The sequence below is a fragment of the Copadichromis virginalis genome, linkage group LG22 (genome assembly GCF_057382275.1).
Source record: "Copadichromis virginalis isolate Kocher_CV1m ecotype Utaka linkage group LG22, C_Virginalis_male_GT1.1, whole genome shotgun sequence".
Lineage (NCBI taxonomy): Eukaryota > Metazoa > Chordata > Actinopteri > Cichliformes > Cichlidae > Copadichromis > Copadichromis virginalis.
This window is the reverse complement of record NC_140638.1, coordinates 5686599-5758124: the sequence shown is the minus strand read 5'-3', so window position 1 is coordinate 5758124 and position 71526 is coordinate 5686599. Positions and strand designations below refer to the sequence as shown.

The 71526-nt window shown below is 41.7% G+C and overlaps 5 protein-coding genes across 5 annotated transcripts in view; 1 reads left to right on the top strand and 4 right to left on the bottom strand.

Moving 5' to 3' along the window:
* Positions 1-3196: 3196 nt before the first annotated feature.
* LOC146682526 (major histocompatibility complex class I-related protein 1-like) lies at positions 3197-16910 on the top strand. The gene is made up of 6 exons (XM_085446232.1): positions 3197-3348; positions 10204-10473; positions 12726-12998; positions 13814-14122; positions 15275-15379; positions 15572-16910. The coding sequence occupies exons 1-6, from the start codon at positions 3297-3299 to the stop codon at positions 15646-15648; spliced, it is 1086 nt and encodes a 361-aa protein (XP_085302358.1). The 5' UTR covers positions 3197-3296; the 3' UTR covers positions 15649-16910.
* On the bottom strand, positions 7027-8446 carry LOC146682527 (uncharacterized). Its single transcript, XM_085446913.1, is given in 3 exon segments — positions 7027-7514; positions 7517-8215; positions 8362-8446. Coding segments are annotated over 3 exon segments (1212 nt in total). The 3' UTR covers positions 7027-7086.
* Positions 16911-32926: 16016 nt separating the features above from the next.
* On the bottom strand, positions 32927-38960 carry LOC146682525 (major histocompatibility complex class I-related protein 1-like). Its single transcript, XM_085446241.1, has 8 exons — positions 38856-38960; positions 37679-37939; positions 37208-37486; positions 37024-37086; positions 33863-34117; positions 33238-33339; positions 33134-33151; positions 32927-33031 (listed from the first exon to the last, which is right to left on the bottom strand). Exons 1-8 carry the CDS (start codon positions 38920-38922, stop codon positions 32976-32978), a joined length of 1101 nt encoding a protein of 366 aa, XP_085302367.1. The 5' UTR covers positions 38923-38960; the 3' UTR covers positions 32927-32975.
* Positions 38961-45807: 6847 nt separating this feature from the next.
* LOC146682524 (major histocompatibility complex class I-related protein 1-like) lies at positions 45808-58757 on the bottom strand. Its single transcript, XM_085446250.1, has 6 exons — positions 58519-58757; positions 49527-49793; positions 49096-49374; positions 48671-48973; positions 48259-48366; positions 45808-47603 (listed from the first exon to the last, which is right to left on the bottom strand). The coding sequence occupies exons 1-6, from the start codon at positions 58562-58564 to the stop codon at positions 47551-47553; spliced, it is 1056 nt and encodes a 351-aa protein (XP_085302376.1). The 5' UTR covers positions 58565-58757; the 3' UTR covers positions 45808-47550.
* A 4744-nt stretch (positions 58758-63501) lies between these two features.
* LOC146682523 (class I histocompatibility antigen, F10 alpha chain-like) overlaps positions 63502-71526 on the bottom strand; it is a 15093-nt gene continuing 7068 nt past the window's right edge. The window contains exons 3-6 of the mRNA XM_085446700.1: positions 70359-70661; positions 65996-66094; positions 65856-65873; positions 63502-65381 (exon numbers count right to left, since the gene is read on the bottom strand). Coding sequence (XP_085302826.1) covers positions 65332-65381; positions 65856-65873; positions 65996-66094; positions 70359-70661 — 470 coding nt within the window. The 3' untranslated portion in view covers positions 63502-65331. The remainder of the gene's footprint in view (positions 65382-65855; positions 65874-65995; positions 66095-70358; positions 70662-71526) is intronic.

Here is a 71526-nt window from a genome sequence, read left to right as displayed (position 1 = left end):
ATATAATATTGAATCAAATGAAAAAGCTTCTTTTTAAAACTTGTTTTATGAGTTTTAATCTTTTAACTTTATGCACATTCCATCAAGCAAAAATTAAATTGTATGCAACAATCTTTGACTCGACAAGATTTGTCTAACATTCCTCTTTAAACAGTTTTTATTCATATCAAGAAAAGCATAAAACATAACAAAGCAAACAAAAAAGAAAGAAAGGAAAAAACCCCAAAGGGAATATATTAAAGTCATTATATACCTGTACAAATACACATATGGGGTAAAGAGGAGAGAGAAAAAACAAAAAACAAAAACTCAGTCATTTGTTTAATAGTAATTTAACATTATGTAATTCACATGTAAAACTATGAATTGTAATTTTAAACGGTTTAAAAGCAGGTAGAATAGCATATGTAGGCAAGTATATTTCTCCTTTTGTTATGAAGAAGCAAAAAAAGAAAAAAGAAACTGGGCAGGGTTTGGTGAATCATCCGTCCCCACCAATGCCAAAACCAAATCTACGCCCTTGAAGGTGATGTATGATTTTGTATTGGGTTTCTCGCAAGCGGTTGCAAGTAAAAGTGGAACTACCCATGTTAATGGCTCCTTTCCACTCCTCTTCGGTATATTGATTATTAAGATCTCTCTCCCATTTATGAATAGTGCTCAATGTGTTGCTACTGAGAGTGTATAGGAGAGAATAAAAAGCTGAGATAAAATGAGTTCTGTCTTTTCGCTTAATAAGAAATGTCTCAATATCATCATATATAACTATTTCTGAAGACTGTGGAATTTTAGAATGAACAAAGTTACAAACCTGGAGAAAGCCAAAAAAGTGGTCTCTTGGAATATTAAAATTTGACTGCAATTGCTCAAAGTTCATCAGTGTGTTGTTTTGATACAAATTGCCAATTGTTTAACATTCCTGTGGCAGCATGCTCGGACCTTGCTCAGATTTGAGGTATAATTTTATGCTGTAGAAAGAGGTTTTCTTCCCACGCAGTGTACTGTGGATGCTCAGGTTTTTGTCACTTTTTACTGACTCAAAGTAAGGTCAGTACTTCAAAGCTTTAAATGCTGCATGGTCTTACGCTCTCCCATACTCCAAATTATCCATTGGTGATCTACACACATCTGTTTCTACCACGGACATCGCATGCGCTTACATCATTGTCAAGAGACACTCTCACAAACAATATCACCGTTTAGTATTGCAGTAACCCAGGGAGCTTATATGAAAGTAACAGTAATCTAATTACTTTTTTACAACAGTAATCCCTTACTTTACTCATTACTTGAAAACAAGGGCGTAGATTTGGTTTTGGCATTGGTGGGGACGGATGATTCACCAAACCCTGCCCAGTTTCTTTTTTCTTTTTTTGCTTCTTCATAACAAAAGGAGAAATATACTTGCCTACATATGCTATTCTACCTGCTTTTAAACCGTTTAAAATTACAATTCATAGTTTTACATGTGAATTATATAATGTTAAATTACTATTAAACAAATGACTAAGTATTTTAGACTTTAGTTTACTTCAGCCATATTCCATATAAATCAGGTGTCATACAAAAATAAAAATAGCTTCAAATACAGTCATGACAATCAAAGAATATGACTTTAAGGACTTAACATCATTACTTCAGTTACAGTACACCAACATCTGAACACTGAATGACCGGAGTTTGCTGTTCTCTCCGGCTCAGATATTTAAAGTTTACACAGCTACATTCTCGCCTGAAATAAACGTTTATTTTGCGACCCAGAAAGAGTAATAAGAGTAATATTAAAACTAAGTAGCTGCAGTAATAGTAGCCATTATTGGACACTGGAATTGGCTCGGCCAGTCTGGGATATGGTTTTTCAATTTTGTTGTCCGGGTGGAAAATCGGGAGAAATTGGGGAGAATGGTGGCTCCGGGAGATTTTCGGGAGGGGCACTGAAATTCGGAATTCTCCCGGAAAAATCGGGAGGGTTGGCATGTATGGCCCTAGCATAGTCTGTAACGTTATTATGACGGACACATTTTATGAGTGAATTTGACTTTAAGTGACTTACAGGTTTCTTTGAAAAACACTTTCTTATATCCAGGTTCTTCCGTTTTGCTGCCATCCTCCTTGCAGCGCAGGCTTGCCGCTGCTAAAACTAAACAGAACTCGCTGAAAGGCTCAGCCAATCACATTGGCCATATTTGTCACATGAGGTAGGACTCCAGCAGAGAACGTAATTTAACTCTTTCTGCACCGCTGGGTGAATGAGACGCTGACAGATCGTTTTTCTCTTTCTTTCTATCAGGTTTGTTTTTCTCTACTCGAAGAGATCAAATTATTGGTGGGACATGTCCCTTCCGTCCATGCCAAATCTACGCCCTTGCTTGAAAAAGTAACTTGATTACAGTAATGTTATGTTATTTAAAAAAACATTTTTTTTTAGCAGTTAAAGCTACATCAGCTCAGCTGTTGGATTGGACCACATGGGCGAGCCTTTGTTCCCCATGTGCATCCGTGAGTGTAGCCACCCATTACCCAGTTGCCGGTTAACCACTGTTCCTCCCTTGGACCACTTTTGATGAATACTGGCAACTGAAGACCGGGAACACCCCACAAGATCTGAAGTTTTGGAGATGACCCAGTCATCTAGCAATCTACTGTTCAGAGTTCTGTCAAACTTAATTTTTTCTTCATCACTCCGCCACAGTCATTTTCTTCTTTCTGTGAGCCAACCAGCTTCTGTTCATTGTGCTCTTCTGTCATTAGGCATGCTGTGCCATTCACAATGGCACAGCATGCCTCTTCCACATCTTCACCTCGTCCTTGTTAGATGGAGATCATCTTCCAAATTTCCACCTGGTTCATCTCTGCCTCCACTGAAATCTTGACTCCAGCAGGTTCATAACATTGTTCAAATCCAATCTGCTAATGAAGGATAGATTAGTAACAATCTGTATTTAATAAATCATGTTCATTTCCTTCAAATTATCTCTTTATACAGAGGTGATGTTCACTCTTCTGCAGGACAGATAAAATAAAGAAACTTCTTTTCTCCACCTGTTTTATAGACACACACATGCATACAGGCATGAACAGGTACAAACATGTTTTAACCCTCTTTAATTGAACAAAAGAAGCTGCTGGCAGTCAAATTAAAATAGTATGAGTAAGAGTGAAGGCTTGTTTGGTTTCTGCTGAAGTTGAACACACCTGAAAATGTAACCTGAACCAGGAAATACCTTCAAACTAAACAAGCCTGTAAAACCAAATGACTCTTGTTAGTTCTTCAGTTTAACTCCAACACGCTGAACATGGTGGTGAAGCTAATGATCCTCTTCCTTCTTTGTCACCCTGCATCTGCAGGTAAGATCATGATCCACAATCAAAAAATATCAAATTTACTTGGCAATGCTGTTCTTAGTAAAATGCAGCTAAAATGTCTCAGCAGACGGGTAAATCTAACTGTTCAAGTTAAAAAGATTTAAAACTAAACTGATTTGCAACAGACATGACAAATAAATGCAGTACTCTGATAAAATAATTATTTGACTGTTGGACAATTACTTTTAAAAAAGACATTAATGCTCTGACATGAATAAAAGATTAAAGGTTGCTGGTTGAGTTCCAGCTGGAGAAATGCCAGGGCATCTGGTGTCAAACTCTGCCAAATCAGATACTGCTACCTCCTGTGGTGATTTTTAAGTAATAAATAATAATGAGAAATTGTAGACAAAGGAGATTTGACCTCTTCTCAAGGATTCACAAGAGTCACAGTTTCTATAGGAGATTCAAGTAAGGTCTCCTGAGTCTCCTATATCTCCTTGATACTGTTTCAACACTGTGTTAACTTTCCAAAGCGTAGACCTTTTGAAACACTACTCTGAAGTGTGGTTTGGAACACACAGGTCACATAACCCGAACATCCAACTGTGATTTACCACAGTTTCGACAGGTGGGGTGCCTGCTGCTTCTAGGCATTGTGAGGATTAGGGATGGGTACCGGTGTCCGGTGCCATGATGGCACCGGTTCTGACATAAACGGTAGTAACCAGACCGAAAAGCAGCGCACATTTCGGTGCTTTATTTCGGTGCTTTTTTTTCCTGAGCTGTGATACACTTCTAGCCAATCATTTTACGTTTCCGAGGATAGTAGGCGGGTCCAGGTACGTACGTTCTTTTATGCAGAGCTACAGATTAAAAATGCCCAAGGCGAAGCGGTCAAAGTCTGGCTGTACTTCACAGCAAAATATGCAAACTCAGCAGCCTGCAACAAGTGCTTTAAGCTGATACTGTGATACTGTCAAAGGAAGTAACACCTCGAATCCGATGAAACACCTGGCGACGCATAGCGTTTTTTTTTTAAAAGCCGAGAAATGCGCCGTATTGGATGGCAGCAGCAGCCGTTCTTCTCTGCGTGAGTAGCTTAATGTTGTTCGTGTGTAATTTACGTTGAGTAGGCTAACCACGTTATTACATTAATGCATGTAAGGTGAACTAGCAAACATCAAGCATGTAGCTATGACAAACATCATCATAGCTACATGCGGCTGTCTTCTTGTTTGATGGCAGATGCTCCCTTCACCCTGGCCAAAAAGGCTAAAATGACCAAAGAAAAAGTGGAAAACAGCTAAACATGAGAGGTTTTTGGACAAAGTTTGTATTTTTTCCATTGTTTAAGCACTGCTTCCAGCTAAGAGTGATACCATATATGCCCCATAGCTGCAGAAAAGGCTAACATTGTTATCTTTTTACAAAAAACCAGCTGAATATGAGAGGTTTTTGGACCAATTTTGTGTTCTCCATTCCTTAAGCACCGGTTCGAGCACCGTTTGAGCACCGGCACCGTTTCAAAAGTACCGATTTGGCACCGGTATCGGATAAAACCTAAACGATACCCATCCCTAGTGAGGATTCCCCTTTTTTATCTGCAAGAGTCATTTGTAATGAGTGAATTGTTGCTTTTGATACTACCGCTTCTATTTATTACACACATATGTGTAAAAGAAAATATACCCTTTCTCTTCTTCTTCTTCTTCTTATTATTATTGCTTTTGGTTGTGAAGACCAATATATACTATCATATAACTTAAACCCTGGTATCCAAAGTGTAATTATATATTAGGGGTGCAACGATACTCGTATCGATATTGAACCGTTCGATACAGTGCTTTCGGTTCGGTACACATATGTATCGAACAATACAACATTTTTAATTTATTTTATCAACTTTCCTTCTGACGATGCTGTCTGTGTTGAGCGCTCAGTGGATCTGCGCTCGACAGTGCAGCCTCGGCGGAGTAGTCAAACGCAGATTCACTGAGCGCAGGGCAAGCTAGCAAGACAGAAGTTAAGCTCTCCTTGCAACATGGCAAATTGAACCTCCCCCACCCTCATTCAGATCTGGCGTTTGGAACTATTTTGGTTTTCATGTGACGTATGACCCTGAAGGTAAGCGCGTCATGGACAAAAGTAAAACAGTATGTCGGATGTGTCACGCAATAATCAATTACATTGGTGGGAAATAGTGCATTAGCGCAGTTAGCTCGTTAACGTGTTGGCCGTCCAGCCCCACGCATGGGGCAATCCGCGGTAGCTCGTTAACGGAGATTTGCCGTGTTGTGGCGTTAACGTAATTTCAACGAGATTAACCTGAAAGCACTAGTGGGAACACAACGAATATGACTGCACATTTACTCCGACAGCATCCTAGTGCAAAGACAAGTGGAAGCAGACAAAAACAACAAGCACGCATGCTACAAACTTTACCCGAGTCATTTAGACAGCCGTTAGCACAGGATTCTCCTTATGGGGACCTGATATGTTTAATATGCTGCTGAGAATATAGCCCAGAAGAAGCATATAGTATAGCTTTTAGTTTGGAAAGAGACATTTCTCTGTAATAAACTCTCTTTTCCAAAGAGGAGTGATTTCTTGATCAGATAGATTTCTTTTTTTTATTACTTTGTTGTTTCAGCAACATTAAATTTAAAAACTATACTTTTGAGTTAAAATATATTTATAATTTTAATAAATGACAAATTAAAAAGGCATGAACATTTTCTTTTTTGTATCGAAAAAATATCGAACCGTGACACCAAAGTATCGAACCGAACCGTGAATTTTGTGTATCGTTGCACCCCTATTAAATATATATTGTCTTATTGGAAAGATTACTGGGATAGAGATCAGTTAAAATGAGAACGACTGATACTGCTGTGTGAGCTCCATTCACACGTTTGCATGAGTCCAACTGTCATTTCCTGTGTGAATAACTTGTAAACAAGATCCAGGTTCACCATAACCAAAATTCCAGAATCAAACTCACTAAAACAAATGTTACAGAGCAGTATAAAGGTAAGGAGAATGTATTCATTATTCAGAATACTGCATTTGAAATAACAAATTATTGTTTTATATTTGGTATGTTTTTTAACTCCAAGAAAATCAGATTCAAATTAGGGATTGAAGGACGTAAAGATAAGAATCATTTATCATGAATTTTGAGGTGTATAGGGCTTTGGAGTTGACGTCACGCCGCAGTGCATTGTGGGATCGCGGCGCCATGTCAGTAGGCCAGAAAGCAAAACAAGCGCACAGTGTTGGATTCGGGACTGCCAGAACCATGCTCAAAATCAGCACAAAAGACAAAGGGCTGTATCGCGACCGATTGTGCCCAGACGCCAAGAGACGGTACTTTGAAAAAATTGCGTGCATCGGTAATGTGGACCCATATGAAATAAGGAAGTGGAGTGGAAACCCAGACGACCCTGCTGTGGATTTCTGGAAACCGCGCTTAAAGCAAGCACAAGACTTCTTTCGTAAAGTGTGCCTTCCTGAACTTGTTGGGAAATACTTCTCGAAACAACGTGCTGCTCTAAATAGCCTGTAATGTTTCATGTTGTGGTTGAAGATTGATGACAGCTGTGTGGTGCGATGTAAATAGTTTGCATTTCATTTTTATGTGATTGCTGTGTACATGTGAATAGACCTATAATAAAGAAAAACAAACAAATATACTATTTTGTTTTATTAAAACAACTTCACACAAAGTACAACTATTTACAATGTACTGTACATCCAAAAAAACAGCTTTAAGAATACTCAACAGGAGCAAGTGTCATTTGGCCCTGGTTTGACAACAACACTGGGGCACATATTAACAAAAACACAGCAAACCTTAACGATCTTATCAAGAAGTGTTGTGTCTTCAGCCTCACATGATAAGAGTAATTGGATTGGCATTGTAGTGTGTAACATTTTGAACTTGTTGCGCAAACTACCTATTACTCGCTCAACATGAATTCTCAGGTGGGCAATTGCTCTCGTTTGTTCAACGTCCCTTGCATCAAGTTGACAGTAGCCTTTTGTGAAAGCTGGAATCTTGACCTCCGCACACATCATTCCTACAGCATCTCTGATGTCAAAGCCTCTGTCAGCCAATACTACGTCCCCTGTTAACAGCTTTTGAAGAATGCCACACCTCTCTGTGATTTGTTTATCTGATGCACGACTTTATTTTATGGTGTGTGTGTACCCTTGTAATGAGAGTATGTTTGTGCGCGTGCCTTTAAATTAGATGGTCTTTCTGTTCGAATCTCAAAACAGTCAACAATGATGGCTACTCGTTTTCCAAAAGTTTCAGTAAACTGTGGAGGCATTGTCGCCTGCAGACAGTGCCTCTCAGGCCAGTGCACCAGTGCTCCTAAGCGGGCATACAAAACATCAATGGTATCGGTGAAGACAGAAGACAGTGTTTTGTGCGACACATGGAATAGATGACAAAGATGCTGGACTGGAAGATCAAGTCTCAGATGCATTAGTGTGAGTAAGAGCATTTGGAAACCTGTCAGTTTCTTCGATATTGGCAGGAAATCTTTGACAGTGTTGAAGAGGGACATTAAGACAGCATAACAATGTAGTCCAGTGTAATATCTTACTTTTTCAGTATCGTCCTTTAAGAAAGTTTCATTCAGCTCTGTCTTTTGCAACTGTGCTCGAAGCAGTCTGTTCTCCTCCAACAGCCGGTTTATTTCTGCTCTGCCCTGTTGACTGCACACACAATCCTTCGTCTGCCCTTCAGCTTCCGTGACGCTGTCACTCCCCTCACCACTGTCCACATTTGCAGCTGGTACGTCAACCTCCACTTGTCCAACACAACTGCTGTCCACTGCCTCCATGACATGGTTATTTTGTTGTTGTTCTTCTGTCAGACCTTCATCGATCATCAAGCCTGTAAGATAAAAATAGTGCATAGACATAAGGTTAATGTACACCAATATTCCAATGACAGGTGTGTGATTCATCTTTAAGTTATGTGCGGATTAGTGTACCATAAGAGCAATTTAGTATGTTTTTAGAGGGGGGGGGGGTGTTTACCTGCAATGGGTGCTCTTTTTCGCTTCCGTTGCATACGCCTTGCGTGCCGGTCCGAGTCTGACACAGGTTCGTCGTCGTGCCCCATGTGCAGTCTTGGTGCCCAGTCTGGATTTGTTACATCCATTTCATATGCTGGTTTGCCTGCAATAATGCCAAATCAAAAGCTACTCAGTTGACATGACGTGGTTCTGCAGCATCACACATTAGCATGTTTTATCTCATTATCTATGACCGCAGCACATTGAAAAAAAAACACTAAACGCCTTTTAATAGTGATATGAATTAATTTAGAACTCACCGGAGAGAAAATGCCGCGAGCAAACCAACAAAAAGCTGGGGATTGCACGGAACTCGATATCCGCTCGTCTCACCGCTGCAATCCATGCCTGGTGTCTTTGTTTGGTGATATCGGATACATGGGATCCCTCACGTTGCCGTTAGGATGGAAAACAATGAAAAGATAGCCCATTATCCAGTTTCTTGCCTTCATGATCGTGAGATCTAACGTTGCAACCGACTACATAACACGTACGAACCATAGTTGAAGCTGTATCCTTTGTCTGGCCTACTGTCATGGCGGCGGGGGGCGTGGCCCGCCTCCTGTGACATCACGCTCCAAAGCCCTATAGAAATATTGAAATAAGGGGGGCATTCTAAAGTTTCCCCTCCACAATACCTATCTGGCCTTGGGATTCAGATAAGGTTTGTAAACAAACAAAAGGAATATTCTTGCTTACTAAAAATATTGTTAGGGTGCCTGGGTCACTGACCCAGTTTTTGTGTTTTTTGATTTTGTTTATTTCATTAAATTCTATCTTTCTTTGTCTAATGGGTTATATGATTGTTCTAAGTTTAGGTTCTTTGTGTGGTTTATGTTAGAGTTTTAGTCCTCTGGTTTCTGTCTCTGTGTTCCATGGTTGTTCTGTTTCGCCTGTCAGCTGTATCCCATTAGTCCGCTTCTCTGTATTATGTTTCCTGTTTTACTTTGAAAGTCTGTGTCTCACTCCACTGTATCTGGTTTTGCTTCCCTTGTCTCGTTAGCCCTGATTTGTCCCAGCTGTGTTTCCCTCCTCCAATTCCCTTATTGGTCCCTCTGTGTATTCAAGCCCTGCGTTTTCCTTTGTCTGTGTTGTGATCTCCCTTGTCCTATCCTATGTGTTTTGCCCACCCACCCACAACAAACATTGCATCTTTAGATTTAAATCAGAATTAGAGGTGATATGCTTCATTTGTAAATGACAATGATCTTGATTTTCTTGGGTTTTTTAAGTTGTGCCAAAACTTTACTGGTTTTTACAGCACCATTCATTCCCTCAATGTTTTATGTAATAAACTGAACTAAACGTTTTTTGTTTGTTTGGTGTAATTATTATGTATTTCCAATTACATATAAGTAAGACTGGGCACGTAGAAAGAAAAGAACAAAACCAACATACAACTTCCTTATCCTACCACTGAAAGAAAAAAAAAAACATACCCACGCCTGATACCAGCCTAACACGACAAACTGGTTTCTAATGAATTTGCATATGAATAGACTTCACTTAATATTTCATTCATTTCATGTAATTCTACTCTATTTATTTTAGCACAATACCTTTTAATCTAGTTAGACAGGAATACTTTCTTTCTTTGCGAAGCTAGATCATGTGCACACAAAATCTAGACATTTTCACTACTCGAGCAACATTTCTCATTCACCATATTGATTAAACACTTCTGTTACTTTTACTACATCATAAGTCATATCACTTATGATGGATATATATTGAGTCATATTTCTGATCATGTCTGCATGTTTTATTGAGTTATTTACTAACATCATATACTTTTGTCCTACAGTGAGCAATATTCTGAAGTATTTTGTCACTGGAGGCTCTGGACACCCAAACATCTCAGAATTCATGTATGTTGCAGTGCTTGATGGCATAGAAGTGTATTATTGTGATGCCAGCAAGAAAATATTGGAACCAAGACAGGACTGGGTGAAAAAATTATTTGATGACAAACCGGATATCTTGGAGTGGTTCACGCAAGAGTGTTTTGAGGTCCACGCAATCTTTTACACAAGTTTGATTTCTGATTTGAACCAACATTTAAACCAAAGCAGAGGTACAGTATTTTCTTTGATTCTGTCATATCATCATGGATATATCTAAACAAAACTGATTAATGTAAAATTAATTAAAATAATTAATGACTTAAAAATTGTCAGTGTATTTTAAACTTATTGTTACTAACTTGGTTTTTAAGATGGACAGTGATTTTAAATTGGACACTCAAATTAGGGCTATTGTCCAGTTTTCATTACTTAAGGCACTTGACAATAGTAAGACCTATTTTATCCAGGCCGCATTTTAAAACTGTAATCCTTGTTTTTTTTTCATCTCGTTTGGATTACTGTAATGCACTGTATTTTAGAGAGAGATCAATGTCTTCTCTCTCGTCTACAGCTGGTTCAAAATGGCACTACTCGACTTTTAACTGGAACTTGCAAAAGAGAGCACATAACTCCCATCCTGGCTTCACTCCATTGGCTGCCTTTATATCTTAGAGTTCATTTTAAAATTCTCATGTTTATTTTTAAATGCATAAATCATCTTGCACCACCTTACCTCTCTGAGCTTCTTCATCCTTAATCACCCCCCCATGTTTCTCAGGTCAGCTGACAAGCTGCTCCCAGGTTCAAGAGGAGGCTCAGAGGGGACAGGGCCTTCTCTAACCTGCCCCTGCACATTAGAGAGGGCCCTTCATTGTCCATTTTTTTTTTTTAAACGCGTCTTAAAACCCATCTTTATTTCTTTTTTCCCTTTATAAACAAATTGCATGCTTGCTTGATATTTACAGCCTCAAGGGCGTAGATTTGGCATGGACGGAAGGGACATGTCCCACCAATAATTTGATCTCTTCGAGTAGAGAAAAACAAACCTGATAGAAAGAAAGAGAAAAACGATCTGTCAGCGTCTCATTCACCCAGCGGTGCAGAAAGAGTTAAATTACGTTCTCTGCTGGAGTCCTACCTCATGTGACAAATATGGCCAATGTGATTGGCTGAGCCTTTCAGAGAGTTCTGTTTAGTTTTAGCAGCGGCAAGCCTGCGCTGCAAGGAGGATGGCAGCAAAACGGAAGAACCTGGATATAAGAAAGTGTTTTTCAAAGAAACCTGTAAGTCACTTAAAGTCAAATTCACTCATAAAATGTGTCCGTCATAATAACGTTACAGACTATGCTAGGGCCATACATGCCAACCCTCCCGATTTTTCCGGGAGAATTCCGAATTTCAGTGCCCCTCCCGAAAATCTCCCGGAGCCACCATTCTCCCCAATTTCTCCCGATTTTCCACCCGGACAACAAAATTGAAAAACCATATCCCAGACTGGCCGAGCCAATTCCAGTGTCCAATAATGGCTACTATTACTGCAGCTACTTAGTTTTAATATTACTCTTATTACTCTTTCTGGGTCGCAAAATAAACGTTTAACATATTTTCAGGCGAGAATGTAGCTGTGTAAACTTTAAATATCTGAGCCGGAGAGAATAGCAAACTCCGGTCATTCAGTGTTCAGATGTTGGTGTACTGTAACTGAAGTAATGATGTTAAGTCCTTAAAGTCATATTCTTTGATTGTCATGACTGTATTTGAAGCTATTTTTATTTTTGTATGACACCTGATTTATATGGAATATGGCTGAAGTAAACTAAAGTCTAAAATACTTAGTCATTTGTTTAATAGTAATTTAACATTATATAATTCACATGTAAAACTATGAATTGTAATTTTAAACGGTTTAAAAGCAGGTAGAATAGCATATGTAGGCAAGTATATTTCTCCTTTTGTTATGAAGAAGCAAAAAAAGAAAAAAGAAACTGGGCAGGGTTTGGTGAATCATCCGTCCCCACCAATGCCAAAACCAAATCTATGCCCTAGTACAGCCTTACTTTTGTGCTTCTTAATTGAGACTAAGAATCCTGATGTAAAACATGCATTTACTTGTCCTAATTACTTCATTGTTCTAAATCTTAACTTTTTAAAAACTAGTTAGATTTAGCTGTTGCCTTTATAACATTTAACATTTTTTCTGCTTCTTACAGTTTATAGTCTAGATATATATCAGCTGACGTCTGGGCTGGAATAGTCTTTACCTGTAGTCTTTAATCTTTTTCTTTTAATATTGAATAATCACATTAGACCTCCTTTTGATTCATCGGTGATTCTAATTATGGTCCAATAGAGATATCAATAAAGGTTTACAGATAATCTAACATGACTCGTGAGCACAATGCAGACTTTTGAGAACAGAAATGCATCGCAATGTACAATTAACACAGATAATTACAGTCTTTGTTTTTCTTTGTCTTTCCAGGTGTTCACATTTTGCAGTGTATAATTGGCAATGAATGGAATAAAAACTCTGGCGAGGTGACAAGCCTTTTACACTTAGGTTATGACAGAGAAGGCATCTTCGATTTTGATCTAAATACAAAGACATGGATCCCACTGAAACCAGAGCTTTACAGTGCAAAACAGATGATGGGTGGTGACAGAACTACATACATGGAAACCCTCCTCCGTGACGTAATACCAAACACATTGAAGTTATTGTTGGACTTTGGGAGCAGCGCCTTGAATAAAACAGGTAGAAGCCTCGTTGAGCTTAAAGCCAGTTTTTCCATGTCACAAAAGTGACTCATCTAGACAAATCCCTTTGGTAACAATCATCAGACCAGAGGTTTATCCACTATGTGCTTATGCAAACAATCAGAAAAAAGCTGTCAGCCTCTCAGCATGACAAGCTCCAGTCTAACAATACACAGACACACCCTGAAAACACATGGTCCACACAGGTCCCAGTAGGATCATGCTTAAGCAGAGTTAATCCTGATTCCAGCAAACTGCCAACTGTGGCCAGAAGATTGCAGTAATGCAAACAGACATGGGAGAAGCTTTTAGGACAGAAATTGTGTGAGATGAAAGGACAGGGATGACTTTTACTTTGCCTTCAAATGATATCCATTTTTGGTTGCCTTGCTTGCACTGATGGAATGCCAGAGATTTATTTTGATTTTGGTCATTTTCCCATTTTAACCTGTTGGTGATTTTGGCTGCTGGTAGATGTTAAAACTGATAGTTGAAAGACATTTACACAAACTATGGTATAAGTATACCATAATACAGCCTTATACAGCTGCTGAAAAGCCGGTGACTCTTTGGCTCTAATGACTCAATAATTCAAAAATTTGATTTGAGTTCCAGCCAGACATGTTGTCTGTTGCTACTGTGTTATTTTTTCATCTAATATGTACACTAAACATGCTTCTCTCATAAAATATATTTTCTTAATATCTCCTTATTAAATGTCTTCATCTTTGTTTTTCATTCCTGTTTTTCCCAATTTTTCCTCTGATATTTACTTCCATCCATTCTCACGCCATCTCTTTCCAGTCTCTCCAGTTCTTCCCTCAGTGTCTCTCCTCCAGAAGACTCCCTCCTCTCCAGTCACCTGCCACGCTACAGGTTTCTATCCTGACAAAGCCATGATGTTCTGGAAAAAAGATGGCGTGGAGATTCATGAGGGTGTGGATCTTGGAGACATCCTCCCCAACAATGATTGGACCTTCCAGATGAGTGCTGATCTGAATGTTTCATCAGTCACACCTGAAGACTGGAGCAGATATGACTGTGTGTTTCAACTCTCTGGTCTTGAGAATATCATCCAACTGGATAAAACAGTAACCAGAACCAACCAGGCAGAGAGAACTGGTAATGATAAAGTTGCGAGAAACGCATTTAATTTATTTTGTCTGCAGATACCGTGGTTTGATATTTGAATTTTTTGTCCTGTTTTTTGTTTGGACACTGATGTCAATTAGTTATTACCAGAATAAAAACTAACGGAGATCATAAAAGAGAATAAAGAATCCTAAAATTTTAATTTGATTTAATTTTCAGTGAATGTATGTCATAAATGTGTTTTCTGGTTCCACATATACAAGCTGTTACTGTTGTTAATGTTAACAAACTACTTTTTAAATTTCACTGTTAGACCCTGAAATCCTGACAGTGATTTTTGAACTTCCATATTTCAAATTAATCAAAGTGTCTTTAATCCATAAAACCTTTGGTTATTAATTTTTTGGCCTGATATTTGGGGAACTGCTGCTGAATATACGCGGTGTTATTCAAATGAAAACAAGAGCTTCTCTAAAAACTTTAGAAATGTAACAATATGATTTTAGTGCATCTGCTCTGCTTAACGGAAAAACATGTTCTTATAGGTATAGTATTTCTGTCATACTACTGGGTCTATAACCCAGTGTGTGACTTAGGTTTGTGGTTAAGTTTACATTCTTTGATTTATTTTGTTTTCATGGTTTTGCTTCTCATTATTGTTTTCTGCTTGTGCTATATTTATAGTTCCTAGTCTTTAGTTTTCTGTCTCTATGCCATCCCTGTGCTCCACGTTCCCTCTCTCTCTCCCCCTAGTCAATCATATCTCCATGTCACAGTGTCAAGTCCAAATCCTAGTCAATATCTCATATTCCCTGTTTTATTTTGACAGTTCCAAGTCTTGTGTTCAGTGTTGTCAGTTTTTCTTCCTCCCTCCCTCATTATGTCAGATATACTCCAGCTATGTTTCCCTACTGTTTCCGATACCCTGGTCATACTTTGTGTATTTAAGCCCTATGTTTCCCTCTGCCCGTCGTTGCGTCGTCCCATGAGTCCTGCATTTTGGTCCTACTCCTGCCTGGCATAGCACCTTTACATGGTAATTGTATGTATAGTTACACCAGACTCCTATAGAGGTTATAGTTTAATCACCTCCCCTGACCTCCCCTATGTTGTTTATAAAGTTCTTCTATTCTAACCTGCTTAATCTGCAAATTTTATCTTCTGTGTTTTTCAATGGAGCAGATAATCCCTCTGACATGACAGCTCCAGTCATTGCAACAGTGGTGGTTCTTCTTATTTTCATCCTCATTGCTGCTGTTGGATTTGCTGTTTACAAAAAGAAGAAAGGTGAGCGAGGAGTTGAGTTCATCAGTCAGTGAGCAGCTGCAGTACATGGCTCAGTTAAATGATTTCCTCAGCATAGTATATGTTAGACTTTTTTTCTTTCCTATTTAATAGAAAGTTTGATTGTAAGGAATTTAAAATCACAAAATCCGGACATGAAACAATGATTTATAAATATTTTATTTTTTTCTGTAGACATTACAGCTCCTGAGAACAGCACTGAAGCCTCTGTGAGACTGAATCAAGAGACCATCACGGCACCGTCTATATAGTGTTCTATTTTTTTAAATTTAACTCTTGTGTTCTTTTATATAAACTTGATTTTGGATTTTTTTTTTTTTAGAAAATCTTTTTTCATCTTATTATTTTGAAAGGATGTTTGGAAAGAAGCTTCATGTTTATGATTCATTTATGTAGCCACGAGTGGTGTGAAAGTGGAGAAAAGTTATAATAACTCTAAGGGTCCGTGTCCAGTGCGGAACTAGGAAATTTTCAGTGGGTTGGCCAGGATGGATCTGTGATCATTTTGCGTTGGTATATGCAAAATCTCACAAAAAACACAGAGCTATTTAACCTTTCTAAATGGAAGTGCCTGCGATCCCATTTGCATAACAATTTTTAAATCCTGGTAGAATTGCAACCAAATAAACTAGAGCAAAATGTTTTTTGCATATAAAAGAAGAAGTTGTAGTTACATATCATGCATTCAACTTGTCCCAGGTCGCCATTTCCTTGCACTAATGGCTTTGCAAAAATTGAGTTAAAAGCGCACACAACAACAAAAATGTTATAATCTGGAAACTTGCTGGAATAAACGTCATGTTGTCAGCAGGAACTATCACATGTCCACCATTACCTGAGAAGTGATGTCATTGTAGTTCTTTTCCCACCAGGGCCTTTCAAAAGGTTCACCGGTGGTATTAAAAGTCATGTTTGACTTGATGCCTTTCTGTATAGTTCCTGGGACACTTAAAACTTAAACTGTACTGTTGGAAATAGTTTATTTTGATGCATATTCTGTTTGTTTTATTTAATTTTGCAATTATTATACAAATATGCAAATTTGCAAATATCTATTTTTGTTTATTAAGCTTTAGGATATAACAGTTATATTGATTTATAGCAACTTAAAATGCTACAAGAAGTGTCACTACAGCATGTAAAAATGTAAAGTTAAGCTCTGGCATGTTCGTTCTATGGTGGGGTTAAAAGGGTTGGACCTAAACCACACATCTCTACAATATTTGGAAGGTAGTGGTGGAAAAGATGAAATAATATGTCTTGCATGTAAGTTTACACTAAACAAATCTAGCACAATTTGCAGGCAGTTCGACTCTGTATTACTACTATGCTGAGAGGACAGATCCTTCAAGTACAAAGTGTCAGCACCAGAATGTAACTGAAAATTAAAGTCAGTATTTCTTTTCTTCACTTGTATAAACATGGAGTATTTTGGATTAATAGAACTGTCGTGTTTGTATGCTTTATATATTTTTGGTAAGTTAATTTACAGCATTAAATCATATTTTATAAGGATGTTGTGTGTTTTTTAAGAAATGATGTGATGCTATGTTAGAGCCGTTACTTTATATATTGGACACCGGATAACGTTTTGACAAGAACAGTGGAACCCCGGCTTACGAAGACCCCATTTAACAAAAAAATTCAAGTTACGAAGGCACTTAACGGCAATATTTCTGCCCATGGTACGGCAAAATGCCCGTGTAACGAAATAGATAAAATAGAAAATTTAAAAAAAATTTAATTAAATTCCATAATGTTATGTACATGTACACGTACGTATGTATGCATGCATACGTGTGCGTTCTTCAACCTCCGCCACTACCTCCTCCACCAAGAACTTTGTCTTCAGCCAGCATCGCCTCACTCAAAAGGCGATGGAAAAAGGTGCTTTGACTTACGAAAATTTTGACTTACGAAAGACCCTCTGGAACAAATTAATTTCGTAAGTCGGGGTTCCACTGTATCTTTGACAGTATATATATAGATGTATTATATATAATAGACAAATATTGTTCGTTTAATGTGTTGGCATTATTGCATTTGGCTCAATGCTTACATATATGTGTAAAAAGAAAATGTACAAGCTGTGATAACTGTTTCTACGGTGGCCCTGAGAGGCCAAACAGACTGCAACTTCAGAAAACACTTGCAAAAAGAAAAATGCTGCAAAAAGAAAAACACCTGCAAAAAGAAAAATGCTGCAAAAAGAAAAACACTTGCAAAAAGAAAAACACTTGCAAAAAGAAAAACGCTGCCAAAAGAAAAACGCTGCAAAAAGAAAAAAACACCTGCAAAAAGAAAAACGCTGCAAAAAGAAAAACGCTGCAAAAAGAAAAACGCTGCAAAAAGAAAAATGCTGCAAAAGCACACACAACACAACGGAAATGTTTCTGGGGAGACAATAACCGGACGAACCAGTTGCACGAACCAAAACATGTATGTATGGTTGTATCGCAATTCAGGGGCTGTGTCCCAATTCAGGGTCTGCAGCCTTAAAGTAAGCAGCCTTAACGGTCCTCAAGGGCCGCGTACTCAAAGACCGCTGAGGCCGGAAGTGCGAGGCTTGTAGGCTTGTGAAATGGGACGGTCTAGCCTCCGTCGCGCTGCCCAGGTTGCCTAGCAACTATGATACTAGCAGCTGGAAACGTTCCATACAGCTTTGTTTGGCAGAAATGAAGGAGAACATATTTTGTACATTTGTTTCTACATGAGCATTGTGTGATTTGATAAGTATCTATCACCTTAAATCTTCACTTAAAGACAAGTATCTGTTACAGTGTATATATAGATGTATTATATATAATAGACAAATATTGTTTGTTTAATGTGTTGGCATTATTGCATTTGGCTCAATGCTTACATATATGTGGACAAAGAAAATGTACATGCTGTGATAACTGTTTCTGATAAAATGAAGAGTAGACTGATATATTAAATATTCCTTTATTACAGAGGTGAAGGGAGCCACCAGGCTGAAGAAGGAGTCCTATCAGGCTTGGTTAGCCTGTGGGACTCCGGAGGCAGCCGACAGGTATCGACAGGCCAAGCGGAATGCGGCTCGGGCAGTGGCTGAAGCAAAAACTCGGGTGTGGGAGGAGTTTGGAGAGGCCATGGAAAAAGACTTTCGGACTGCCTCGAAGAGATTCTGGCAAACCGTCAGGCGTCTCAGGAGGGGAAAGCGGTGCTCTACCTGCACTGTGTATAGTGCTGGCGGAGCGCTACTGACGTCGACTGAGAAAATTGTCAGGCGGTGGAAGGAATACTTCGAGGACCTCCTTAATCCTACTGACACGTCTTCCGAGGAGGAAGCAGAGTCTGGGGATGAGGGGAATGACCCGCCAATTTCCGGGGGCGAGGTCACTGAGGCAGTTAAACAACTCCTTGGTGGCAGAGCCCCTGGTGTTGATGAGGTCCGCCCCGAGTTCCTGAAGGCTCTGGACGTTGTAGGGCTGTCCTGGTTGACACGCCTCTGCAATGTTGCGTGGAGATCAGGGGCAGTACCTGTGGACTGGCAGACCGGGGTGGTGGTCCCCATCTTTAAGAAGGGAGACCGGAGGGTGTGTTCCAACTACAGGGGGATCACACTCCTCAGCCTCCCTGGGAAAGTCTATGCCAGGGTGCTGGAAAGGAGAGTTCGTCCGCTAGTCGAACCTCGGATACAGGAGGAACAATGCGGTTTTCGTCCTGGTCGCGGAACACTGGACCAGCTCTTTATCCTCTCCAGGATACTTGAGGGTGCATGGGAGTTTGCCCAACCAGTCTACATGTGTTTTGTGGACTTGGAGAAGGCATTCGACCGTGTCCCTCGGGGTGTCCTGTGGGAGGTGTTGCGGGAGTATGGGGTGTCTGGCCCATTGCTACGGGCCATTCGATCCCTATACAACCGTTGCAAGAGCTTGGTTCGCATTGCCGGCAATAAGTCGGACTCGTTCCCGGTGGGTGATGGGCTCCGCCAGGGCTGCCCTTTGTCTCCGGTTCTGTTCATAATTTTTATGGACAGGATTTCTAGGCGCAGCCAAGTGGCGTAGGGCTTTCGCTTTGGTGGCCTCAGAATCTCATCTCTGATTTTTGCGGATGATGTGGTTCTGTTGGCTTCATCGGGTGAGGGCCTCCAGCTCGCACTGGAACAGTTCGCAGCCGAGTGTGAAGCAGCGGGAATGAGGAACAACACCTCCAAATCTGAGGCCATGGTTCTCAGCCGGAAAAGGGTGGAGTGCCCACTCCGGGTCGGGGATGAGTTCCTGCCCCAAGTGGAGGAGTTCAAGTATCTCGGGGTCTTGTTCGCGAGTGATGGGAGAAGGGAGCCGGAGATCGACAGACGGATTGGGGCTGCGGCTGCAGTAATGCAGACGCTGCACCGGTCCGTCGTGGTGAAGAGGGAGCTGAGTGTAAAAGCGAAGCTCTCAATTTACCGGTCGATCTACGTCCCTACCCTCACCTATGGCCACGAGCTGTGGGTAGTGACCGAAAGAACGAGATCGCGGATACAAGCGGCAGAAATGAGCTTCCTCCGAAGGGTGGCTGGCCTCTCCCTTAGAGATAGGGTGAGAAGTTCGGCCATCCGGGAGGGGCTCAGAGTACAGCAGCTGCTGCTCCACATCGAAAGGAGCCAGCTGAGGTGGTTCGGGCATCTGACAAGGATGCCCCCTGGGCGCCTCCTGGGTGAGGTGTTCCAGGCATGTCCCACCGGGAGGAGGCCCCGGGGCAGACCCAGGACACGCTGGAGAGATTAGATTTCTCGGCTGGCCTGGGAACGCCTTGGTGTTCCCCCGGATAAGCTGGAGGAGGTGGCTGGGGAGAGGGAGGTCTGGGCCTCTTTGCTTAGGCTGCTGCCCCCGCGACCCGGCCCCGGATAAAGCGGATGAAGATGGATGGATGGATGGATGGGTGAGAAAATCACATCATTTCATAACTGCTTTAAGTCATACAGAATAGATATCAGAGCCACACCGAACGAGATGGACGCAAACAAAAACGCCCCAAACGCCCCTAATTTGACGCGTGCACATTCGCGCCTCAACGTGTGTCCAAGAAAAATCCATCGATATTTTGACGCGCGTGAACCAGGAATGTGGGAGGAAGTTGTTCCAGACGGTATCTTTGCAAGATGGCAGCTGTCGAGCTAGCGCTTGAAGAGAGTCTCCCTTCTCTATGTACTGTGGAGAGCAGAGCAGCGGCGTAAAAGACGTCCTCGCCGTAACTGGGTCCATCAGGTCTTCCAGAGGCGTGAGCAGTTTGGTAAGTTTCACCATTTGCTCCAGGAGCTGCGCCTGGATGACGGCAGATTCCAGCGATATCGCCGTCTTTCACTCGGCCAGTTTGAGGACCTGCTTTCCCGCGTCGGTCCCAGAATCGCCCGCCTAGACACCAATTACAGGCGCTCAATCCCACCTGCAGAGCGCCTGTCCATCTGCCTGAGGTTAGTAAAAGTATTTAATACGGTAGTCCTTTATTGATACCTGTGCTAATATATGCTAAACCATCCATTTATACACTGCTAACATGGATGTGCTATGCTAACAGTGAATGCTCTCGGTGTTTACTGATAGCAAACTGTGGTACGGAGACGACTGTTTATAATACAGGGAGTGCAGAATTATTAGGCAAATGAGTATTTTGTCCACATCATCCTCTTCATGCATGTTGTCTTACTCCAAGCTGTATAGGCTCGAAAGCCTACTACCAATTAAGCATATTAGGTGATGTGCATCGCTGTAATGAGAAGGGGTGTGGTCTAATGACATCAACACCCTATATCAGGTGTGCATAATTATTAGGCAACGTCCTTTCCTTCTTTCCTTTGGCAAAATGGGTCAAAAGAAGGACTTGACAGGCTCAGAAAAGTCAAAAATAGTGAGATATCTTGCAGAGGGATGCAGCAGTCTCAAAATTGCAAAGCTTCTGAAGCGTGATCATCGAACAATCAAGCTTTTCATTCAAAATAGTCAACAGGGTCGCAAGAAGCGTGTGGAAAAACCAAGGCGCAAAATAACTGCCCATGAACTGAGAAAAGTCAAGCGTGCAGCTGCCAAGATGCCACTTGCCACCAGTTTGGCCATATTTCAGAGCTGCAACATCACTGGAGTGCCCAAAAGCACAAGGTGCGCAATACTCAGAGACATGGCCAAGGTAAGAAAGGCTGAAAGACGACCACCACTGAACAAGACACACAAGCTGAAACGTCAAGACTGGGCCAAGAAATATCTCAAGACTGGTTTTTCTAAGGTTTTATGGACTGATGAAATGAGAGTGAGTCTTGATGGGCCAGATGGATGGGCCCGTGGCTGGATTGGTAAAGGGCAGAGAGCTCCAGTCCGACTCAGACGCCAGCAAGGTGGAGGTGGAGTACTGGTTTGGGCTGGTATCATCAAAGATGAGCTTGTGGGGCCTTTTCGGGTTGAGGATGGAGTCAAGCTCAACTCCCAGTCCTACTGCCAGTTTCTGGAAGACACCTTCTTCAAGCAGTGGTACAGGAAGAAGTCTGCATCCTTCAAGAAAAACATGATTTTCATGCAGGACAATGCTCCATCACATGCGTCCAAGTACTCCACAGCGTGGCTGGCAAGAAAGGGTATAAAAGAAGAAAAACTAATGACATGGCCACCTTGTTCACCTGATCTGAACCCCATTGAGAACCTGTGGTCCATCATCAAATGTGAGATTTACAAGGAGGGAAAACAGTACACCTCTCTGAACAGTGTCTGGGAGGCTGTGGTTGCTGCTGCACGCAATGTTGATGGTGAACAGATCAAAACACTAACAGAATCCATGGATGGCAGGTTTTGAGTGTCCTTGCAAAGAAAGGTGGCTATATTGGTCGCTGATTTGTTTTTGTTTTGTTTATGAATGTCAGAAATGTATATTTGTGAATGTGGAGATGTTATATTGGTTTCACTGGTAAAAATAAATAATTGAAATGGGTATATATTTGTTTTTTGTTAAGTTACCTAATAATTGTGCACAGTAATAGTCACCTGCACACACAGATATCCCCCTAAAATAGCTAAAACTAAAAACAAACTAAAAACTACTTCCAAAAACATTCAGCTTTGATATTAATGAGTTTTTTGGGTTCATTGAGAACATGGTTGTTGTTCAATAATAAAATTATTCCTCAAAAATACAACTTGCCTAATAATTCTGCACTCCCTGTATTTCTAGTGATACTCAGAAGCTCTCATCAAGTCCCGATTTAATTCGATTTATGCTGTTATCAGTGTTTGAATGATAGCATGGCTGTGGTGTCACATCAATGTATGCGCTCGGTGTTTGCTGATATCAAACTGTAGCATTAGGACCACTGAGTTAACCTTTGTAGTGATACATACTCCTTTTTATTTAGACCTGGTTTAATTCTGGGATAGTTGAATATTTGTATATAATCACCGCAGACTGTTTTAGATTATATCTAATATATATCATGTAATTATCCTTATAATTACAAAATGCGTTATGTAAGATTTATGTTGTGTAATTTGTAATTTTGGAATTTCAATAATGTATTTTGTAACTGCAGTACACATAATACTAATTTTAAACAATTTTGTCCAGGTTCCTTGCCACCGGGGACTCCTTCAGGACCATCGCGTTCAGTTTTCAAGTTGGTGTGTCCACGGTGAGCCAGATCATCCCCCAGGTAGCGACGGCCATCTGGGACTATCTAGTGGACGATTTCATGGCTGTGCCTGCAACTGAAGACTGGCGGTCCATCACAGAGGGATTCCAGGAGCGCTGGAGCTTTCCTCTGTGCTGTGGAGCTCTGGAGCCAGCACAAAACACAAAGAAATGAGAAGACTGCTACTAGATTTTAATTTCAACATCGAAAAAAAACAAACAGGATATAATCAGATTGGTTGTAGACATTTAGTAAAGGTGATCATAAGGGAATCCCACCGAATAAAAAGCTATCAGTGCTTACCGTACATCTGATGCTACAATTACATACCTGTGGTGCAGCAGCAGGAGCTCAGGGACTGGGGAGCCAGGAGAAGCAACAGGGGATGCTCTGCTGCAGAATCAGTTGGTTCTATCAATACAGTATTAAATGTTAACAGGTTGAATATAATAATCGTAGAGTAGGCAGTGGTCCCTCATTTATTGCAGCAGGGGTTCTCAGAATAACTAGCCCCTGGTCACGCACTTTATACACTGTTTTCCCCACACACATGAACATTGGTCACAGTTCTCACAATTGATTCTCAAAGTGCAAACCTTTGTAGATTGCAAAACGTAAAAGTATTATGCCGCGTTTTGTCTTCATCTGCCTGCCACTTTCGTGCGCCTTTTTCCCTCACGGTGCAGGTGTCTATTTCTGAATGAGGGTCATAGTTATGGGTGTTTTTGTGCTGTTTTTTCTATTGGACGTGATGGTTATCAAAACCAAACGTGATAAATTTGGCAAGCGCAGGATACACGACACGAAGGAGATTTGTCAATCAGGCTGCAGAATGCAATGCTGTACTGTGCAATAAAAAATCAGCGAAAAAGCGAAGCAGTGACGGATGAACAGCGGGACCACTGTGTGCTGTTTATTAATAAACAATAAAATATATTCCTAAATGACAACATGCATAAAAGCAGAACGGTATTTGTACGTCAGTGGGAAAATAGCGGTGGCTTGCTAGCTTTTGTGCGGCTTCCCCGGGTCAGCGAAAACTTTAGAGAAAACTTAAGAGAAATGAATGAACTTACCAGGTTGCCCGATCTCTTCACATATCTTCCTCCAAGCTCGGTCCTTTTTATTCCTGTCTCGGTACAGAAAGCAGCTGGTGTCGTACGGCTCCGGGTTGTTTGGTACTGCATTGATTAGCTTTATAGGGCGACCGTGGCTCAGGGGGTTGGGAATCGCATCTGTAACCGGAAGGTCGCCGGTTTGATCCCTGGGCTCTCTGTCCTGGTCGTTGTGTCCTTGGGCAAGACACTTTACCCTACTTGCCTACTGGTGTTGGCCAGAGGGGCCGATGGCGCGATATGGCAGCCTCGCTTCTGTCAGCCTGCCCCAGGGCAGCTGTGGCTACAACCGTAGCTTGCCTCCACCAGTGTATGAATGTGAGAGTGAATGAATAGTGGTATTGTAAAGCGCTTTGGGTGCCTAGAAAAGCGCTATATAAATCCAATCCATTATTATTATTATTATTATTATTATTTCCCTCCATTGAAGTATGAAGGGCTTTGGCTGGATCTGCCCCTTTGACCTAGGTCACAGCCACGTCACCAGGTTCCTGATTGGTTGTCGCAGCGCGATTTGACGCTGGAGTTCAGATTTTTCCAACTCGAAAAACGAAACGCGCGTATGCGCAAAATACAACACAAAAACTCACACGCGTGGTTTTATTCGCGAGTTAAACGCACCAGACACGCTAGACTGACGCACGTTTCAGGCGTTTTGGCGACGCAAATCTGCTTCCGAATTTTCGTGGGAGCCGCAATCGCGGGTCATCGCGCTTTTCCGGCGCCCCCCGTGTGCAGCAGCCTGTTACAGCAGCTCTGCTCATTCTGAGTTTCTTTCTTTCTTATCTTTTTCTTCTCGTAATTTTTTTATAACTAACGTATCAGTAATTAGACCCTGCAACCATGTTCTACCGTTTTGTGCTAGTTCTGGTCGTTTTTCTTAGTTTATTTCTACTTTTTTCACGCGTGTCTGGGGACCCAGAGCAGGGATCCTTTGTTTACAGTAAGGATCAGCTGTTAGCGTTGAGTCCCGCAGCGGTACTGTCGGCGGGCAGACCCGACATTCCCAGCGAGCTGAGGAGGAAAAGACGGGGGTGTCGTGCTGGGAAGGAGCGCCGTCGCCCCAGAAGGAGACGTTATCGACCATCTCTTCCTTCTGTAATCATTGGAAACGTAAGATCTTTGCCCAATAAGATGGATGAGCTCACGTCGCTAACCTGGTCACAGAGGGAGTACCGGCAATGTAGCATCATGATGCTAACGGAGTCGTGGCTAACACCGCTAACTCCGGACACGAGCGTGACACTACCGGGATTTCAGATGCTGCGAGTGGACAGGACGAGAGAGAGCGGTAAGAGGAAAGGAGGGGGACTGACAGTGTTTGTGAACGACAGATGGTGTAACCCTGGGCACATCACTGTGAAAGAACAACTCTGCAGCAGAGACATTGAGCTGTTAGCCGTTAGCATGCGTCCGTACTACCTGCCCCAGGAGTTCTCGCATGTTATCGCGATAACAGCGTATGTCCCCCCCTCGGCCAACGCGGATGCAGCCTGTGACACTCTCCACTCAGTGGTCAGCAGACTGCAAACACAATCTCCGAGAGCCCTTCTCATAATATCAGGGGACTTCAATCATGCCTCACTGGACTCCACACTGCCCACCTTCACCCAGTATGTGACCTGCTCAACCAGAGACAATAAAACACTGGACTTACTGTATGCCAATGCTAAAGAGGCATACAGTTCATCACCTCTCCCTCCACTGGGCAAATCTGACCACAACCTGGTGTACCTTGTCCCTGTGTATGAGCCCTTAGTGCGCAGGGAGCCACCAGCCACCCGCACAGTACAGAGATGGTCAGAGGAGAGCGAGGAGGCTCTTAAGGACTGTTTTGAGTCGACTGTGTGGGAGGTGATCTGTGACGACCACGGAGAGGACATCGACAGCCTTACTACATGCATTACTGACTATATTAATTTCTGTGTGGATAACACCGTACCTACCAGGACTGTACGGTGTTTCTCCAACAACAAACCTTGGATTACCCCAGAAATTAAAGCTATCCTCAAGCAGAAGAGGAGGGCCTTCAAATCCAAAGACAAAGAGGAGCTGAAAAGGGTGCAGAGAGAGTTGAGGAGACTGATAAGGAATGGGAAGGACAGCTACAGGCAGAAGATGGAGAACCAGCTTCAGCAAAACAACGTTGGTGAAGTCTGGAGAGGCCTCAGAACCATCTCAGGCCACAAACATCAGAACTCTCTGCCTGAGAGGGATGTGAGATGGGCAAATGAACTGAATCATTTCTTCAACAGATTTGATTCAACCATGAGACAGTCTCCAACATCGGCTGCTGACTCACCCACCCCCACTGCTGCTGTTCCACCTCTGACACCTCAGACACTTCTCACCTCCTCTATTCACCCTGCTCACTCCTCCCCACCCCCAACAACAGCATCCAATACACACTCAACACAAGGCTCCAGCCTGTCTCTCTCAACCACCCAGGTTAGGAGGGAACTGAGGAGGATTAATGGCAAGAAGGCAGCGGGTCCAGATGGCATCAGCTCGAGGGTCGTCAGGTCCTGCGCGGACCAACTGTGTGGGGTGATAGAGCACCTCTTCAACCTGAGCCTGAGGCTGGGAAGAGTCCCACAGCTCTGGAAAACCTCCTGTGTTGTTCCAGTGCCAAAGACTTCAGGCCCCAAGGAACTCAACAGCTATAGGCCGGTGGCTCTGACATCCCACCTGATGAAGACCCTGGAGCGGTTGGTCCTGGCTCCGCTTCGGCGCCTAACAAGCTCATCACTGGACCCACTTCAGTTTGCCTACCAGCCTGGCATTGGAGCGGATGATGCCGTCATTCACCTCCTACATCGTTCCCTCGCTCACCTGGAGACCGCTGGAAGCACTGTGAGAATCATGTTCTTTGATTTCTCCAGTGCCTTCAACACCATTCTTCCCTCGGTTCTGAAGGACAAGCTGGAGAACTCAGGAGTGGACCATCACCTCACTACCTGGATTTTGGACTACCTCACCGACCGACCACAGTATGTGAGAACTCAGGGCTGTGTGTCGGACAGGGTCGTCTGCAGTACGGGGGCCCCACAGGGAACGGTTCTGGCTCCGTTCCTCTTCACCATCTACACTGCAGACTTCTCCCACAACTCCACCCAGTGCTTCCTGCAGAAGTTCTCTGATGACTCTACAATAGTCGGCCTCATCACTGATGGGGACGACAAGGAGTACAGAGGACTGACTCAAGACTTTGTGGACTGGTGCCAGCTGAACTACCTCCAGATCAATGCCAGTAAAACCAAGGAGCTGGTGGTAGACTTCCGCAGGCACAAGCATTCTCCACTGCAACCACTGAACATCCAGGGTATGGACATCGAGGCTGTGGACAGCTACAGGTACCTTGGTGTTTATCTGAACAACAGACTGGACTGGACTCATAACTCAGACGCCCTCTACAGGAAAGGGCAGAGCAGGCTGTACCTGCTGCGGAGACTCAGGTCATTTGGAGTGGAGGGCCCACTCCTGAAGACCTTCTATGACTCTGTTGTGGCTTCCGCTATCTTTTATGGTGTGGTCTGCTGGGGCGGCAGCATCTCTGCTGGGGACAGGAAGAGACTGAACAAGCTGATCCGAAGGGCCAGCTCTGTTCTAGGATGCCCTCTGGACCCAGTGGAGGTGGTGAGTGACAGGAGAATGGCGGCTAAGCTGTCATCCCTGTTGGACAACATCTCCCACCCCATGCAGCAGACTGTGACAGCACTGAGCAGCTCCTTCAGTGGGAGACTGCGGCACCCACGGTGTGGGACGGAGAGATTTCGCAGGTCTTTCCTCCCCACTGCTGTCAGACTCCACAACAAAGACTTTAACTGAACAAACACACACATCCACACATGTGCAATAACACTAAGTGCAATAATCTTTTCTGGCATCGTTGTATTTTTACTCAGTTGTATATAGCATTTGTATTCTATTTTTATCTTATTGTATATTTTTATTCTATTTTATTCTACTGTATATAGTATATTATTTTATTCTATTCTGTACAGCTGTGTACTGTATTTATTCTTATTGTATTCTAATTTTTGCATCATAACTTTTGCACTGTCCACTTCCTGCTGTGACAAAACAAATTTCCCACGTGTGGGACTAATAAAGGTTATCTTATCTTATCTTATCTTTTCCATTGACTTTACATGTAAACCTGACGCTCTATTCGCATCCATCGCGTTCGGTGTGAACACACCGTTATAGTGCTTGGGCTCAGGTGGTTGTTAAGACCCAGAAACATCAGCTGTTTGGGAAAATATAATGACAGTTCACTCTGCATGTTCTGAACTTCTCTCTTTAGTGCATTTAATTACAGTGAATAACAAAACACCGTTCAAAAAAGGTCAGAACAGTTGTTAGGTTCAGTCTGCAAAAAGCTTAAAGCCAACCAATGTCAGTTTTCTCCCAGAATTCACAGAGTTACTTAGAAAAAGGATCCTGGTGTTATTTGTCTCTCAGAAACAGTTCATAACTTCCCTTCAACTCATTCATGTCACCTAAAAGGTAAACCTGCTTCTCCATCACCTGTTCAGCTCTGATGATTCAGTAAGGACATCTCCTGGTTTCATCTTCATGTTTCCCTCTCACCACATATCCAAACCGATATCATGACCAGCAGCTTTTACAGCTGTGGCTCCAGCAAACATCAGCTGATACTAGAAATGAATATTCAATAAATTCTAACAACAGCTGATCAAGCTTAAACGTGCTGCTGTTGTTTAGCGCGACATCCGCTGGTTTCCTGTTTCTGGCACAAAGTGGGCGATAAATAAACAACAGAGAAAAGCCAATCAGCTGATCATTGATCAGTTTCATGATTGAAGTACAAACAGGAGAGGGAGGGGGGGGGGGAGATAAGAGAAGAGGCAGCTGTGCAGCGTAAAGACAGAATAACTCCAGCTTTTTGTCTTTTCCCATTCTAGCTAAAGTACGGGACAAACTGCGTCTCTTCTCAGCTCAATACGAAACGCATAATATTTTCTCTGAATGAGGGACCATTCCATCTTTTAAGGAGCTGTTGGCAACTCTACTAACTAACCTTATGAATAAAATAAAGTTCACTATCATTAACATCATAGCAACCGAACAGCTGTATAGAAACTCCGTCATGCTAGCTCACGCAGTACGAGTTATTGTAACTGACTGTAAAAAGTCAGCACAACGAAAATAAACTCCACCTAAACTTGGTTTATATCTGACCCAGATAGACTGCAGGTCATAACTTCTTACCTGAAGTTCAGTTCACCTGATACTCGAACCGGCGGCCGCTTCGGGTCTCTGCTCCTCCTGCCTCCCCTTCCCTCATCCACCTGTTGCCTCTGTGGAAGCCCCGCCATAGCCACCACCAAACAACTGAGTTATTTTTACATATCGGCCTGCATCTGGCCAATCCACCAGGGCAGTACAGAGAGGTTTAAAGGGGCGGGTGCTCAAAGTTAAAAAGGGGCACATTGAACCAGGCTGAATAACAACAACACACATTCATCAAGAATCTAATATGGGAAGGGCAGGGCTGTGTTGATCTGAGACTGTAGACATTAAAAAGTCCATAGGAGAGATGGTAGCTGATTAAACAAGTGTCATGAGATAATAACAAAATGCAAAGATTGGTGACAGCGCTTGGAACCATAAGGCAACAAAAAACTGTGAGAAATAAACTCGGCTCTGCCTGTGAATCACTCTTTGCTTCTCTTCTTCCTTCCATCCCATCATTTCATATATCACTCTCCACTTGCTATGTGAGAACAAGGCACAACTTGCTATTGCAATAAACTATAATCTAATTATCCACACCTAACAACTCTTGCACTTAATCTATAATAAAATGATGACAGAAAAACGTTATAGCACTGCCTTTAGTAGCCTCACACAGCTCCTGCTGTTTCCTCCTCATGTCCTTACCAGCCATGTCTGGACAATGTTATATCATGAGTAATATTTTTTTTAAAAAATCCATCTAAATAAAACACACACATGCACGCACACACAGGGACATTTTAGACCTTCTTCAGAATACTGTATATACTATGGGCATCATGGTGCTGATCCAGAATCCTTACATTATTATTCATTACTAGAGCTACAATAATAAAGCAAAGAGGAGGGGGAAGTAATAAATATGAAATAATGTCATTATGATGATTCCATTTGTTTCACTATCCACTCTGTGCAGGGCAAAGCTTATTACATGTTTAAACTGTAGAGATACAATCATTTTACTGCTGTAAAATCCAAATTTTGTCTTATTTAAAATATAAATCTAATATAATCTGCTTCTTAATGTATGTTCTTTAAAATACAGTGTGTGTTTTTTAATATATTATAATTATAATAATGCATAATTATGTGGACATGCATATTAGATCGTTTTTTAGTGAAATATAATCCCTCCAGAAAGGCAGGAAAAGCCCGGAAACTTACTTTAAAACTAAATATGTTCCCTAAAACGGTGACAGAGCTACAGACCCATGACAGCCAGGTAGCCAGCAGCTATGACCAGCACTACTTTGCAGTTAATAAAAGGACAGGTAATGTTTGTCACGCTGTTCGTCAGTTGCCACAAGACAACTTACCAACGTGTACGTAATAAGCCAATACTCCTGTGTGCTACACACTACAGTGTACGCTGCACACCTACTTACTGGTTTTGTCGCATCAGTCTGTGTCTCTGAGTTAACTTGTGTTTCTCTTACAGCTCCGGACCGGAAAAAACGCGCGTGCTCTTTGTGAGCTCGTTCCCGGCTCGTAACCAGCGCGTTCTGCCGTCAAGGGCGATCATTGGTTAAATGTGATCATGTGACTGATGCAAGAAGATCCTTTTATTTAGCAAAACTGTGATTAATAGTTAAATATTATTGTTGAGGGGCACAGACAGGACTCCGCACGCACACGCACATAAAAAATAATAATTTTTTTTCTTTAAAAAGTTGCCTCAACAAAAGGGCACTTTGGGCACCCATCAGGAAAGGGGCGGGTGCTCAAGCCCCTCTAGCCTCCCCCTCTGCACGTGCCTGCAATCCACCACCTCTCATTGTTCATGCTGTTACAAAAAAAATAAATAAATAAGTCATCAGCCCACTGTGCAAATGTCCGATGGCTAGTCCAGCTATGTTAACTTGTTAATCTTTCGCTGAAAAAATGTTTTCTGTGGTGCCGTCTTTCGTGCTTGGCTCTCCTACCTTTGCTAACATGATGCTCATAGTGCAAAACCCGGTGCTGCATTCACTTACCCTTGGACATCTGAGCTTCACTGTGAAACCATAATCGTACATTTGATATTTCATTGAATTTTATTGTTTTAGCTTCGGGGTGGCACCTGGGGTAGCCAGTCTGGTTGGGGGGGGGGTGGCCTGTGCCGCCCCAGGCCACCCCGCTGGACACGCCACTGACTGCTGTAACTGGAGCCTCGTCGTCTCCTCTCTCTATATACTGGACTGTATGTAGCAGAGATGACAATAAAGTTTACTTTGACTTCAGCAGCGAGCAGGCGCACTGAGGGCTCTCGCGCTTACTTTTCGCATACAGAATTTCGACAAAACATCGGTGCAAATTAAATTCTGTATCATGATGTCTGGTGTTTTCGTATTTGTTTGTTTGTTTTTATTTTGTTTTATTTTGCGAGTTGGTTATTAGATGCTGCTCCAGCCGGTCAGAGAATCCCCCGCCCTCTCCTCCCTGTGCCGCAAGTAGCAGGCGCACCTCGCAAACGGAGGAAGCTCTTACTCCCAGCAAATGTGCGATAGAAAGCCGACCGGTGCCCATGACATTCACAAAATGCGCTGACTAACGTCGGGGCAGCATGAGTACGAGTATAAATTTTTTTTTTGCCGATGCCCGTGATGCCCCCCACCACGATGCCGCCCCGGGCAACCGCCCATGTCGCCCGCTACTGGTATGTAGCGGAGATGACAATAAAGTTTACTTTCACTTCAGCATCAAGCAGGTGCACCGAGGGCTCTCGCGCTCACTTTTCGCGTATAGAATTTCGAAAAAACGTCGGTGCAAATTATAAGTCTGTATTATAATGTCTGGTGTTTTCGTGTTTGTTGCCACCTTGGATGGACAATACTGCCAAATGCCTCCATCTGGTAGTGAAGCGCAGCAGTTTCTTATAAGCCCACTAATTGTCAGCTGGGAAGGTGTGGATGTTAGTGGTGCATTCGTGAACATCATGTGAGATCCTACCCCAGAATCTACTTCACTACAATCGGCCACGTAAAACCAGAGTCATGATAAACAATTTATACGCGCATTTTTTTTACTGGGGGGCAGAGGGGAAGTTTTAGGAGTGACGTCGAAAGAGAGGAAGAAACAAAGACAGCAGAAAAAGAGAGAGAGCGAGTTTTGAGATGTGAGAGATTTGTGACATTTAGCATGTTTGGAGTGCGTAGTTAGTGTGTTGTCTTTTTTAGTTAGTGTGTAGCGTTGTGGATAGTTTTGTGTTGTGTGTGAGAACAATGAGGCGACCGCTGTCTCCAGGTAAAAAACAGGATGAAATACTAATAAAGGTACTAATTTCCTGAGACATCACTTTGCAGAGGAATTTTTAAGACTGAATTGATATCAGAGCAGCAGGTTACAATATTAAATAAATATTAATATTACCTGAAAAAACAAGGAGGCAGTATTAGTTTTGCCAGCACAATTATTTATTAATCACTAAGTAAGAGCTGATTCAAGTTCTGATTCACATGCTCATCAGAAAAATACCAGAAATGTAAAAACTGTTATTAATAAAAATAATAAAATGACCAACAATCTTCTTTGCACTCAACTTGCTTAACTGGAGGTTTGTATACTTGTCAAGAAGGTGGTGTGTTTGTCTGTGTGGTCTTTGGATTCAGTTTCTCAAATATGAACTTCTCAACTCCTCAATTTCAGAGACGTCACCTGGAGCTGTAAGGTCCAAAAAATAAAGTTAGTCCCATTAATCTTGCACTGGCTTTTACATGCAGTATCAATGCAACCCAGAGTAACAAAGAAAATTAATTTACTTACATGGTTCAGTATTTCTTTCTGAAATAAAATGGAAAAATAAATATTTTCGTATCAGTTTTGTACTGCTTATTAGATAATCAGCTCAACTCATTTGAATCTCTCACCTTTTTTCTTTTTGTAAACAGCAACACCAACAGCAACGAGGACGAGAATAAGAGCAACAACTACTGAAGCAATGATGGAAATCAACATGCCAGACGGCGTCTCTGCACAGTAAAACACAGATGTGCAGATGAAGCAGGTTAAAACAGACGTCCATCCACCTCTAGTTAATCTATAAATCACAATGCACTATAACATCTACATCAAGCTCTACTGATGAAAAACACATCCAAATAAATTCAGTAACAGCTCCCCAACTCTAAGGCAAAAAAGAAGTAACAAACGTTTATATAAATTGTGAATATTTTAAGTAAACTTTCAAATGTATAAGTTCCAGTATTCCTGTCATAGTTAGTCTAAACAATGGATTTAAAAAAAGGGTTATCTCAGGAATGTTAACAGCAGTCACAACTTGCATATAAGGAACAAAAGACAGACTATCATTAATATCATGATAACCAAACATTTAAAAAAATACTCTTTTAGGATCCCAATTAGTTATTCAGACAGTAGCAGCTGTTCTTCTTGGAGTCCAAACAAAAAACAAGACAAAACATTCAAATATTACGTTTTAGACAATCCACAGCATCAGCAAACAAAATTAATGAATGAGTCTTTTTCTCTCACCTTTTCTAATGTTCCCCTCTGGGTTGGTTCTGATCAGTGCTTGATTCAGTTTGGTGACAATATCCTCAACACCAGAGAGATGAAACACGCAGTCATACCTCTCCCACTCTTCAGGCGTGTCTGATGAAAGTTTCAAATCAACACTCATCTGGAAGGTCCCATCATTGTTGCGGAGGATCTCTCCAGGATCCACACCTTCATGAAGCTCCTCTCCATCTTTCCTCCAGAACATCTCGGCTCTGTTAGGATAGAAACCTGTAGCTTGGCTAGAATATCGCCCATATGGTTTTCACTGCCCTATGCATAGCCAAGAAAACAGTCCTCATGAACTGGAAAAATAAAAATAATCTTAATTCTAACCAATATAGAAATTATCTATTAGATTACATTAGTCTTGATACAGCCTCTGCCACCACATCAGATCAATTGCTCTGGGCTCCTTTGATCAGCTCCATCACCTAGTGGGGGTGGGGGGTCATAGTTTGGTCCCGCCTTCACTGTTGTGATTGGTGTGGGGGTAGGGACAGGCTTAGGGGGTCGGGGGTTCCCCGGAGGCATCTTCCTTGGGGGGCTCAACCCGGGGTAGCGGTCATGTCCGGTTAGGGGCTCTGTTGGCTCTCAGGTGACTGTTTCCTCGCGGCTGCGTGCAGCGGGGCTAGGGGAGGGTCTGTGCTGACGGACGTGGGTTACTGACCTGGTAGCCTGGCTGGCCCTGGGTGGGTCCGGGATGGGCGTGAGGTTCTGGGGGCGCTCCGTCTCTGGGCTGGGACCCGGACATGGCCTCGGGGGCTTGGGTCCTGGTTGGTGTGTTGCCGGGGTTGTGGGCGGGTGGGTGCATGGGGGCCCAGCCCTGGAGCAGGGTGCCGCCGGTGCGTCGAGCCACCTGGGGGGCTCTTCAACTGTCACATCTTGCAGGAGCTTTCCTCTCCTCAGGAGCTCCCTCTGCAGGAGGGGGAGATACAGGAGAGGTGGAGGAAGATCTCAGCCTGGGTGTTTATTGTCTTATGTAGTCTGGAAGATGAGTGGATGGTGGGGTGGGTGCAGTTTTCTCTGTGGTGGGGTTGGGTGGACTGTCCCGGGCTCTGTGGGGCCGGGCGGCGCTGCTGCACTGGGCCCGGTCTGGATGGGCCTGGGCCCCCTTTCCCTGGCGGGTCGCGGAGTATGGGGGTGCCTACTGGGGTCAGCGGGGGGAGCTGGCCCCAGGGAGGGGTCACTTGCCCCTCCCTTCCTTCCCTCCCCATCTCCAGCTGCCTCTCTCTTCCCGCTCCACCACAACCACCCACACATGCAGGGCCTTGGAGTAGGGGTATGTCACCAGGGTGCAGAGGAGGCTACCCCCCCCTCTGTCCCCTTCTGGCTGCCTCTGCCTCAATTTTATCCCACAACTTAGACATTCACATTACTCACACTCTCATTACACATACATATAGGATCTTGGGGGTGGGCACGATACACGGAGTCCAAAGTACCATCAGGGTGTACACCCCACCCCTGGCATCGTTGCCCACCTCTCAATTTTAAATACACGTAGACATTGAGGGCTAGCAGGAGGGACCATGCGCTTACCTGCTGCTCTCTGGCAGGTAGCTCCATGCCCTCCTGGGTTTTAATTGCACCTTAGAACACACATGCATCAACACTACAATGAGCGGGTGGAGGGAGGTTTGGAGTCTTCTCTCACCCCCGTTCTCTGCGACCTGCTGGAGCAGGGGGGCTAGGAGCAGGAGTTGGCCGTCCGACTGCGGTCTGGAGTGTGGAGCCTTCCTGCTGCTGCGGAGTCGGGGCGGTCTGCCTCCCCCCACCGCAGGGAAAAGGGAAACACCACCTGGGTCTGGGTGCAGTTCCCCCCTCCAGGGGCGGGGGCACCTAGACCCGGTTTGTAGAGTACGCTTGGGGAGTGTGATCGTGTGTACAACGTCTCTTTATGTCTGTCTCCACGTTGGTTGAGTGTGGAGTAAGTGCATATGAGAGCATGAGGGTGGGAATGGATGTTTGTATCTGTGTGTGCCTGTATGTCTGTGTCTATATGTCAGGTTGGGTGTCAGGCGCCACCTCTCTGGGGACATCTCAGGCCCTCCAAGGTTTGGAGGCCTATCTCCCCCTACCACCACTTCCCCTGCCAGTGGCGGACTCCCTCAGACATCGGTGCGTTGGTGGTTCTTTGTGTCCGGGGATGGGCGTCCAGGTACACACCGGCTCACTCCTTGGCGGCCGCTTATCGGGGCCTGGAGCCTGGGGCTCGCTCGGGCCACTTCGGAGGTGGGGTGCCCCCGGCCTCTCGGCCTGGGGCTCGGTCACTCAGGCGCAGCTGGCTGCCGGCGGAGCTCACGGGCGCGTCACTGCAACTCCCCCTGGCTTCTGCTCCGCGGCTGCTGAGTGAGCCCTCATCTGGGACTCTCCTCAGCTCTTTCCGGGACAGTGGCGCAGCTGCCCCTCTGTTGGTCTTCCTTGGTCTCTTGTGTTCTGGGGGCCTCTGGATGTCTGGAGTTTTGATCTCCTCCACACCTGCTTCAAGCCCTGGAGGACGGGGCTGTGGCCCCCCCACACCCTCTAGCAGATTATTACATGAAGGAACCTTTTAAAAAAACAAAAAACAAGCGCGTCCATGCTCACAGGTGTACACACGGGTGATCACACCCACAAACTACACCCTTTTTGGCTCCTACCTCAAAGCACACTGTGTTCTGTTGATCTTATGTGCTGCACAATAATGTTTAATATTTAGTATTTACTGTCATATTCCCATATATCATTGTGATGTTGTTTATTCTATTACTCTTGTTCTCTTCTGCTTGCTTTCTTTTTTCTTTCTCAGCAGGTGATCCAGGTGATTGATATATGCATTTTTTTTTCTCTGCCCGTTCTGTTGGTTTTTGTCTTTTGCCCTTCTCCCCCGTCCCTCTTCTCAGCTGTTTCTCTTTCCCTCTTTCTTTCTCCCCTTCTTTCCCCCAGTCAAGTCTGTCCCGTATTCAGTAAGTGAAAATAAAATAAACAATAAAAGGTGAATCAAATGGACCATTACGGCAAGGCTGGGATGGTCAGTTTGGTAAAGTAAATCCGTTGGGCATCTTTCTTTGCCTTTAGACAACAATTCTGAGGGCAAAAGAGCCAAACGGGACAGGCCAAAAAAAAAAAAAAAAAAAAAAAAAAAGGATAGAAACCTGTAGCGTGGCAGCTGACTGGAGAGGAGGAAGACTTCTGGAGGAGAGACACTGAGGGAAGAACTGGAGAGAGACTGGCAGTTGTTACATTCTTTTTTTTTTTAATGTATTCTATTCTACATTTGAAGCAAGAAATACATATGAATTCTATTTGACTACATTTAATCAGATTCTGTAATTCTACCTGCTGTCTGCAGAAAGCTCCTGCCATACTGCAAATACTGCTTTAAAAATTCAGGGCACCGATGGCCTAAAAAGTTTTTATTTCCTTCTAATCGAGCTTTATAAGCATCCCATCTCAGTTTGGTGATGACAGCCTGTGGTTTTGGAGTGATCCATGTCAGTGTCTGCAGGTCCAATGCTAGAAAATCTTCTCCATCATAACCAAACTGATTGAACCCATTAATCTCTCCAGTCTCATCATCCCACTCACAGCCATTCATCCTCTGCATGATATGAACACCTGAAAAGAGAGACAGCAACAGTAACTGTGATAAACCAGTAAGATGCCAGCACAGCTAATACTTGAAACTACACCTTTACTACAAATAAACAATGCAAATGCAAAAATAAATACTTTTAAAATTAAAATTAAACTGATTTTTAAAAATTCATTACAATATTTCAACAGTAAAAAGGTGAAACAAATCCATACCGTCAGTTTGGTTTAAACGTTGCCTGAAAGTTTCAATGTTAGCCTTGAAGACCTGATGACTCTGCTTAGATATCGAACTATACCACTCCAGGTGCTCAGGATGATCCTCAAAGAATTTAATCCAGTCTTTCTTTGGCTCTGCTCCTCTTACATTATTGAAGTCACCTATCTGAACTTCATCAACAAATGCAACAGCCACAAACTCTGGGATGCTCTGGACTCCAGGGGTTTCAGTGCAGAAAAACTTCAAGGAGTGTTTTACTGTAAAATTGGGAGGACTTTGAATTAAAAGACACTCCTATTATGTAGTTTTTAATATAATTTAAGAAGTTTAAATATAAATTAAAACTTGTTTCAGATTCATCATTTTTGCAGAAAAATTAACCTACAACAAAGTTTTAGAGGGAAAAAACACTGGAAACCTGCTCATTTATGAAATACTGTTAGTGTTGTCTAAAATTACAGTTCTATTACTAATTCTTCGTTAACTCTACTACTACTCCAAACATACATTACCATTATACAAATGAATATAGCACATTCTGAAATCCACATCTACAGCAAAAGTACATTCACTGATAATACTAACATGTTTCCTACACACACTCTGACTGTGACATTTCAGGGGTGCACACATCATCCTTCCACCACTGACCACCTTAACAATAGTATAGAACAGAATGCTTTTATTGTCACAAACACACAGCTCCCCTAGAGTGCAACTTCCACCACTGGTGCAGACGATGGTGTAAGATGAAAAGATAAAATAGAAGATAAAAGATCAAATAATTTGCTTTTAGAATAAGTTAACTCTCACAATTGTAAATAAACTAGCTGTATGTGTATAATGCGCTGTACTGATTTAATAACACTCTGTAGTGCTTTCCTGTCAGCTACAGTGCAGTTAAAAACAACAGGATGTCACGAGAGAAGATACAAAACATCTGTAAAAGCATAGCCACAGCTTCTGTTCAAAAAAATCATCTTCTATATGCTTAAATATCTCCCTGTGCCTTTTTGACAAGTTAGGTAGTGTTAGTAGTCCATGTCAGTTGTTGACACTCTCCACCAACAAATGAGTAAAATGGCGACAGCTCTTAGTAAAACTAAAAGTCTTGTCTTGCGATTGAAGTTAAGAGAAATATTTTTTAAAGAAAAACTTGAAATATGATCTTACCTGAAGATGCAGCATGGCAGCAGAGGAGTAATATGAGCACACACTTCATCTTTTTTTCCATTTTCATGTTCACTAACACAAGAAAAACAACAGACCAAAAACAACTGGGAGTGGTAAGGTGACTTGTCCAAAGTCTATGTTCTGTTAGGCTGGGCCAAAGTTCTCTGAGTCAGAAATAATTAAACATTAAACAGACTGTGTGCCTCCTACAGTCTCCCTGTTTTGCCCATGGCATCCAGTTTTCATGCCATGGGAAAACATTGAACAAACAAGACAGAACTGAAACTCTTTTTTTTAGATACTTTAGAGAGATTTATTTTCTATTAATGCTACTTCCGCTGCTTCAGTTGAGTCACAAATGTTACCTAGCTTAATAAAAACAATTGAAAAAAAAAGCCAAAATTTAAACAATTATTATTTAGTAAAACTAAAGTAATCCCCTATTGCTGGGTTCAGACAATCGAGGTATAAATACTCTTGCACAGAAATAATTAAATTTCTATGTTTTATTTGTAATTAGGATCAAACAGTGGATGCTACTCTCAAACTGGACTAAAAGTACTGTTTAAATGGAGCTATATTAGATGAACAAATTTATTATAGGAGGTTGGTGACTCAGATATGCATTTTTAAGGGTTTTGTGTACAGACAATATCACTGAAACACTGTGATATTGAAAGAAACTGAAAACCAGAATCAGCCTATCAGATCTTCAAACACATTCTAGGACCTGAATAATAAAAAAACAAACTGTCAGAGACAATAAATCAGGAACTGTATTTTTACTGAGTATATGCATGTAATAGGGCTTTATCTAATGAACAACAGGTGAACTTCATCATGTGTTTTCTCTGGGGCGATCGTGCCTCAAGAGTTGGCAGTTCGTCTTGTAATCGGAAGGTTGCCGGTTCGAGCAAGGGAACCCAACCGTTGGATGTTAACAAAAAGTATTGCACAGTGAAAAGGCACTACAGCTTAGTTGTCCACCCCTCCATTGTCCTCCTGTTTCCTCTCCCTCTCCCCTCCAGAGAGGAGTTAAACAGTTTGATGGTGTGTGAGACAAAGGAGTTTTTAAGTCTGTTGGTTCTTGTCTTTGGAAGTAGCAACATGTCACTGAACAGACTCCTCTGGTTGTTTATGGCCGTGTGCAGAGGATGCCCAGCATTGTCCATAATGTCTAGCAATTTCTTTAGTGTCCTTTTCTCTGCAACTGTCACCAGAGTGTCCAGCTTCATGCCGACCACAGAGCTAGCCTTCCTGATCAGTTTCTCCAGCCTGGATGGGTCCTTCTTTGCTGTGCTGCTCCCCCAGCACACCACAGCATAGAAAAGTATGGTCTGGATATTTGCATCACGGACATAGAGGACTCTGGGATTTCAGATCACTTCCCGGTTTTGTTTAATACTGTAGCAAGTGCTGTGGACTTGAACTGTGATGGTCCTGTGCGGCAATCGCGCACGATTAACTCCCAGTCAATCGCCTACTTCATTGATGCTTTCCTTGACTCTCCCCTCTCTGATGCTAACTGTAATGGGGTTTTATCAGTGGATGAGCTTGCTAACCTCTTTTATACTACATGCGCTGACATCCTTAACTCTGTGGCACCTCTGAGGATTAAACGTGCCAAATCCTCACAACCCTGGCTAAATGATACTACTCGCGCCCTTAGGCGTGAATGTCGTCGTGCAGAAAGAAAATGGAGGAAAGACAAACTCCATGTCTCTCTGGACATCCTCCATAATTGTCTATCTAAGTATCAAAAGTCTGTTAAAGCTGCCAAATCTGCCTTTTTGTCTAGCATTATTATGACTAATAGCCACAACCCCCGAGCCCTTTTTAATACTTTTAATTCTCTGATAAACCCTCGCACTACCACTTATAGGGATGCTTCCCCTGCTCTTTGTGATAAATTCTTAAAGTATTTCTCTGATAAAATCTCAGCTCTAAGGGCTTCTTATCCATCTCATCCATCATCAGTTTTAGACCCAGTTCCAGTTTCTGAATGCTTGACTGTCTTTCAACAGTTTGAGCCAGTGTCTTATTCTGCTTTAAAAGATATAATTGATCATCTCAAAATCTCTGGTTCCCCGCATGATATTCTTCCTTCTCGTTTCTTTAAGGAAGCTTTACATGTTATTGGTCCTTGTATCCTATCTCTGCTGAATGCATCATTGTCATCAGGTTGTGTACCGTCTGTCTTTAAGCATGCTGTTGTGCAACCTATTATGAAAAAGAAAAATCTTGACCTAATTGATCTCACCAACTACAGGCCGATCTCTAAACTCCCTTTTATTTCCAAAATATTGGAAAAGGTAGTTTTAAAACAACTACAGGCCTTTTTAGATGCAAATGGTATTAATGAAAAGTTTCAGTCTGGTTTTAAACCTCGCCACAGCACAGAGACAGCCTTACTTAGAGTTTTTAATGATCTTCTTTTAACTGTTGACTCTGGATATTCTGTGGTCTTAGTTTTACTTGACTTATCTGCTGCTTTTGACACGGTTAACCACAACATTCTTCTATCAAGACTGGAACATGTTGTTGGTCTCAAAGGTACGGTTTTATCTTGGTTTAAATCCTATCTCTCAGAGAGGTCGTTCTCTGTTGCTATGGGGCAACACTCCTCGGCTTCTGCCTCTATTTATTGTGGTGTGCCTCAAGGGTCCGTGCTCGGTCCTGCTCTTTTCTCTTTGTACATGTTGCCCTTGGGATCAATTTTTAGTAAATACAACATCTCCTTTCACTGTTATGCTGATGATATCCAGATTTATTTACCTTTGAAATCCGATGTGACTGCTTCTTTGCAACCTCTGTTCAACTGTTTGCATGAAGTTAAAATTTGGTTATCATATAATTTCCTTACATTGAACGAGAATAAGACCGAAATCATAGTCTTTGGTAGCCACACTCCACTAGACCAGTTAGCTGATGCCCTAGGCCCTCTCGCTAGCCATCTTTCGTCCACTGTAAGAAACCTCAGAGTGTTCCTGGATGGCTCTTTTAAACTCGAGAAACAGGTGTCCACTGTGGTAAAAAACAGCTTTTACCAGTTGCGTCAGATTTCCAAAGCAAAGCAAAGGTCCTTCCTTTAAAGGACCTTGAAAAGCTTATCCACGCATTTATTACATCCAGATTGGACTACTGTAACTCCCTCTACTCGGGCCTCCAACACTCCTCTCTTTGCCGACTCCAGTTAATTCAAAATGCAGCTGCGCGTCTTTTAACAGGTACGAGAATTCATGAACACATAACTCCAATTTTAGCCAAATTACATTGGCTCCCTGTTAAATATCGTATAGATTTTAAAATTCTTTTGTTCACTTTTAATATTTTGAATAATTTAGCGCCCAGTTATCTTTCTGATTTACTCCATTCATACAATCCCAACAGAGCACTTAGATCGTCAAACCACAGGCTCCTAGCACAACCTAGGACTCGAATGAAGTCGAGAGGCGACCGGGCCTTTGCATCCGTGGCACCCAGACTCTGGAATAACCTCCCCGTTCATATTCGCACTGCCGAGTCTATCCAGTCTTTTAAATTACGTCTTAAAACTTATTTTTTTACTTTGGCTTTTGATTCTGTCTAGTTGGCTGTTTTTAGCTTGTTGCGTTGTTACCTATTGTTGTTGTTCTCTTTTATTGTTTGTTTTATCTGTCTCATGTTTTTATTGATTGTGAAGCACTATGGTCAACACTGTTGTTTTAATATGTGCTATATAAATAAATTTTGATTTGATTTGATTTGAAAAGTACTCCAGCAACCACCGACTGGTAAAGCATCCTCAGGAGCTTCCTGCAGATGTTAAAAGACCTCAGCCTCCTGAGGAAGTACAGTCGGCTTTGGGCTTTTTTATACAGGTGCTCTGTGTTGCATGACAAGGTTCTATAACAAAGGAGGCAAATTATTACACGATGTTACCCTGTCAGACCAGGGGTGCCGCTAATGAGGCTGGTAAGAGAGAGGGGAGAAGAAGAAAGCAGGCGAGAGAAAAGATGGAGTGCCGCTGTAAAGCCTGAAATAAAGTGCTGAACCCAGACGCCGCCTCCGCTACCTAATTACAAACTTAACAAATTGGCGACGAGGATGAGTGCTTCAGTACCGAGCCCACTGCCCTTTTTGCAACATGTGGGTGAGCCGCCGATACTACGGAGCCCCGCAGGGGACATGGGAGAAAAAAAAATTAAGACGGACTTCCAACAATGGCAGCAGCTACTTAGTTGTAATATTACTCTTTCTGGGTCACAAAATACACTTTTAAGCTATTTTGAGCCGTGAATGTAATTGTGTAGATGTCAGATATCTGCTCGGTTTACAAGACATCACATATTTGCAAAAGTGCTCCGACGTTTTCGGAGATCTGACACCCACCATCTCGAAGCTAACGGGAGGTCGAGACCTACTACAGCCGGGGCCACTTTTGAGAGTTTTGTTTGTAAATTAACTTGCTGATTTTACAGCTTACATTATCTTCATGTGTAACTTAAAAAATAAGAAAAACAATTGTGATTTGACAATTTCATATTTTATTAACTCATAAAGACATTTGAACTAGCATTAATGAAACAATATTTATTTACAAGACGAAGCGTAATTTGGTTGGCAAGAACATGGCTGATTTCAGTTAAATTAGCATGTGGAGACAGAACTTCAAATCATCCTAATTGCAACATTCCTAAGTATTAGTTCTTAGGGCTAAAGGGCCCCTAAGTTTTTTTTGATTACTTTGAATGAGGAAAATATTAATCGAGACTGCCTTTTATTAATTATACCACCAATTTGTGTTTTTTACTTGTGCAAAACAAGGATGAAGAGAGACCTGCTGCTGTGTGTCCACTGAGTTCGCTGCTGCATTTTGTCCTTTAAGTATGTGCAAATACAGGCAGCACGCTGGCATGGTAGTTAGCACTGCTGCTGCACAGCAAGAAGGTCCTGAGTTCAATTCCACCATCAGCCCGGGGTCATATGTATTCAAACGAATTATATCATGTTTAAAAGTAAGATTGTTTTGGCTTTTTATTATTAGAGTTACAGTCATACATATTTTCAGAAGCTTGTATTTAATCTCTATAAGAAACAATCATATTAAGCAGGATGCAAATGACACATTTATTGAGAAAATTACGTATTTTTATTGGAAGATCATGAGGGAGGAAAATATATGGTTCTCCAAAAGAGAAAAATAAACAAGAACTCCATATTATGGAGTTGACAAGGTGCTGACGGTGGTGACACAAATCTGACGGTGGTGACACACTAATAGAAAACAAGATATTATTTCTTTCAAAATGACCATTAAGCCTGAACAAATTATGTAATATCACAAGACACATCATAACAATTCTGTTTTTGCACATGTTAAGTTCTACATCTTAATAGTTCACCAGCAAGTAGCTGCCTACTACTCCTTGATTCCTAAAGTTCTCTGTGGTTGTGTGTTTAGACCCTGCTGGACTTTCTCTCCTTTTGACTCTCTGTGCTTGTTTCCAAAACCTTCTCTTCTGCCTTTTTTCTCTTTCTTTCAGATCACTGATGTTCTTTATTTTTCCCTCTTTCACTCTATTTCTCCATCTTTCCCTTTCCTTTATGAGAAACTCTTTCTTCAACTCAGGCTGGCTGTTAATTTTTTCTCTCCTTCTTTTTTGATTATCCCTGTTCCTTCTTTTTCGTTCCTCTACTGACAGGTTCCCCTTTGCCATTCTAGCCTGAAATGTACCATTTTGTAATTACTATAATTTTTCTGAACCTTATGCTTTTTTACAGATTAAGGATGAATATTCACAACACAATTATGCATTAAGCAATAGAAATGCTATCCGGCCATTAAGTCTGATGTCATTAGCCGTTTCCAGGTCCAAACTCCACTGCAGATCCCAAAGTCAAAGGAACTCTGCGGCATCACTGAGAGTTACAAACTGTCTAAATTCTTTCATCTTTAATAAAATGATCAGTGTGGCTGCTCTACCAGGTGTAACATCCAGGCATCCATGAAAACAGAATATATGAAATTTAACAGAGTTAGAAGTTAGATTGCTTGTTTCCACCTAAACATGATATACCAGCTCTGCTACCACGTCCAACATAAATGAAGACAGAAAACTAAACAGTAGTGACTTCTGTAGGGTTACTGAAGTTGGGCTGGCTGGTACATAGTGATGTGGTTGGGCGTTCAAATCCAACGAACAGCGGCTGTCCTGGATTGGTAGCTGCCCACTGCATCACTGAGTGAATGGGTTAAATGCAGAGGACTAAGCATTTTCCTACAGGATTAATAATGTATACATAAACAATGAGATTCAAGATAAGGCAAATTTTATAATATTTGACACATCTGTAAAGCAGAAATATCAGTAAAATACAGAGGAAGTAATACATCTGAAATATTAGTTAAAAAAAACTTAATATAAATGGTGAATAGCACACTTTTGTGGCATTTGTCAACACCATTAGAAAAAGGGTCAACACCGTCAGACAAAAATCCTGATGGTGTTGACATCTGATGGTGTTGACAAAATACCCTTCTTTCTCTCATAACACATGTTTTTCTGACAGAAGCCATCTTGTTTTTCATCATTTGCTTATGGCTTTTATAATCTACCTAAAGGAAACTCTTTTTACAAAAAAAAAAAAAAAATCTTGGATTACATCGACTTTGGTGTTGACGCACTATGGTTGTGACACAGAGTTTTATCAGAAACGTATGCCATAAATGAAATAAAAATAAAAAAAATATCACAGCAGTGACCTCATGGCATGTGTATCAAACAGGAAGTGGTAAAGGGGTCCTCAGAGTGTAAGCTACCCACAATAATTCCTGATTTTTTTGTACTTTTAAAAAAATCTGATGGTGTTGACAAAAACTCTGGACACGATTTTAATCACTTAAAAAATATGTAAAAATAAATTTTCAATGTCATATTTTGATATTATATAAGGTATTGACTTAAGCCATGATGTTTAATTTTACATTACTTTTCATTTTTTTTCTGTATTTTAATATTATCACACCTGCTTCTGGACAATGGATTTTTAAGGTACTGGTAATGTATTGTACCATTTAAAATAAATATATATGTATAAAAAATGCAAAATCATAATGTTGTTGTATAAACATTGCCTTGGTTTGTCTTTTAGGCAGTTGGGTTAACACTTGTATGCATATTTTTAACCACAAAATTGGGTTTTATCTGCGGACATGTTTTGTCCCTTATCTCAAGAATCACTGGAAAATGTACTTTTGTACAAGTAAGTGTTTTGTGATTGATCCATCTTAGTGGGAATTTAAATATTATAAGTGATTATCAGTAGTTTATTTTTTGGTGTATTTTGCTTCATATTTGTCTCAGTTTTACCCCACTATTACGTTTGACTTCAAAGTAATGTTTTTTATATATTGTGGGCCAGAGTCGCATTGACTCCTGCTGCTGTGTGTATCCACTGATTTTTCTGCTGCATTTTGTCTTTTAGAAAATAAAGCCAGTTTTCAATCAGTCCCCGTTTATCATCACAACACATTCTATCCTTTGATACCTGCTATATTTTTTCTCCATCATCTTTCATTATCAGTTAAGTTTACATTCCATCCAGCTATGAATATTCTTCTACTTTACTGGGACTTGCTTGCAGGGGGAGAAGCCTAAGCAAAGAAACCCAGACCTCCCTCTCCGCAACCACTACTTCCAGCTAATCTGGAAGTGGGGGACTACCGAGATTAAGGAACTAAGAAGGTCCCAAAGTATTCCTTCCACTGTCACTGTATAGTCAAGTGAAGTCTACAGCGCCCTACTCATACTGCACACTGTGTGAGCAGAGCACTGTTGTTCCTGCTAAGATGCCTGGCATTTTCCCAGATTCACTTTAAAGCAGATTAAAGTTTTTTCCATGGCCTCTAACACTGGGGTATTTACTTTTGTTATCACCTGGACCTAATTCTGCCTGGTCTACTAGTCCCACAGGCTAACCAAGCCTGATGGACCCCTTTATCAGCTTGATGACTCCCTGCACATCTTGTGTACACCATGTGGTTTGGGGATTACTGGAGTTAATTGTAACATGGCCTATTTAAACTCAATGTTCCCAGGCTGGCTGGCGTCCTTTCTTTAATAACACATTACCCGGTCTATGTCAGTATAGATATCCAGTCAGATTTTTTCACCTATTAAAATCTGATGTATTTTTAAATTGTTCCTTAATTTTTATAGCAGTGTCTAAAACGATTTGATTCACTGATTTAAAAAAAGCTACCTCTGAATATAGCCAATGATGGCATTTATCACCACATAACACTTGATCACTTAACATAGCATAATTCCTAGACGGAATTATCCATCCTCACTGCTAATTACACTAAGACAATCTGTTTTTTTAACTTCTGGCAGTTTTGTACGCATGATACCACAAAATTTCAATATATATATTAATATATAATAAAATATTTTGTGTAAGACATTTACCAACTTCATATACTTAAGTGCAGACTTTACAGTAACTCTTAAACGCAGTGGACAAATATTCAAGAATTTTCCAAGGTCTTTTTTGCAGGAATAGTGGAGTTTCTTTGGAGACTGCCATTCAGGAGTAATTAGAGAAACAGAACTTTTGTTTCAGGTGCTATTAAACACAATATATGAAATGGTTTATATCAGAATCCGACCTATTGCTCTCCTAAGGTAATTTACTGTATGCAGAGTGTTTATCAGGCTTCTGGATTCAATTTCTCAGAGAGTTCAGAGATGTTGTCAGGAGCTGTAAGAAAAAAGAAACTGTTTACTTATGCTACACAATTTTCTTTAATAAATAGCTGGTATAATGTTGTTTTTATTGCCATTTAACTCTTAACTGTTAGTCAAGTCTGTCATTACTCTTAGTATTTCTTTACTCATTGGCAAAATAAAGATCGTTTAAGTGGAATTTTACTGTTTATGCACAGCAGGTATGTAGGGCATCTGTGCTCACCGCCAACTCTGTCAGTTTACAGCAAAGATCATCTGAGGTGCATCAAACAGCAGTGATATGCTGGAATTATTGGCAGGAGATTTCTGATGTACTCTGAAGTCTGAATGTTTGGCTTACATGTATTACTTATGCATACACTGTCCTAATTATTTGAAATCATGGGTATCCGTCATTGTAACACAATATTTAGATCACTCAATAAGCTTCAGATTATCTGACTGTTGTGTCCATCACATTTTGCTTATTCGTGAAGAAGCATCTTTCACTCTTAATCTGCTATTCATTATATTAAAAACATGAATAGGTTTTACTCACGACAGAGAGAGGATTCAGCAGAAACTAGAGGAAAGAAAATATTTTCCTTATTTACTACATTTCTCAGATATAATGAATTTTCTAAGCATCAAATTTAAGTAGAGAAGATGAGAAGAGATTAGGTGATTTTTTTCCCTCTTACCTTTCTTCTTTTTGCAAATGAAAGCAGCAGCCACTATGAGGGTGGCAGCAAGAGGAGCCACAGCAGAGATGATGGAAATAGTCATATCAAAGGGCTTCTCTGTTCAAAACGAAACAACGAAAAAAAAAAAAAACAAGAAAAGGTTTACTAGGACTAACTACTGATATAAAAAAAAACAGGTCAGATACTTTCAGATACCACTCCTTATGATATTTGTTCTGCAGCAGGGTATATGCATTGGAAGAAAATCGGGGGGTTCAGGTTGTTAATTGTATACAAGAAACAGAAAGGCGGTAGGTCGAAAAGAGTGGTGAAACTAAACGTATTTGCAATTTAATGCAATTTGAGCATATGTACATGCATGTGTATTTCTCACATCTATCACACATTATTCTAGTCTTACTCCAGTTGGTTCTGATCATGGCTTTTTCCAGTTTGGTGATGATGACTTTGTTAACACCAGATAGCAGAAACACACAGTCATAATTCCTGAACTCCTCAGGTGTCACTGTTGAAAGGTCCAAGTCAACACTCATCTGGAAAGTCCCATCATGGTTTGGCAGGATTTCTCCATGATTCACACCTTCATGAATCTCTTCTCCATTCCTTCTCCAGAACATCATGGCCCTGTGAGGGAAGAAACCTGTGGCGTGGCAGCTGACTGAAGAGGAGGGAGTCTTCTGGAGGAGAGACACTGAGGGAAGCTCTAAAGAAAAAAATTGATCAAATAACTGCTAGCTGGAAGCATATGCGTAATAACTATTTTAATGTAGGCTAAGAGAAATTTTAATAAAATCCACAAAACTATCTTACGGTATGTTAATTTACCTCTTCTCAGCAGAAAGCTCCTCCCATAGCTCATATGCATCTTAAGGCAGTCAACACAAACTTGTTTTAAGAATTTCTTCCAAAAATCATTGTTGAATTTGTCTTTGTCCCATAAATGTTTTGTAATGACAGCCTGTGGTTTTGTAGCAATCCATGTTTGTGTCTCGAGGTTAAATGTTAGAAAGTCTTCTCCATCATATCCATACTGATGAAAACCATTGACTTCTTCAGTCTCCTCATCCCATTCACAACGACTGAATCTTTGCAAAATATGGACAGCTGAGAAAAGTAAAAAGTGTGGTAAATGACAAACTGATTGCCACAGTGACATACTGACTCACAGACTGCAACAACTACTGTCAGTGATATTTTTGTGAGTAACACAGTTTAAGCATTAAAACTGATTCCAATAAATATTTACAGAAACACACCTCCAGTTTGATTTAGGCGCTTCTTCATAAACAGAAATTCTTCTTTAAAGAATTGCTGATGCACTGTACACTCCCCAGTGTACCACTTCCAGTAGTTTGGATCCTCATCTCTTAATGTTTCCATCCAGTCCTGTTTGGGTATAGCTGTTTTGAGTTTGCTGTCACAGTAACCGACCTCTACATCATTATTCAGCATAACAGCCACAACCTCCGGGAAGTTTGGGACTCCAGAAGATGCAGTGAAGAAAAGAGTCATTGAGTGCTTTACTGTAAGTTAAACAGAATATCAAGATCAACTGATGTAACTGTCCTTATGTCAATGCAGGCCTTGTATGGTACCATTTTAGGTCATACATTTTAATTGTAAATACAGTGGAACCCCGACTTACAAAATTAATTCGTTCCCGAGGGTCTTTTGTAAGTTGAAGCACCCATCGCGCCTTTTGAGTGAACGATAGGCTATAGGCTAATTGCTAACTGCAACAACAATACGTCGTTGAAGTGGAACAGCGAAGCCCAAGTACGAAAGCCAAGGGGGTTGTCACATGATTCGGAAGGCATTCTGGGCTCAGCCAATCAGAGCCAGCGGATTTCGTGCATTTTGCTGTAACACGGGCAGAAATATTGCCGTTAAGTGCCTTCGTAACTTGAATTTTTCGTTAAATGGGATATTCGTAAGTCGGGGTTCCACTGTACAATTTTCTTGTGTGTTTTTAAATAGGTGTTTTATAATATTCATCACCAAAGTGTGAAGACAACCCCTCTATGAGCAAAAAGTTGAAGGAACTGTTCACCATGCCCTGGAGCCCAGCCTGGGGAAGGTACCTGAGGGAAAGGATCTGGTGGCTGAGCCTTAGTCTATGGCCCAGCCAGGCCCTACCTGAAAAAGGGCCCAGGTAATGAAACTAGCAACTGGGACATGGAATGTCACCTCTGTGGTGGGAAAGGAGACTGAGTTAGTGCGTAAAGTGGAGAGGTACCGGCTCAATATAGTCCGGTTGTTCAGTCTGACGTCACTAGCCGTGTCTGGACCTAAACTCTGCTGCAGGTCCATATATCAAACGATCACTATCACTAGGGTGGTCTCAGAATCTCATCTCTGCTTGTTGTAGATGATGTGGTTCTGTTAGCTTCATTGGGTGATGGCGTCCAGCTTGCACTGGAGCAGTTTGCAGCCTAGTGTGAAGCAGGAGGAATAAGAATCAGCACTTCTAAATCTGATACCATGGTCCTCAGCCGGAAAAGGGTGGAGTGCCCGTTCAGTGTTGGGGATCAGTTTCTGCCCCAAGTGGAGGACTTTAAGTATCTTGGGGTCTTGTTTACCAGTGTGGAGAGAAGGGAGCAGCTGATTGACTGATAGATTGGTACTGTGGCACCAGTGATGTGGACAGTGTACCAGTCTGTTGTGGTGATGAAAGAACTGAAAAGTGAAGCTCTCAATTTATGGTTTGATCTTGTTCCCTGCCCTCACCTAGGGTCATGACTGAAAGGAACAGATTACGGATACAAGCGGCAGAAATGTGCTTTCTCCAAAGGGTGGCTGGCCTCTCCCTTAGAGATAGGGTGAGAGGGTCAGCCATCTGGGATGGGCTCAGAGTAGATGGGCTCAGAGTAGAGCCACTGCTCCTCCACTTTAAAAGGAACCAGTTGAGGTGATTTGGAATCTGACTAGGACTCCTCTTGGGCGTCTCCTGGGTGAGGTGTTCTGGGCATGTCCCACAGGGAGAAGGCCCTGGGTCAGACTCAGGACATGCTAGAGAGATTATATCTCTTGGCTGCCTGGGAATGCCTTGGTCTTCCTCCTGAAAGGATGGAGGAGGTGGCTGGGGAGAGAGAGGTCTGGGCTTCTCTGCTTAAGCTGCTGACCCTCGAACCGGGCCCGGATAAGTGGTAGAAGATGGATGGATGGATGGATGATGCCATGAAAACAACGAAAACTTGAGTTTTATAATATGCACATTTATGCATACTTAGATAATGATTCATTTGCATACGTAAACATAAAATTTCAGACAATATGAAATAGAAAATGTATTCTTTAATTAAAACCTGTGTGGATGTCGCCTGTGGATGTTCCATATTTTTTTTATTTATGTATTAATTGATTTTTTTAATCAACTTCTCTTAAGTCTTAAGATAATGCTTAAAAAAAGAAAAACACATGAATGTAACCACATTTATTACATAACTTTTTTACTAATAAATATTAAAACTCTTTCATATAAATAATGATTAATGCAAGAAGTATGAGAAAATCAAAAAACTGAATTACTGCACAAGAAATGTTACTCTCTTATAAGACATAAAACACATACACTGACCAACCACTTCATCAGGAAGACAAATATTTAATCAACCCATCAGTGCAATTAGGCATGTAGACATGGTCAAGACAACTTCCAGAAGTTCTTACCGAGTATTCTTACCAAGAAAGAGGAAGAAAGTTGATCTAAGAGAGAAGTCTCTAAGACATACTGGTCTGAGTATTTCATAACTACTGATCTACTAGGAATTTTCCACAAATCTGTCTCTAGAGTTTACAAAGAATGGTCCAAAGAAAAAAAAAAAATCAAGTGTCTGGCATTTCTCTGGGTGAAAATAAGTTGCTGATGTCAGAGGTCAAAGGAAAACAGCCATAATGCTTTGAACTGATAAAAACAACAGAAACCCAAAGAAAAACTTGTTAAAACCAATACATGAACAAACATTACATCAAAACTTGAAGCAGATGTGACACACCTGCTGCCACTCATTTCAGCTAAGAACAGGAAACTGAGGCAATAGATTACATGGATTCACAAAAATTGGCAGCGGAAGATTGACCTTGTCACCAGGACAAGAACTGCTCCATGGAGCAGTTCTGAAGGGGAAACTCCAGTTGTTGAATGAGGGGTTGCTCTGTAGTCCATTAGGTAAGTTCTCAGGAACGATTTCCAGGGCTGTCCTTGAATCAATGCAGTCTGTAGGCAGTCATTAATGCATCTATTGAATCTCTCAACTTCCCCATTAGCTCTTGGGTAATACACTGAGGATCTCAGATGTTGGATTCTTCTGCTTTTGAGAAAGTCAACAAACTCAGCAGAGAGAAATTGAGAGCCATTGTCACTTATCAATGTCTTAGGATTCACTTCACGAGAGAAAGCTAAAGAAAGGAACTGAATGATAGTAGCTGCATCAGCTCGGCAAGCAAAAGCTACTTCAGGCCACTTACTACAGTAGTCTACAATGTGATGGCAAATCTACAGACAGAAGGGGCAATTTCAAAAGGGCCTATGATGTCCGCAGACACCTTTTCCCAAGCAGCAGCTGGTAGAGGAATGGGTTGAAGTGGAGCATCATGGGTGACTGTGGACTTGTCATTCTGTCTGCATGTTGCACAGTTCTTTATCATTGTCTCTATCTGACAATCCATTTTGGGCTACCAGTACAATTCCCTCAGGTGTTGTTTGGTACGTACAATGCCTTGGTGAGTTTCATGACCTATATCAGTGAGTTTTTTCTGCAATGACTCAGGCACTAGCAATCGATGTGTACCTCTGACGATGCGCTCGTTCATGACCACAAGTCTGGAAGTCATCCTCAGACACAGCACTCAGATCAGTGAGGATGGATGCAACTGACTCCACATCCTCTGCACATGCCATGTCTGTCTCGGGAATTGGGAGCCTAGATAGACAGTCAGCAACATGGTTCAATGACCCAGTTCTATATTCCACTTCATAGTCAAACTCCAACATGCGAGCTGACCATCTGGCTATGCCTAGACCAGCTCTGTTATTGCCCTTAGTAGTCAGCAGTGTTGTAAGCGCTTCGTGATCTGTTCCCAGAGCCATGTGCGCCATTTTTTAGCAGCCCAGATGCAAGCCAGGACTTCCTTCTCAACGATTGAGTATTTCCTCTCTGCATCAGACAGGCTGCAAGATGCAAATGCGACAGTCAGTTCTACATCATTACTGTCAAGTTGAGTCAAAACAGCACCGACGCCGTAGTCTGAGGCATCTGTTGAGGGGTTGAACATCACCAGAGCAGGGCTGTGCACAATTAACTACTGAGTAGTTAATAATCACGTAATTTGGCACAAACTTGCTGTACCATGCACTCAAACCAAGAAATGTTTGCAGGGTTGCAGGATCAGTAGAGGTCGGAGCATGCAGGATAGCAGTGACATGAGAATCATCTGGCAGCAGACCTTTTGGACCGATCTTTTGACCCAGAAAGATCAGAGTAGTTTGACAGAGTTGACATTTGTCAACATTGAGTTTCAGTCCTGCATTGTTGATTCTGTGTAACACAGCACGCAGGTTGGCCTCATTTTCAGCTTCTGAAGTTCCATATACGATGACATCATCAAGATAGCATTGCACCCCTTTTTGGCCACGTAGAATTTGTGTCATCATCTTTTGGAACACTGCAGGCCCCGAACCTAACCCGTAGGGAACTCTGCACTACTGGTACTTCATGTGTAATGGAAGCAGTGAGCCCTCTACTGTCTTCATGTAGTTTTAGCTGATGGTAGGTGGATTTAAGATCTAGGGTGGAGAACATGACAGCCCCACACAGCTCAGACAGTATGTCCTCAATCAGTGGCAAGGGATTACTGTCAACGACCACTGCTTTGTTAGGTTCTCTCAAATCAACGCACATGCGTATGCCACCAGTCTTTCTTCTAGTGATTACAGATGCATCGATTTTCTCTATGATGCCATATTCCTCAAGGTTCTTGAATTCTGGGGAAACAGCATCAAGGACTGACAGGGGTAAGCGTCGAAGTTTCTGCTGTATTGGCTTCACTTCAGGTCGTACCTTCACTTTATGTACAAAGTCCTTTGCACATCCGAATGCAACTGTTACTTTCTATCAAAAGTAACTCAGTTACTTCAAGTTACTCATTACTTTCAAAGTAACTAGTTACCAGGGAAAGTAACTTTGGTTTTACTCAAAATTCTCTTGTTAATGTGTTGCTTCCGTAACTGGATACCCAGCAAGAGTGCCAGTCTTCTAGCTTGCTTACTTTCCACAAGTGCACTGTGCCACCTACCAATAGAAAGGAAAAAATAATGTGCATATTTCCACGAGAGAAATCCCACGCCTGGACCGTCGTTGACCGCCCCCATGATTCTAGCCTACGTCACAGCATCATGTGCGCTTTTTACGTCCAACACGAAAACTGCAGTCGTGGTGCTTTCGATTGTACTCAGAACTCGGAAATTCTGCCTTCCGAATAGGAAGATGTAGGCAACACCAGACTGCAGATGAGCTGCATACACGGCTGGACTGGGACAAAAAATCGCTCTGGCCGTTTTGACTCGAGACCGGTCCTCCATTATAGGAAAATCATAAAGCCTTTGAATGAAAACAAACGCTGTTGTGACAGTGATGTACACTGTTTTGATGGTATATATGCATCAATCTATCAGTCGTTTGTTGTAAGATTCAGATAATTATTTTTTAAAAGCTAGACATTTTAAATGAGAATAAGAAAGAAAAGTATTTCTTTGTGCCCCCCTCTCCCTGTTAATGCCCTACCTGGCCCCCCTGGCAAAACTTTGCTAGACCCGCCCCTGCACAGTTACCAGCTGTCAGCTACTTAGAAAAGGGATCCTGGTGTTATTTGTCTCTCAGAAACAGTTCATAACTTCCCTTCAACTCATTCATGTCACCTAAAAGGTAAACCTGTTTCTCCAGCACCTGTTCAGCTCTGATGATTCAGTAAGGACATCTCCTGGTTTCATCTTCATGTTTCCCTCTCACCAGATAACCAAACCGATATCATGACCAGCAGCTTTACACCTGTGGCTCCAGCAAACATCAGCTGATACTAGAAATTAATATTAAATAAATTCTAACAACAGCTGACCAAGCTTAAACGTGCTGCTGTTGTTTAACGCGACTTCCGCTGGTTTCTTCTTTCTGGCACAAAGTAGGAGATAAACAAACAAGAGAGAAAAGCCGATCAGCTGATCATTGATCAGTTTCATGATTGAAGTAGCATCAGGAGAGGGAGGGGAGAGAATGAGAGGAGAAGAGGCAGCTGCAGCGTAAAGACACAGAATAACTCCAGCTTTGTGTCTTTTTCATTGTAGCTGAAGTATGGGGCAAACTGCATTCCTTTTCACCTCAATACAAAACGCATAATATTTTCTCTGAATACGAGACGATTCCGGTTTTTAGCGGACGGTTGACAACTCTAATAATCAACCTTATGAACAAAAAAAAGTTCAACATCAGTAACATAGCACCCACCCAGCTGTATAGAAGCTCCGTCATGCTTGCTAGTACGCAGTACAAAAAAGTCAGCACAACGAAAATAAACTACTGTCAGGGTCCTGGGTCTGAGCGACCCAGGATCCCTGGGCAGTCATGGACTGGTGATATCATACACTCAACAAAAATATAAATGCAACACCTTTGTTACTGCTCCCATTCCCCATGGGATGGACGTAGAGACCTAAAATTCATTCCAGATACACAATATAACCATCCCTCCCAAACAGTGGTCACAAATCAGTCCAAATGTGTGGTAGTGGGCACATCTGCTATATTGAGATAATCCATCCCACCTCACAGGTATGCCACATCAGGATGCTGATCTGACATCATGAGTAGTGCACAGGTGTACCTCAGACTGCCCACAACAAAAGGCCACCCTGGAATGTGCAGTTTTTTGCGCTATTGGGGGTCTGGGGACCCAGAACCGGTCAGTATCTGGTGTGACCACCATTTGCCTCATGCAGTGCAACACATCGTCGCATGGAGTCTATCAGATTGTCAATTGTGGCCTGTGGAATGTTGGTCCACTCCACTTCAATGGCTGTGCGAGGTTGTTGGATATTCGTGGGAACTGGTACACGCTGTCGTATACGCCGGTCAAGCACATCCCGAACATGCTCAATGGGTGACATGTCCGGTGAGTATGCTGGCCATGCAAGAACTGGGACATTCTCAGCTGCCATCTGCCCTGAACAATGTGAACCATGATTCATCCGTGAAGCGCACACCTCTCCAACGTGCCAGACGCCATCGAATGTGAGCATTTGCCCACACAAGTCTGTTACGGCGACGAGCTGGAGTCAGGTCAAGACCCCGATGAGGACGACGGGCATGCAGTTGAGCGTCCCTGAGACGGTTTCTGACAGTTTGTGCAGAAATTGTTTGGTTGTGCAAACCAATTGTTCCAGCAGCTGTCTGGGTGGCTGGTCTCAGACGATCTTGGAGGTGAACCTGCTGGATGTGGAGGTCCTGGGCTGGTGTGGTTACACGAGGTCTGCGGTTGTGAGGCCGGTTGGATGTGCTGCCATATTCTCTGAAACGCCTGTGGAGACGGCTTATGGTTGAGAAATGAACATTCAATGCACGGGCGACAGATCTGGTTGACATTCCTGCTGTCAGCATGCCAATTGCACGCTCCCTCATTGCTTGTGGCATCTGTGGCATTTTGCTGTGAGACAAAACTGCACATTCCAGGGTGGCCTTTTGTTGTGGGCAGTCTGAGGTACACCTGTGCACTACTCATGATGTCAGATCAGCATCCTGATGTGGCACACCTGTGAGGTGGGATGGATTATCTCAATATAGCAGATGTGCCCACTACCACACATTTGGACTGATTTGTGACCACTGTTTGGGAGGGATGGTTATATTGTGTATCTGGGATGAATTTTAGGTCTCTACGTCCATCCCATGGGGAATGGGAGCAGTAACAAAGGTGTTGCGTTTATATTTTTGTTGAGTGTATGTATTTTTGGTGTATCTGCTGCTCTTTTCCATCCTTGTAGATATGAGTGTGTGTATGTGTGTATGGGTGCAGTTGTGTATGTACACTGGTTTACAGGCGCCTTCAGGCCTGGTGGGTGTGGCCTGGGTCTCTCCTCCTCCTGCCTCCCCTTTCCCTCATCCACCTGCTGGCCTCCACCACTTGCTAATGTTACTGAATCTGTGGAAGCTCCGCGATAGCCACCACACGAAGTAACGAATAACGACCCTATCTAAATCCCAGTAACGATTAACGTGTTCCTGATTTTGGCATAATAACTAGTTACCGTGCTCGTTACCACAATAATAACATAGTTACTGTAACGCCTAGAAATTTCCAAAGTTCTAACAACCATCAAATCCTCCTCCATTAGCAGTCTTTCACGTATACGAACATTATTTGTCTTCTCCCGCAACATTTCATTCTCATTAGCTCCAAACTTAGATCGTATCACGAGATCACGCATTGCTGCAACGTAGTGATCTGTAGACTCACTGACAGCTTGGGCTCGTTGCCTGAAGCGGTATCTCTGGGGAACAACATTGACTTTAGGATGAAAGTATGTTTAGAAAGCCTTTATGGATCCCTCGCAATCATTCTTAGCGAGTGGTAAGGCACTGTAGATTCGTTGTCCCTCCGTTCCCAAACAGTGAATGAGCAGGTCCTTCTTCCTTTCCATAGCAAAGTCATTAGCCCCGATCGCAGGCAAGTAGTTATTGAACAACTTTTTTCATGCAGCAAATGGAATTTTCAGTTTGCCCGGACAATCCAGGAAAACACCCGGGGGTTGCAAAGAGAGCAGAGCTATAACTTCATCACCACTCGTCACCACTTGTGTGGTGTTGGTTCAGCAGGCATTACACACACACACACACACACACAGGTAGGAACAGAGGATCACCGGAGATAACTCTTATTTTATTATTTTTTCTTCATACAACAACATGCAACAACAACATACTCACTAGCGCCCTCTAGTGCTTCTGGTAAATGCAGAACAAATGCAATAGTATGTGGACACAAAAGACAATGAGTTCACTAAACTCAAATGGCCTCCAAAATCACCAGATCTCAATCCAATAATGGATCTTTTCTTGAATAGTGTTGAATCAGTCCAAACTATCATTGTCAAAGTGTACTTAATAAAGTGTCCACACTCAGGGTATCATAAACCATAGGAAACTGCAGGACACTGCTTTTAATGCAAAAGAAAAAAGTAAAATATTTAAAAGGTCTTACCTGAAGATGAAATGTGGCAGAAAAGCAGCAACAGCAAAAACTTCATGCTGAATACACAAAGAGGAAAAGCATATAATTTATAGACGAGAACTTTTTGCTGAGGTTGATTTTTCCTGGTTTTGTGTTGCAGTGTTTATTTTCCTCCTTAATCTGTTCACTACTTGTGACTTGTGATCCTCACTACAAAAGTGTTAAAGCTCCAATGTGTGGAAATTGACTTTTCCGTGCTGTCCGTGTCATTTGTGAGAAAGCAGGTTAAGAGTTTGGCATGAAGTACACCTTTCTTCTTCTGTTTGCTTTGTTGTTGCTTTTATTGACTCTAAGTCACACCCATGAAGCATCTCTCTGTCAAATTCCCCTATAATTAAAAACCTGTTCATCATGTTTCTACTTTTAGATTACTTTTACTTTTGAGTCATAGGTTAAGGGTATTATTTGTTTTAAATGTGGTATTTCTTATATCATCTGCTGAGGACTACTCAGAAACATGTTCAAGATAATCTAGTTAACACTGGTTTCAGTTAACTCCACAGGAAACAAACAAAGAGAAAAGCTGAGGAATTAGAAATTATGACTTAATTTCCCTTTGTTCAATACTAGGCTTTGCTTATTCAGAAATCATTGTAAGACAGTCCTGATGAAGTCACTGAATAATTAAACCTCATGGTACAACTGACAAAGATTAATGTCTCTGATCCAATGACTTGTAACACTACAATTTGACCAGAGGTGGCAAAAGTACACATATTCATGTGCTTAAGTAGAAGTCCAGATAATGGTGTTGAAAAATACTCTAGGAAAAGCTGAAGTACAGATTAAACTTCTTTATTCAAGTGAAAGTGAAAATGTACAGACTCTTGCCAAAAAGTAAAAGTATCTCATTGAAGAATATTTCTACCACATATTTTATGCAAAGCTAGCTGGATTTTGTGCTATATCAGTGTAATAATAAAATAATATTAGTAGATGGAAATACCAACTTTATGTCAGTGAAAAGTTAATCACGTAAGTAGAACATGAGCAGAGACCAAGAAGGAAAACAAAATCTGTTTTCTGTTGCCTACATTGTAGAGGGTGTGTTTGCCTCTAAACAGGAAAATAAGTAGAGAAGCGGTTAAAGTGGGATTCAGTGGGGGGTAGAGGTCCCTAAAAACAGTTGGGGAAAAGAATAATGACTCACAATAATTTCTATAAAGACCTTATGTAGATTTACAGGCTGTGATCAATTGACCTGCTGCACGTTTTTGGATTTACACACTTATATTCAACAAGATGTTGGCCCACGTTTCATGAGTCGTCCTGGCTGATTTCCATCCTCTACACTAATCATCAAGAAACTAACCTCACAGCCCATTGTTCATTCAGATGTACTGTTTATAAGGTTGGGCAGTCAGCTGATACTGAAGAAGTCACTTGGATCAGTGACGAAAGGTTTTTCCTACTGAAAACAATATAATAAGGCATTAACATTGCAGGCATATTTTCTGATTGTTGTGCTGTGCAATAATGCAACTTGCACCAATCGAGTGAGTCAATGTTAGAACTCTCTCTGCATTTGTGTTTACCCTCTAGGTTTTCAAGAAAGTTACAGAGAAGTCAACTATGATCTTTTTTTTAAAAGAATTGCATCATATCCAGTCTGCCAATTTCTGTGTTACATAATCTAGTATGTTGCTGATTTATCATCATGGTATTATTTTATTTAAATTGTTTAAGTTAATTCCTTCTACCACAGTGGTATGTTGCATTGGCTTAGCTGCAGGTGGAGGGTGGAGCAGAGGGTCCAGGAACCAATGCCAAGAGAGGCTGTTAATGCAATTTATTGCTTAAAAATGTAAATTGTTTATTTAAGTTCATTACAAACAGTCATATAATACACAATGCATGTAGGGTTTAAAAGCAATCTCATCTACTCAGTGTTTCATTTTCATTTTACTTTAACGAATAAGCACTTTTAACATGATGGTTAATTAAATATGAGCAATAATGTTCTAGAACATTAAAAAAAATAAATTTTTCATCATTTAAAATGGATATTTGTTGCGCTGCATGTTAATGAGTGGATATGTAGAGGCGCAGTTTACACGTTTGTGTAACATATGAAATATCCCCAGTTCATATAGCTGTGGGTTGTGTCAAGAAAGACAGCTGGCCAAATAATTATATGGCATGAATACTTGGAGAACCACCAAAATTAATGTCAAGAGTGAGCATCTGGTTTAACATTGTAGGATACAAGATAACTTAAAATGAACCAACCCCCCAAAAATACAGATTGGCCTAATGGGAGTCTTTCAACGGGCTTTAGGAAGATTTTTATGATATGCCCATCAATCAATGCCTTAAAACTGAAGGCTCTGCCTCCCATTCTACTTTTAAATACTCTAGGAACAACAAGTAAGCCTGCAGTGTGAGAGCGAAGTGCTCTAATAGGGTGATATGGTACTACAAGGTCATTCAGATAAGATGGGGCCTGATTATTTAAGACCTTGTATGCAAGATTTTAAATTCAATTCTGGATTTAACAGGAAGCCAAAACAGGAGAAATATGCTCTCTCTTTCTAGTCCCTGTCAGTACTCTTGCTGCAGCATTTTGGATTAGCTGAAGGCTTTTCAGCGAGTTTTTAGGACATCCTGATAATAATGAATTGCAGTAGTCCAGCCTGGAAGTAATAAATGCATGAACTAGTTTTTCAGCGTCACTGTGAGACAGGATATTTCTAATTTTAGAGATGTTGCGCAAATGGAAGAACGCAGTCTTAGATATTTGTTTAATATGTGCGATGAAGGACATATCTTGACTCCAAGGTTCCTCACAGTGTTACTGGCCATCCAGAGTAAGAATCTGGTTAGATACCATATTTCAGGGCTGACAATAACTAATAGAGCTGGGTGTCATCTGCATAGCAGTGAAAATGTACACTATGTCTTCTAATGATACTGCCTAGGGGAACCATGTATAATGTAAATTGGTCCTAGCACTGAACCCTGTAGAACACCATAGTTCACCTTAGTGTGTGAAGAGGACTCTCCATTTACATGAACAAATTGGAGTCTATTAGATAGATATGATACAAAGCAATTGCTCTAATAGAATATTATGGTCAGCAGTATCCAACTGCGGAACTGAGGTCTAGCAGGACAAGCACAGAGTCAGAATCAGAGAGATGTCGCCTTTCTGACCCGATGGCATGCTGTGCATGAAGCCCCGACATGCCGTCAGGGCTTCATGCACAGCTCTCTCTCTCTCTCTCAGTGCATTTTTCGCTTGCTTATTACCCACAAGTCTACCGTTATGTACTGACTTCCGACAAGGAAGTCTCGTTTCTGCTGTTAAATACTGAAAAAATGTAAACTTTTTAAAATCATGCGAAATTGCAAAATGCTTAGCTGTATCTCTAATTAAACCTCTGTGACATTGCCCTGCTTTACTTCAGCAGCATCAGGTAATGTTTATATGCTGATTCATGGTTTTCTTCCGTTTTTTTTCTATTGCAGAATATTGTTAAGGTTATCTGCTATGAAAAGTGTTCCGTTTTCTGTTTCACCCCAGTTCTTTTTATTACTCAGGCCTCCAGAGACGACACCGGAACTCAGTAGTTATTTCACAAAACCTTTATTCATCTTCAGACACTCATGCACCTTCCACAAGGGGAGATATACAGGGCCCGGCAGTCCCTCTGCAAAAATCTCAACTTCTTTGTCTGTTACAAGCAGTTTTATAGAAGCGACCCCCAATCGTAAACCCACATGATGTGTTATAAACCCAAAACACTGTGTTTGTGTATGTATGTGCGAGCAGGTGAGTGCTTGTGTGCGCGCACATACCTGTGCGTGTGTGCACGTGAGTTGTGTGTCGTAACAGTTAAAACACTGGGTGTGTGTCTCTGTATATGTGACTCCCTGCCTGTCATAAAAGTCCATCTCCCCTCCAGACCATAATTATCAGGTTACAAACACTGAGACCCCCACTCTACTTCCATTTGGCAGTTTCCACTGGGCCACTGGCCTCTTATTGTCTTACTTTTACAGCTAAGCATGGGGAGGGTCTCCTGCAAACCTACTTCTAAGTTGTGACAGTTATGAGCCTTTATTCAGGGACAAGGGTAACAGACTGCTCCTCTCTTTCCTATCTGTTCCATACAGTCCTAGCATCCCCCAACTGTGGCTTCCTATTTTCTTTTATGACAGGCAGACCCCCAGTGCCTCTCCCTCTACACAATTACACAGAGACTCAGGCCTATAGCTAAACCAACCTAAAACACACAGACATTCACAAATCCTTTCCTATTCCTGTGATCTAGAGCTGGACCCTCTCATCTAAGCAAACTTCAGGACATTGTACTCTAATCATTGTTTTCTTGTACTCACATAAGCCAGGCCAGGAAAATTGCCTTCATGTTTTTCTGTATTTTATTCTGAGTTACTTTGACACAAAGGAATCTGCTGTGATGTTTACACCTGTGATGAAGTCTCAGCTTTATTTTTATAGATATAAAAATATGGATATGTACTGATAAGTGATCAGAATTATAATATTTTGGACTGCCTGAGGCAAAATTTCCCCGATTCAAATTGAATCAAATCGTGGATCGAATCGATTCTAGAATCAGTGATGACACCCAGCCCTGTTTATAAGCATTTTCCCTTTCCAATTCACAATAAATCCAACCCTTAGGTCAGAAATATGTATAAGAAATTTCGCCTAATATAATGATATTTATAAACATACCTGTCCAGCTGTCCAGTGATTAATTTCCTAAGTACATGGAGGCAGGATCTCACAGCAGAAGCATACTCCATAATTCAAATTCAAATTCAAATTTTATTTGTCACGTACACAGTCATACACAGTACGATATGTAGTGAAATGCTTGGTGTGCTGTATATTATTATATGTATTTTTCAGTTATTTTATTTACCAAGATCAAGAAGTCACAAGTAAAGAAAGACCACACCATGGCGCATATTTAAACAAGGAAAGATTATTGATCAAAATTATTTATTAAACATAACATTTTTTTTCAGCCCCCCCCCAAAAAAACAAAACAAAACAAAACCCAAATAACCAATACATGGTCAAAGCAACACAACGGTGGCCCAATATGAAACAGAATTCCACTCTGTAGAGTGGGCAATCATAATGAAGCAGTCCATTTCATTTTGTAGATTCAAGTTGCTCTTCATATTTTTGGCCACCAGATGTCACCAGAGAAGACTGTGTTGAAAAGCTTCGAGAAATGAACCGTTTTTCAATACAAGCTTCAACGCTTCAGAAAGCTTAATTTGGCCATCACTAGGTGAGAACACCATTTGTCCATATTCTTAGTTAACATTCTTGTTTTGATTTAACCATATTTCATATATAGTCTGCAATAGGCAAACCTACTATCCCAGGTTTGTTTATGTTTTGCTCTTTTATAGATTATTAACATAACATCTTGGTTTAAATCAAAGTTTGTTAAGTTAACATGTTATTTATTTCAACTGTTAATTGGTTTAGTCTGAACTCACCTTACCTACCTGTGTTCCAGGAACAAAAGGAGAAAATATAGTTTTACTTCCTTTATTTATAGCTTCCTGGTTAATCTGAGGTCACAAGAAGAGACCAGGTGAAGAAGGAGGGAGAATCTTGGTAATTTAATAAAGCTGATTGTAGACTGTGTTTATACAGATATGGATTTATTGGTGCAATATGTATTGAATATACCGTAGAGATTTTTTTTTTTGCTAGTAAAGGGTAGTAGGATAGGTTGGAGTATGTTAATGTTCATCCTACCTACCTAATGGAATAGTCCTGGGGTGAATGGTCTATTTAAGCAGATGAATACAGGGGTTCAGAAAAAGGATCAGGTCAGTGTAGCTGTGTGCATTTTGACCTTAATTTCCATTAATTTAAGTTCAGTTATGTTTATTTGAACTGAGTTAATTATGGAGTTGAGTTTTTTTATTTTTTTGTAAATATTGTTTGGTCACAAGATGGTGAATAAATCACTCGCTACACTGGCTAGCATCTGTCTCCTGCACTTCTTTAGCTGTGAAGGTCAAGTCCTACCACAAGCTCATTGGTTTATATTTCATGTAACACATTTCTTTTTTTTCTCATACACTACTAATTATAGTAAAACAAGTTGTTTCTTTAAATTCTGGCACTTTTGTACATGGTCAGAGGGCCCGGTGGCGCCAGTGTCCAGCAGCCTCGCCTCTGTCAGTGGGCCCAGGGTGCCTGTGGCTACAATGTAGCTTGCCATCACCAGTGTGTGAATGTGTGTGTGAATGGGTGGATGACAGAATGTAGTGTAAATCGCTTTGGGGTCCTTAGGGACTAAGTAAAGCGCTATCCCTCTGTGGGGGGATACTCCCACTAGGCTTATATCTGGGACTCTCCACCATTTGACCTTAGAACTGAAGAAGCTTCTCGGATGAGAGGTGAAACGTCTTCAAGTAACTTAAAGAAGTCCAGATGCTTTTCTTTGCAAGCTCCTTTGACTACGATGACCTGGATGACTGAGAACCTTCACAGACATATACAATACAGGCCATTTTGTATGCATGATACTACAGAATTTCAATGTCAAGATGTAACAAAAAATTAATGTAAGACAGTTACCCACAACATACTTATACATATATACAGAAGTGCAGACTTTACAGTAACTCTTAAATATAATGGAGAAATATTCAAGAATTTTAAGAAAGTTCAAGAAAGTTACCATTGACCATTGACCATTGAATTTTAAGAAAGTTTTTTAGTTGATATCACAACCTAACCTATTGCTCTTCTAAGGTAATTTACTGTGTGCAGAGTGTTTATCAGGCTTCTGGATTCAGTTTCTCAGAGAGTTCAGAGATGTTGTCAGGAGCTGTAAGAAAAAACAAACTGAGTTTACGTACGCTGCATAATTTTCTTTAATAAACAGCTGGTATAATTATGTTTTTATTACCATTTAACTCTTAGTCACGTCTGTCATTACTCTTAGTATTTCCTTACTTTTGTATTTTGTGTTTTACTTGGCAAAATACAATGGAAAGTAAGTGGACTTTTAATGTTTGTGCACAGCAGGTATGTAAGCCATCTGTGCTCACCCCCCACTCTGTCAGTTTACAGCAAGAGTCATCTGAAATGTGTCAAACTGCAGTGATATACAGGGATTAGGGGCAGGAGATTTCTGATGTAGTCCAAAATCTGAATGTTTGGTTTACAGGTATTACTTATGGATACAGTGTCCTTATTATTTGAAATCATGGGCATGGACATTTTGCTTATTCACAAAGGAGGACTTTTCACTCTTAATCTGCTATTCATTATAGTAAAAACATGAATAGGTTTTACTCACGACAGGGAGGGCATTCAGCTGAAACAAGAGGAAAAAAAATATTTCCCTTATTTATTACATTTCAGAGAAATGCTGAATTTTCCAAGCATCAAATTTAAGTAGAGAAGATGAGAAGAGAATAGGTGTTTTTTTCATCTTACCTTTCTTCTTTTTGCAAATGAAAGCAGCAGCCACTATGAGGGTGGCAGCAAGAGGAGCCACAGCAGAGATGATGGAATTGGTTGTGTCAAAGGGCTTCTCTGTTCAAAACAAAACAAACAAATAAAAAAAGGAAACAAAGAATTGTAATGATTGACTCCTCATAGAAAAAAGGGTTCGATAGTGTACCTTAAGACATGACTCACACATTAACCCTCTTTTCAACCAATTGCTTTTTGTTTTTGTTCTATAGCAGATTATAGGCACTATTTGAAAACCAAAGAAAGATTTTGTGAACATGATTGACAAACTGCAAACCACATTAACAGCGTGAATATTGAAGGAACAGAGACTCACAAAGTATGGATGGAAGGTCTGAGATTATTTGATCATCTGTTGGTGTCATGATCCTGGGTCTGGGGAACCAAGCATGTTTCTTTTTTCTTTTTCTTTTTTTGTTTTTGGAATATCCCTTGATATTAGCATTTTTTCTTGGTATAGTCATTTGTATATCTAGCTACCTTAGTTATTCTCTGCTTATTTTATGGTATCTAGTTATCTAGTTAGGTATCTAGGTTTTGTTACTGTGCCTCCGCTGTGTTCCTTGTGTTACATCTAGTCATCCTTGTTTCTTTATTCCTGTTTTTCCTGTTTTATTTTGATAGTCCCTCATCCTGTGTGTAGTATGTTCAGTTTTGTTTTTCTTCCTGTCTCATTGTTTCTGATTAGCCTATGCCGTGTTTCCCTCTTTTTTCCCATCCCCTTGTTTTCCACATGTATTTAGTCATCTGTTCTCCTCTGTCTGTTGTTGGTGTGTCTGCTTAGCGTCCCTTGTGTTTTCAAGTTTCATGGTTCCAGGTCCTAAGTTTTGTGATTCAGGTTTTTGCGGGGTTTTTTTCTATTCAATTTGTGTTTTTTGTTTTTAGCTTTCCCCAGTTTAGGTTTTGTTAGCTCTAACAAATTCTTCCCATGCTTTTATTTGTCGAGTTGTGCAACCCAAAATAAAGGCTCATCTTTTGTTAACATCTTACTCTGTCTCTGTAGTCCACATTTAGGTCCACACTGTCTTCACTCCATGCTGTCTGCAGCAGATATGACGGTACAGACCAATCACAATGGTCTCAGCAGACTCAACTCACTGTCAACGTTCTCGGCGAGGCCGGACTTGCCGAGACCGCACGGGAGTACGGACTTGCCGAGAACGCGAGCACGGACTCGCGATTTGTACAATTGGAACACCAGCGTACTTGATGATGTCACAGGTCCGGAGTTTTTTCTGCCATCCCCTCTTAATTTAACTGTGAGTAATATGTTATGAAGCTTAACTCTAATCACAGCCAAACCGGTTTACTCAGGAACAAATAAAACACTGAAATAAAGCAAACATTAACATTTAGAAGTGATCTAAGTTACTTATATATCATGTTTAACCTCAGTAGTGAAATCTCTATTAATAAAAATAGTGTACATGTACATACCTTAATAAATACAAGCAGGTGAGATGTTAGAACGCTTTTATTTTTATTTTAGTGGACACTCAATACAATAGACAGCTACTGGGGTTTGGGGTTTGTTTAACCTGAGTAGCGAAAAGACCACGGGGGTGAAAACGATGCGCCGCTAATGATCCTCGACCTCGCTGTCTGCTATGGAGCTGGCAGGTCACAGACCTCTCCGAAAACGTCGGAGCGCGTTTGGAAATATATGATATCTTGATAAATCGAGCAGATATTTGAAGTTTACACAGCTACATTCTTGCTTGAAAATAACTTAAACGTTAAACGCACAAGTACGCATATTGAGAAAGGCCCCTAGACTTCTGTCCTCAAAGTTAGGTCAGTAGGGCTAAATGTCGTGGAAGCCATTTTTCCAAGCAATCCACTCCTTCACCAGCTCTACATGGCTTCAAAGTTCATCCCCACCCTAACCAAGGCAAAAAAAAAGGACTTCAAAAAGCACCACCGGAGTCTACAGTTCACTCGGTTGGTGCGGACGCCTGGGGTGAGTGAAACTGACAGTTTTTCTCAAGCTTCCTGAGGTTACAAAAATTAGGACTGAGACTGTTAACCTCACCTCAAAATATTTAAAGACTGTTTCTCTATCATGTTTCTGTGACTTCCACCCGCTACTTGCTCAACCACTTGCAGCCTCCACACCACTACCTGATCAACCACCTGTCCAGCCTCCACCAGAGGTCTCTGCACCATCTGATCCAGCTAGGTACAAACCTGTGGTCAGTGCTCTGCCTGGTCCTGCTCAGTTCAAGGGTCTCCATTGACGTCGGCTTCCAGCCAAGCTGCCCGAGAAACTCCTTCCCCAAAAACCTACCAAAGCATGTCAATGCCTACACCGGCTACCTGGCAAGCTACCTAGGATCTCCCATTCTCCTCGATGGAGAATCACTGGTACTGCAGCTCCGCCAGACCTGTTTCGTATACGCCACTGATGCAGCGGTTGTCCACCTGATCTGCTTGGCCTGTGCCATGGTACTGCAGGCAATGTCAAAAAGTGCTCCATTAATGCTGCTGGCATTTACATGACTTGCAGCATTATTTATTCATACAATAATCACACGGTTGCTGTAACAGTACATTCAGCGGCTGCAGCTCTCCTGCTGCCAGCCATACACATCACCACCAACAACACAAGCAGAGCACAGATTTTAAGCTGTAGATGCTGTGCAGTTGAATGCATTTCACCTGCAGCGGCATCGCAGACCACGCCCCACCATATACCCCCATCGCCTCTCTGAAGCCTGCGGGGCATTCAGCCGAACCTACTCTCCCCTCTGCGAGGAGGCAAGTGAATCGGCTTGGACCATCAGCGCCCCAGGCCAGGGCCCAGCGATGGGGAAGTGTCCACTCTGGCGGTCGCCCGCGCATCCAGTGACGCCGGTGACGACGTGGTTCCAGGGGTCCCCCGCGTCTCCAGTAGCAACCCCGGAGCTGGTCCGGTGGCCACCCAGGTGGCAAACAGTGGTGGCGCAGCAGGCATGGAAGTGAGTCGGGGCTCACTGGCAGTTGGGCAGGCAGCCAGCACACAGGACCACGGAGCGTGCCAGCCTTTGTTGGAAGACAGGCCGGACCGGCCGCCCTCGGGCATTGCAAGACCCCTGCGCACCTCGACCTCCGTCTTCAGCTTGGCAGGTCCCGCTGGCACGCCAGCCTCCGGCTCATCCCGAGTTGGTCCTGCCCGCGAGCTGTCCACCCTTACAATACAATACAACCCTTATAATAATCACACGGTTGCTAAAACAGTACATTCAACGGCTGCAGCTCTCCCACTGCCATCCGTACACATCACCACCAAAAACAACAATAACACAAAAAGAGCACAGGATTTAAGCCATCAAGGCATGATTGTAGATGCCGTGCTGGTGAGTCCATCTCACCTGCAGTGGCATCGCAAACCACGTCCCGCCACAATAATAAAGCATTTTGTTTTTTATTATAAACTTTGTCCTAATTATGTCCTGGGGCCTGGGACAACTCACACTTTTCGACTCTCCTTTTTCTCCCTCCCTCCCTCCCTCCCTCCCTCACACACACACACACATAACGGGAGGGGGAGTCCCACACATTCTCCCTGCAGCTTGGACTACACTGCCCATGAGGCTACATTCTTTAGGGCTATGACTCTAATACTGCTCATATTGACTTCATATTAACATATTTTTGTAATAATTATTTTTAAAAATATTTCTTCACGTCATTATGCGGCCCACAAGTAGGGATGACATGGGCTGTGAGATTGAGAACCAGGCATTAGAGTCTTATTGAGTGTTTTGTTTGGGTTTCCATGGAATTACCAGAAATAGAGAGGGCATAGCCTAACAAATGAAACGGGAAAAGACTGTCGTGTAATCCATTTGTTTGTTAACACTGAAGGTTTTCCAATTAGTTTTAAGGACAACCTGATAATAAATTAATTACAATGATATTTTTTACAACTGTAAGGCTTGGAAGAAAAAATGGATGGACTAGTTTTTCAGCATCATACTAGATAGGATATTTCTGAAGGTATTGCACAAATTAAAAAAGTCCAACATAATTTTGTAAAATGCACAATAACGGATTACTGATACACAATGGATACACAATTACTCCCACTGGGTTTATATCTGGGACTCTCCGCCATTTGACCTTGGAACTGAGGAAGCTTCTCGGATGAGAGGTGAAATGTCTTCAAGTAACTTAAAGAAGTCCAGACGCTTTTCTTTGCAAGCTCCTTTGAGCACAATAACGGACATATCCTGGTCAGAAACAACTTCAAGATTCTACAAAAGTAGAAAACATTTGAACTACAGAGCAAATACAAAAGACTGAATATGTCTTTCTCATATCTATAAGACTATTCCAGTCTTACCCCAGTTGGTCCTGATCATGGCTTTGTCCAGTTTGGTGATGATGTCTTTTTTAACACCAGAAAGCTGAAACACACAGTCATAATTCCCGAATTCCTCAGGTGTCACTGTTGAAAGGTCCAAGTCAACACTCATCTGGAAAGTGCCGTCATGGTTTGGCAGGATTTCTCCATGATTCACACCTTCATGAATCTCTTCTCCATTCCTTCTCCAGAACATCATGGCCCCGTGGGGGTAGAAACCTGTAGCGTGGCAGTTGACTGAAGAGGAGGGAGTCCTCTGGAGGAGAGACACTGAGGGAAGCTCTAAAGAGAAAATTTGATCAATTAACAGTTAATTGGAAGCATAGGCTTCATGATTATTTTAATGCAGGCTATATATATATATATATATATATATATATATATATATATGTATATATATATATATATATATATATATATATATATATATATATATATTAGGGGTGCAACGATATTCGTATCGATATTGAACCGTTCGATACAGTGCTTTCGGTTCGGTACGCATATGTATCGAACAATACAAAATTTGTAATTTATTTTATCAACTTTCCTTCTGACGATGCTGTCTGTGTTGAGCGCTCAGTGAATCTGCGTTCGACTACTCCGCCTAGGCTCGAGAGTGCAGCCTAGGCGGGGTAGTCGAACACAGATTCACTGAGCGCTCAACACAGACAGCAGCGTCAGAAGGAAGAGCGCAGGGCAAGCTAGCGAGACAGAAGTTAAGCTCTCCTTGCAACATGGACCTCTCCCACCCTCATTCAGATCTGGCGTTTGGAATTATTTTGGTTTTCATGTGACGTATGACCCTGAAGGTAAGCGAGTCATGGACTAAAGTAAAACAGTATGTTGGATGTGCCATGCAATGCTCAATTACATGGGAACTAGTGCATTAGCGCAGTTAGCTCGTTAACGTGTTGGCCGTCTAGCCCCATGCACGGGGCGATCGGCGGTAGCTCGTTAACGGAGATTTGCCGTGTTGTGGCGTTAAGGTCATTTCAACGAGATTAACTTGAAAGCACTAGTGGGAACACAACGAATATGACTGCACATTTACGCCGACATCATCCTAGTGCAAAGACAAGTGGAAGCAGACAAAAACAACAAGCACGCATGCTACAAACTTTAGCCGAGTCATTTAGACAGCTGT

Coding starts and splice junctions, on each gene's coding strand:
- LOC146682526 (XM_085446232.1), top strand. CDS start 3,297: ATGGTGGTGAAGCTAATGATCCTCTTCCTTCTTTGTCACCCTGCATCT. Junction 10,474..12,725: donor ACATTTAAACCAAAGCAGAG/GTACAGTATTTT, acceptor TTGTCTTTCCAG/GTGTTCACATTTTGCAGTGT. Junction 15,380..15,571: donor TGTTTACAAAAAGAAGAAAG/GTGAGCGAGGAG, acceptor TTTTTTCTGTAG/ACATTACAGCTCCTGAGAAC.
- LOC146682524 (XM_085446250.1), bottom strand. CDS start 58,564: ATGAAGTTTTTGCTGTTGCTGCTTTTCTGCCACATTTCATCTTCAG. Junction 49,375..49,526: donor GCGCCTAAATCAAACTGGAG/GTGTGTTTCTGT, acceptor TACTTTTCTCAG/CTGTCCATATTTTGCAAAGA. Junction 48,974..49,095: donor GAGCTTTCTGCTGAGAAGAG/GTAAATTAACAT, acceptor TTTTTTCTTTAG/AGCTTCCCTCAGTGTCTCTC.
- LOC146682525 (XM_085446241.1), bottom strand. CDS start 38,922: ATGAAAATGGAAAAAAAGATGAAGTGTGTGCTCATATTACTCCTCTGC. Junction 37,487..37,678: donor ACGTTTAAACCAAACTGACG/GTATGGATTTGT, acceptor CTCTCTTTTCAG/GTGTTCATATCATGCAGAGG. Junction 34,118..37,023: donor AGTCAGCTGCCACGCTACAG/GTTTCTATCCTT, acceptor GCCAAGCTACAG/GTTTCTATCCTAACAGAGCC.